A 72,089-nucleotide genomic window follows, 5' to 3' on the forward strand; every position below is an offset into this window, starting at 1 on the left:
CTTTCTTCTCTCTCCCTTTCTTTGTTTTTGCCCCTCAAAAAGGGAAGAAGGCAGAAAGGAAAAGAAGGAAAGAAGAAAAGGAATTTTTTTTTGCAATGATCACACCATGCTTAGCAAAAATCTGGAAAATAATCACATGACTAGGCATGTTCCTTTAATATGTACACGAGCACTTGGAATCACTTGAGATAGTATATTTCTAATGCATATCGTATCAATTCCGAGCATATGAAACCAAACCCCACTCTTGTATACACAACAAGCCAATTTTAGTTTAATTAACAAGTCTTGAAATAAATTTAAAAAGCATAACTGAATACCAAAAAAAAATTTTTTTGAAGACCCAAACAGGTAGTTTCGAACATGCTCACATTCACGCATGATCATAAACAAATCAAATCATGTGCATGCTCAAAAGAATCTAACATGAGCATTAAGCCTATTTGTGTATACTTATTCAACAATGCATATATATTCAATGGTTTCAATAAGTACACCATTACACACATATTTTTTGAAAAACATATGTATACAACATGATTTCAAATGCATACTTTCATGCTTTTACACAGCCCATATCAAAACCCTCAGTTGGAAATCGATAATAGGTAAAGGGCGCCTAAAAGAACCCCTCCCATGAAGAATAAAAGTTCTGTTATACTAGTACAAAATTTCTATTTCATAAAAAGGGTAAAGTATAAAAAAAACACAGCCATAGAGGACAGTCCATGTGTCATCCTCCATGGGATCTTTAAGAACACATACTCTACATGTTTTTCCCATGGATTTCTCAACCAAAATATTACATGGAATCGAACCAGCAATCAATTTCTCACTTGAAATCAAAAGAGAAGACCCGTACATTTGATAAAAATAAAAAAAATAGAGAAGAAAGATGGTGGAACAAGGGCTGTTGAAAAAGAGGAACCCTCTTCCTCTTCTTGTTCCTCCTTTCTTCCTCTCTTTCTCTCTCTCTCTTTTCCCTACCTCGGGAGGTTTCATCGTCGCGCGGGCGTACGACTGCAGGCGATGTAGAACAAGAGTTGCGGGGCACGAGCAGGATTTGTCATGTAAACTGCAAACAAACAAACAAACGTGATTATTAACATACATGAAGCGTTGACCGAGTTGGGACCGACTTCATGCAGAGGAAGTAGGGGAGGCATGAGTGGGTCCTACCCGACTAACCCGAAAGTTGAGGTTAAGCTGGCCCCCAATACGACGTAACATAGGGTTTTGAACTTACAAGTTTCAAGACATAAGGTGGTGTGCACTAACTGCCCTGCTGAACAAAGGGAATCAGGCAAACCCTATCCTACCAGTTATACAACCATACCATTTGGGGTTCGAACTTTCAACGTCCCAACACACGGAGACGTGCACTAACCACTCTTGTCAAACAAGCGGATACCCCATTGGCTGACAGAAGGAGGCAAAGGCAGAGGCTTTGCCCCTACCTGCCTGTCGAAGAACAAACAGGCAGGAGCATCGCCCCTGTCGAAAATAGGAGATGGCTTGACCTCTTTCTTGCCAAAAGAGGGCGCAGGAAAGGGGCTCGGCCCCTCCCCAACATGCAAGGGAAACAGAGAGGGGGCTCGACCCCTTCCCTACACATAGAGGGAGCAGGGAGAGACAGAGAGCGTGAGAAAGAGGAGGATCCAGAGGGTTACCTAAATGACCACGACATTGGGGCTTCGGCAGCCTAAAATCAGAAGCGAAACAAGGGGGTCGATGATGATCGTCGGACGGGAGAGAGGTTGGGTTTCGGAGGTCTCACAAGGGGTTGTCAGACTCGACGATGGCATTAATCGCTATCAGGGCCTGTCAAAAAATGCTGAAGAGAGGGAAGCAGGTGAGAGTCGAGGAAGAGGGGGGCAGCAGTGGTGGTCGGTCGAGGCATCGCGACTTTGAAGATGTTGCGAGGATCAGAGGGCTAGGTCGCTGGCACAGAAGGGGAGATGTGGGAGAGCACGACAGGGGGTCGTTAGTCTCCTACTGGCTCTCTGGTAGCCAAAGAGGAAGAGGGAAAGAGGGGAGGCCACTGGCCTCCCAACAGACCGAGAGGGAGAGAGAGAGGAAAGCGTGGCAGGGGGCCGCCGGCCTCCTACCGGCCTCCCGGTGAACCAAAACGAGAGAGAGGGAGGGTGCGATGTTTACCTGCTGGATCACCGGCAACAGTGGTTGTCGGGGAAGGCTCGCGCGCAGGGACTCGTCGGAGATGCAGTAGAGAGGGGGGCGAGAGAGAAAGCGAAGGAGGAGGAGAGGGTCTCTGAGGTGAGGGTCTCCTCTCCCCTTGCATGTTTTTAAAATACGAGGGGGGGGGGGATGCATTTCGGGAAACCCTCAAAGGGTTTCCCTTTTTTTTTGTAAAGGGGGAGTGTGGCACACGAGAGGAGAAGAGGGTTTAAAAGAACCCTTGTCCCTCTGTGCTTTAAACCTAACGGGTCTAGGTCGGGTCCGTATCCGACCCGAGTCCAGAATTATTATTATTATTTTTTTAAACGTGAGTTTTACATCAATTCATTAAAAATTTTCATTTAGCATTGGACTCAGTAATCTTGCATAGGCTTAATTCATCTAAAAAATTGAAGCCCAGATGCACTAAGGAAACAATGAGCTTCTTTTATAGCTAAATGCATCTAAACAACACTAATTTAACATGTATATGTCCATATCATATCAAAAAAATACAGCATGCAATATTGCTTAACATTCACATCAATTTGCATAATGGACAATTTGGTTCATCTGTTCGATAGAGGCCACAAGGGCACATTGATCAGATCATGTCTCACAATTGGACACTTAAATTTCCTGCAGTAAACACATATTTTTAACAATGCATAATAGTCTCACATTCATTTATAAAGGCACACTTTCATACGCATAGAATTCACAATTATTTTGATAGTCGGGTCCTATACCATTTCCAAACTTGCAAAAATCCAAGTTTGTTTGACTATTATAGAGGCTACAAAAAATTCTACAATCATTAGTCAGAGATAAATTAGGCTATAAAGAATTTTTCATCTTTCTGATGCCACAAACTGTTCATAAAAATTCATCTAATCGAGGGAGTTACAAACGTTCTAGTGCAGACCTATACTTTTTGTTCCAACTGTCACAAAAAAGTGCTCATCACATAAACAAAATTCAAAATTTTATAAAACCTGTAAAATTTTATTAGCTTTCCAACGCAACAAACCACTCATAAAAACTTCTCTAGACGAGGGAGATACAAGCGATTTACCGATCGGTGTCAAGCTTGAAATACATAGTTACAGGAAATATGCATTCGGGTGGGCCAAAATAGGCCACCCAAATTCGTATTTTCTAAAACATTTCACATGAACATGTTTCAAATAGCCATAAGATCATCTCTATATTATTTTTAACCAATCTACCATGGACAAGTCTAGTTTTCGCAGTTATTAGGCCGAAAAACAGACCCGTCTCCCTGAAGCCTATTTCCTCAGAAATAATTTTGGTAAATTTTACAATAAAGCATATAAGACATAATTTTTCTATGAAATAAAATAAAAAAATTATGCTAATAATTACAATGCATTTACATGAATATTCACTACAATCTTCATCTAAAATTTGCATGAAAACAATTAGATATTACATGGTTTTTCAAAAAATTATAGAATTTATTTCTAAGAAAACTAATAGCATGAAACACAAATTTTTCTATGATGAAAGCAATGAAAATCATTCTAATTTTTATAGTGCATTCATGTGAACATAATATACTATTTCTAACCAAAATTTGCAGAAAATAACTAAGTAATACATGTATTTTCTAAAATTTACATATTTTATTTTTGACAAAGTCGATAGCATGCATATATGATTTTTTTATTTTTTATTTAAAAATTCAGCTACTTTTGAGGATGAATTGATTTTGTCTAAGGAAAATCAAAATCAACCTCTTTCCATTAGGTTCAAAAATAAATTTTCTTTATAAACCTCTTTTTAATTATTTTTGTCAAAGTTCAAATCGGGTCATCAAAGCCGATTTTGGAAAAAACATTTTTAGAGGAGGTTTTCCTTCGAAAACCCCTTTCTATCTTTACATTTTGATAACCCTAAGCCAAACCCACATATGGGAGGCATCGTTTAGGGTTTGTCTTTATGAAAAATTGGAGGAACTCGTGCCTATGGGTTCTAATTTACGTGTAGAGCATAGAACCCCTACCTCTTTGGCGAATTTGGCTCCTATGCTTGCGAAATTGGGCTTCAAGCACGAACCGGCCGGCCAACAAGTGTGATGACCATGTCAATGAACTTCTTTTGTTTCTCACACACACATGGGTATCCTCCTTGTTAGTCGAAGGTAGCATGTACAAGGAAAATGTATGAAAGAAGAGGAGGAAATAGGGGAGCAAGGAAAGAAGAGGAGGCAAGAAGGGAAAAACCACAAAGGTGCAAAATAGGGGGGGGGGGGGGGGTGAGCCCTTCCCATGCTTTATAGAAGTCTAGGGGAGGTCAAGGGCTGGATGAATCCCAACCCTTGATCTAGATCAAGGTATTCTTTCCTAACTTCTATTCCCTTCTAAATTCCTTTTTCTTATTTCTTTTTTTTATTTGCATTTAGCTAGCTTAGGCATTTATATTTAATTCATATCATAGTATATACATAACATATAAAATATAATGTGGGGTTACATGGGTTGTTCGACCCCCATTGTCCAAGCCCTTTCATAATTGAAAATGTCAACTTGCTTGCTTGGCAAGCAAGTTTACTAGTCAAGGCTTGTATTTTATTTTATTTTTTTTCTTTCCTTTTTCCTATGTGTTTCTATTTCTTTCTTTTTTGTGCAGCCCATCCCCTCTTAGAATTCTATAGGAGGGGACACCCCTCTCATAGAAGCCTTAACTTGTAAAAAGGCAAGTTTTGACTTTCAAGGCTTGCCTTAAAAATTGACAAGTTTTATTTTAACTTTATTTTTAAGCCTTATTCAATTTTTATTTTTTTATCATTTTAAAGTTTTAAATTAGAGTACCACATAGGATGAGATGGCCCACCTATGGACTCCTACACTCTCATTAAATCTAATTAATTTACAAGTTTCATTCAACCAAATAAATTCTTAATTAATTCAATTGAAATTTAAATTCAATTCTTTCAAAACCAAAATATGGAATTAAATGAAATGACACTAAATGAAATTTGAATTAGGCACAAATGTAAGTGCATGTCCTCTATTGAAATTTCAAATATACATTAGTTATATATATATTAAAGATGGTTCAAGTTCTTCAAAAATAATTTCTGAAGAAAAGGAATCCAATAGGGTCGATGGGACCCTTAGACGTGTGGGTGTATTTCATACACTTAAACAATTTTTTCTAAGTCTTACATTTCCTATAGCACAACACTTGGTTCACATTATTATTTTTAATTTATCTAGACTATTTAATTTATTTTCTAAAAATATTGTTTTTCTCATAAATGAACTTCGAAAGCGATTTCTATCAGGGTCGGTAGGACCCATTGTTGTTATAAGTGTTTTATTTTATTTTTTTGTAAATTAGATTTCAAACTCATAAAACTAAATTTGTTGAATTTACATTACATTCATATCAATTTATCATATATTCGTTTAAAATTTTATTCGACTTTATTTTGATGAAATTTACCAGTTATTTTATTAAATTCTATCATTTTTATAAATTTAATTCTGAATGTGAATTTTGCTTAAATCAACTTGAATCAACTTTAATTTTTTATAGGATGTTTCTTATAATTCATTTTAGGCTAATTTATATTTTTATACTTCTTTCTCATTAAATTCATTATTAATTATTAGTTTATTTGTTATAAATACTCTAAAGAATCACCTATATTACTTTTGAATTCAATTTAAAATTCTAAATTCAATTTCAATAAAAATATAATTTATTGTATCTTTCAAACTTGAATTAATATTCAATTAAGTCTTAGTTTAGATTCAAGTCAAACTCAAATCTAATTATAATATTTGAAACATATTTATTAAATTTGAATTTAAATCCAAATTTGATAAACTCCAAAAATTGAAATTGAACTTCAATAAAACTCCAAATTGAAGTATACAGTTAATTCGAATCCTGACTAATATTAAAACTCAAACTAAATTCCAGTTAATTTCAGCTTAAACCCAGATTAAATCTGATAAAAATAAAAACCCTGATTCAAAATAAATTTTCAACTTGAGATTTATTCTAAATCCTTATAAATGCTCAATTTTTATTTTATTTTTATCTAAATTTTAAATAATATTTTATCCTTAAATTTACTATTATTTTTTATAAAATATAAAAAATTTATGGGTTTTATACTTACAATGATAGAGTAAGTGGTATTTCTGGCTTCGTAGAAATTATTTTGAGCACAAAAGGTTGCTCCTCTCTAACCATGAAGACAGAAGAAGTCTCCACTATGCCGCAGGGTGGATGGTTACGAAACTCATGAGTGAAAGTCTGATGCATCAGGATGGAGGTGTTGAGAGCTCTCTCTCAATTAGGTCGTCCCTCACCCAAGACTGGTGAAAGGTGTCCGGTCAGGACAAAGCCGCAAATTGTATAAATACACCTCCTGCGCCATGGTTCTAATTCAGGTACTGTCTGTGTAGTACCCATAGGGATAAGAAGTTAGAACCTAAATTTGTTTGTACATTTAGATAAGGATGGCATGTATCACGTAAAATGAAAATCTAAATAAAGACAAATTAAGTCACCCATGCATAAATAATCCTCTGTCCTGCAATGGTAAACACATGCATGTCTATCTATTCATACATAATATTTTAATTGTCTATGAATTATAATCTTGTGATGCATTGTAATGTTATGCATGTTTAAATTGATAATTATGTGCATTCCTGCATGAGTTATCAGAATATGATCATGTAAATTGGTAATTCCTATCAAGCTTTCACGAGTCAGACCTGTTTATGGGTTTTTAGGTGAAATGTGGTGAATAACTGTAGAGTGGATACAGAATGTTTGGGTGGCATTGAGAGCCAATCTTTTTCTTTTTCGAAGATAGTTTTGAAAAAAAAATATTTATTATTATTTTAAACTAAAAATACTCTCATATGTATTTTAAATGATTGGAATTAAACTAAATTTTAAATGTGAATGTTATTCACATTTCAATTCAGTTATGATAATTGATCATAATGTAATCTGCCCATAATGTTTAACCCAAAGAAGAAGGTTGTTTTTGCTATTTTTAAAAGAAAAAAATTCTAAAAAAAAATTAAGTTAAAACTTTGGGGTGTTATAGCTTTGGTATTAGAACATGGATAAGATTATCTGAATATACCAATCTTTCTTTGCATAAAGACAAATTGGTATCAAAGTGAGATGAAAATATTGGGTCATGACACGTCCAGCAGTCTGAAATCGCCCGATAAGTAGGTTATAAATGTTTATTTGATTTAATTATGGTGATGATTTATACATGATGACATATGAGACTGCATGTTAGCCTATGAGTTTCGAGCATGATAGATAGACCATGTAGTGTGCATAGGCATACTGTATTTTATGATTGGTTCATGCTATATGGGAATGAGTCTCATGCATCATGTAGTGTGATATGTGGCATGTAATATATTGTAAGTCATGTAAAAAAAATTTACACTAACTCTGGTATATCTGTAATTCTAATGTATGCATAGTTTCTATGAGCTTTTATGAATATTTATGAGGTTTCAATAATGTATGTATGAATTACATATGTATGACTTGAATGACCTATATAGAAAATATATATGCTTGAGGTTTATATGTTTCATGTTATGAAATACACATGTTTTGAATTATGAGATATAATTGATTTAATGAATTGAATACACATGCTTTGAGGTTCAATTTATGAATATATTGATTTTAGATAATATGAAATGTGATGTTACATGTGGCTATGTTATGATGTTAATGCATGAGATGATGTGCTTTTGTGTGATATTGAAATGCCATATGAGCTGAGGTTATGAATGCATGTGATAAAAGTTTAAGCTCAATGATGAAGCTATTGGATTGCAAAAAAAAATTTATATGCTAATATGTGATTATATGTTGAATTGCCATATAATTGTAACCTATGATGTGATGTATGTTGAATGCATATGTGTTTTTGCCCAAATTGGTAGCTATTGACCTCATGAGTGGTTAACTGTACTTATACATGTATGGAAATAGATCTATTGAAGAACTGTTCCAAAAGAAATATTTATGAGGGTGTGCATGACTAAGATCAGGCAAGGTTGTTAAATGCGATGAGGCGAAGCGGGGCGTTGAGCCTGCGCTTCGCCTTTGAGGCGTACGCCCCAGGTACTGAGGCGTACGCCTCTCACAACTGGACTGAAAGTGAAGCGGTGGGAGGGAAGGCAGTAGGAGAAGGATCACGCGCCCAGCTGGTACGAAAGCGAGGGGGGGGGGGGCGTCCGGTGGTCGGAGAAGACTGAGCAGCCAACGGCGAAGTTCGCCATCAGGGAATTTGTAACCTGGGAACTGTGATGAGGGGCAATTTGCGCATCACAGCAACGCCTCAGTACCTTGAGCGTGTGCCTCGCCTCTGAGGCGTACGCCTCTCACAACACTGAGATCAGGTAATCCGGCTAGAGCGCTAAATCATTGTGAGGAGGTGCATTATCCAAGATTAAGTAACCAGATGAGATGATAAATCCCTGTGAGGAAGTGCATTATCTAAGACCAGGCAATCCGACTAGGGCAGAGACTCCCTATTAGGTTATAAATTTCCAAGAGCAAGTGATCAAGAGTGGAACTTGTTTTCAAGATATGATCAATTTCTGAGGATAAACACTGAAAGTAAATTCTAACATATCAAATTAAGGATATATGTTTGTGATTACTCATGTTGATTATGATAGAAGGTTTAATATGAGATACTGCATAGTAGAAGTGTGATGATTTATATTTTGTAGTTCTCAGGTTTGATGATTTGATATTGAATTTTGAGGATGAAATTCTTTTTTTAGGGAGAATAATGTAATGCCCATAAATTTTCTACAATTACTAAGTAAATAAATGATAAAAACAAAAGCAATATATACCAAGAATTTATTTAGTAACCCTAGTTAAATTTCATGAGCAAAATTTCTTTAAGGAGGGAAGGATGTAAACCCATCAAAATTTTGATATTTTTATGAAGAATAAAGGTGAATTTAATGCTAAAATATTATTTAAACTTAAGATGAGATTTAATTGTAATTCGAGCTTTAATTTAGATTTGTAATAAACCTCAAACTGAAAATTTATTTTGAATTGGTTTTGATTTTTAAACTAGATTTAATCTGGATTTAAGATAAACTTAATGGAAATTGTGTGTGCATTTGAATTTAGAGTGTCATTGAATTTTGATTTCAATTTTTGAAATTCAAATTCGGATTTAGTAAATGGATCTCATATATTCTAGTTGGATTTCGATTTGATTCAAATTTTCATCTAAGCTATAATTAAATTAAATGTTAATTCAGAATTTGAATGTGTCATTGCATATGAATTGTTACATGTAAATGAAAAAGACATGTTTAGGGTCATGTGATTGACCTGTGTTTGCAAGTCACAGACTTGTTTATGGCACGTGAGGTGTGTGCGTGTGAAACACACACAAAAGGTCAAGTTAGGGTATGTTCTTTATATAACTTGTAATACAAGAGTGCATTGATGTATTAAGAATGGACATAATAATTTGATAATTATAAGAATGCATATCTTAGTCATGAGATGGATATATATATATATATATATACTCTTTTGAGAAAAAGAATGTGAATGCTTACATTTTCATAGACGGTTATGTTTTATTTCACTTGAAAGCATGTGCGTATCAAGTACGTTGGAATGGTCGAATGAGACTTCAACCTGTTTGTCATGTGTTCTTCTTAGAAGCATATACTATGTTTATAAGGGACTCTAATGTCTTGAATTGTTTGAGAAGCATGTGTGAGTGTTTCATGCTAGACACGGTTAAGTGGGATTTGACCTAATTATATTTGTGCAATTATATGTGAATTGCTTATTGTTATTCATTTATGTGAATAAATGTCATAAATATGAATTATGCAATTATGAATGTCATGGATGTAAATGAATGTTATGTGAATGCTTGGTTGTGGATTCTCTTGACCCTCTGTAAGATCTCATGTTTTCAGATCTTAGTCGCTTCATGAAAACTTGGAAATTTGGCTAAGTCTGGCAGGAAAATCGTTTGAGGCTCGAATTTTAGACCAAGGTCTTAGAGTTTGGGTTTAACCCAAGTCTTAGCATCAGGGTCTAGGCAAGCCAATCGAAGTATGGCAAAGAGTTTTAATTTCAACCTTTAAATTCAAGCGACATTCGGGTTATTTTCGGGCGAAATTCAGAATTGGATATTCATGTAATATATCATTGGATGCGTCTCGAAATTCTGAGTGCAATGGTATTTTACTTTTTCAAATCCGAGTTCCGGTTGGCCCAGAAATCACGTTTTTCTAAAATTTTAGCAGTTTGTTGGAACGGATCCAAAATTGGATCGGATTGAATCCAAGGTATAGGATCCAAATTTTTATGGATTTGGGTCCTAGTTAGGTCCTACAAAAATCTGGAATGGATATAAGTCTTAATCCAAATCTTGTATGAGTATGGGTTTGGATCTTGGAGCTTGGATCCGGATCCGATCCAAAATCCAAGCTTAACATTTTTATGACTTTAAATTCAGCTGGGAGCTTTAAATTGGGGTTATTATTATATAAAAAGTCTCCAGGGTCAACATGACCAATTTTGGGAACTTTTGAATACCTATTAATAAGTAAATTCAAAAAAATATATTTATTAAATTAATGATTTTTATTAATTTCGGGAATAGAGTTAAGAGGGTTTAGGGTTAGCCCTCTTCCCTAATTAAAAAGGGTATAGAGGATTCCATACCTTTTAGGATTAGGAGGTCAAATAGTCAACCAAATGTTAATTAGTGAAGGAGTCTAAGAAGTTTGGAAACTCCCTAATGTGGGAGACCCAAATCTGGAAACTCACTAAAGAGTTTCCAGCTTTAAATAGGAGAAGGAAGGGGGGGGGGGGGGGCGACAGCCCTTTCTCTTTCTTTTGGCTGGAGAAAAAAAACAGGAAAAAGAAGAAGAAGAAGAAGAAGAGAGAGAGAGAGAGAGAGAGAGAGAGAGAGAGAGAGGAGAAAGCAAGGAAGAGTGAAGGAGGAAGAAGAGGAGGTTGGAAACATCGGAGCTCAGCCACACGCCCTCCATAGCCTCTATTCTTTTCTTTTTCCAAAAAGGTACGGGTACTTCTTCTTGAAACGAATGAGAAATAGGGTAAAGACTGGATTTTCCATGCTTTTTTCGATGGAAATCCATAGAGGAACAGTGGACCCTCAATTTCCATCGTTATTCTTTTTCGCATATGCTGTATTTTTGTTGTTTCAGAAAAAGAATATATAGGTATATATATATGATATTACCAGTGGTCAGTTTTGCAAAATAGGTGGGGATGCTGTTGTTTTTGACAGCATACACAGGTCCAAACTGGACCTGTGTACATGCTTTTAGACCCAGCCGACAGGGTCGGCTGGGCTGGGAATCTTCTTTTAAAAAAAAAATATATCAGTTTCTGTGTGCCCTGTCTTGCTGTCGTTTTGACAGCCTACACAGGTCCATACTAGACCTGTGTGCGTGCTTTTGGACCCAGCCGACAGGGTCGGCTGGGCTGGGTGTTCTTCCCCTTTTCAAAAAAAAAAGAAAAAAACAGAACTAAAAGCTTTACCTGCATGATTTGGGGTCCAGGTATGCAGTCGGCTGGGCTGTGAACCAGACCCAGCCAACTGGGTCGGCTGGGTGGGTCTGGCTGGGTGCTAGACCCAGTTTTAGCTGAGTCCTTTATTCGAAATCTTTTATTTGAACTTGGATGGTTAGAATAAGTTGATATTGGTTAATGAAGTTTTACATCAGAATTATCATGTTAATAGGCATCCTTTATTTGAACTTGAATGGTTAGAATAAGTTGATATTGGTTAATGAAGTTTTGCATCAGAATTATCATGTTGATAGGCATCTTTTATTTGAACTTGGATGGTTAGAATAAGTTGATATTATTTAATGAAGTTTTGCATCAGAATTATCATGTTAATAGGCATCTTTTATTTGAACTTAAATGGTTAGAATGGGATGATAATTCATCCATTGTTTAATTCTGATATGTCTTAGAAATTAAATATGGTATTGAATTTGTGATCGTTGCTTAGCAACTGTTAAAGCTCAACCAGCTCGGCATTTAGGAAAACCTGAGACAAAAAGGGATTGTGCCTAGTTGTTTTCAAAAAGGGTATATGAGTAATAAAAATCAGTTCCTTGAAATCTGTAGTGCTGCTGTTTTTGACAGCATACACGGGTCCAAACTGGACCTGTGTACGTGCTGTTGGACCCAGTAGACAGGGTCGGCTGGGGCGGGGTGTGTTTCTTAAAAAAAAAAAGAGATATATATAAAGTAATTCAATGGTGGTTTCGAAATAGGATAGGCTGTCGTTTTGACAGCGTACACAGGTCCATACTGGACCTGTGAATATGCTGCCAGACCTAGCTGATGGGATCGGCTGGGCTGGGTCCAGTCTTTTCACAAGAATCTATATATAGGTCTGTCTATATATATATATATATATATGTATATATATGTATATATATGTATATATGTAAACATGGATATTAGCATATGGCATCCCTTTTTGGTGCGTTTCCGGACAGCATACACAGCCCCTGTTTGGGCCTGTGTCTATGCTGCCACACCCAGCCGATAGGGTCGGCTGGGCTGAGCTGCTAATTTCAAAACTTCTCTTGTGCGGGGAACCATGCCATGTTAGTAACATAGGTTGTTAGCATATGAAAACATGGCCTGGTTACGTGATTGATAAAGTTAAGAATTCTAATCTTTCGATGCATGATAAATCTTGAGCATGAATTATGTACCTACAGTCTCATTTCTCTTTATGTTAGGAGTTGAGGTGGTGTACATGACTGTTGGAACATGTTTACTCATTGATGTACTTGATGTGTGTTGTTACATTACATATGATTGTGATTCCTGCATTAGTGTTTCGGTGATCAAAATGAATCATCAAGGGTTTGGTAAACCCGAGCTATGGAAATATTTTTCCTTACTCATTTCAATGCATTTCAAAGATCATGCTTTATAAATATTTCAGCTTTGTTGCACTGTTCTATATGTTTCTACAGGCCGGAGTCCTGTGATGGCTCTCGCGAGATAGATGCGAGCTTTTATCTTTCTTTTTGCATATGATGTTGCAAAACTTAAGAAATTAATTAAAAAAGGAATAACAAAAGCACAGTGTAATATACCTTCTGGGATCACCCATCTGGAGAATGGGGATCTTAGAAATCCGGTCTTGGGGAGACTGTGAGGATACAAAACTCTGTGTGCGTAATTTTGGTCCCTTGAACCCGATATTGAGGTTCATTCTCCTGGCCACGGTTTTAGGGAGAGTCCGCCACTTTACCCGGGAGTGGTGTGTTTGACACAACTGTTGTTTTTGGTACCAAGGAAGTGGCACTTGTGGGCGTGGGGTGTCCCTTGTGTCCCCGACATTAGATGTGGAGGTCTAATGTTCCGAAGGTGATTCGGTCGAGGGCTAAGTTGGAACCCAGTAATAAAATATAAATTATGTGCTAAGCTACCCTGGGAACCTAACTTAACCTCGGGGTTTGTACCCGTTTGGTGTATCCGCGGGCAACGGTAATTAAAAAAAGAAACTTAAAGCTGTATGCATTTAATAGGGCATGCATAAGGAAACAAAATACTTAATGGAAGATAATAAAATGATTCATGCATTGCTCAAAAGACATGCACTTTTCCTGTTATGCATTAGATCATGCATACTTTAATGGTTTCCTTACTCAATACATGAGAGTAAGTGTTGAATGTTTAATTCTTGTTGCATGCTGAAATTTTAGTAGATGCTACTGCTCTACTGTCCTTGCATGCTTAGCATTTATGATTATTGCATGAATAAATTCTCAAATGCTATAAACTGTCTTGTATGTATTTTCCTTAATTGTTGCATGATATCTCATCTTGACTCTTTATCTCATTTGTTTCATTAAGAAGTAGCTGTGCTCAGGATTTCGATTCTGACACCCTACTTCATTGGTTTTTCGCAGGAACAGGTGATCAGTGAGGTCGACAGCTACTGCGAGGGCACGAGAGTCACAACGAGTTTTGACAGTCTTCTTTGTGGACAAAGTGACTCTTTATTTTGGTTTTTCAGTCTAGTGTTCTTGTTATTTGCTTATTGTCATCAGTGGTTACTTGAGTCAGACACTTTATTTTTGAGATTAGTTTTTAATTCATGAATAAAGGTAATGGTTAGTTATGGATGTTAATTGCAAGTTCTTTTGTGGTTTATGGCTATCCAGTTGGAATTGGAACTGTGAGGACCCCGGGTCTCTGGGAAGTTTTCCGCATTGTTTTAGAAAAAAAAATCCGCATTTTCAAAGGGGATGAGTTGGGGTCGTTACACCCTCACTTTATAAATGATGAGAATCACACTTTAGTTGTACAATTACAAACTTGATATGTATTCTTCAAGTTTAGTTTTGGGTTTCCTATAAACATATGGTTGATGCCCTATAACATTACAGATATCTTCCTGGTGGACTGAGGTGAGGGATGGGTTGCTGCATAGTTGAAGGCTCCATTCCTAACTATTACAATCCTTGGGGGATCCATACATTTTGTCTTTTACAAACTTGTAAACAATTAAACTTTGTTATTCTGGATCTTTACATTTGAGGGCTTGTACTATTTTGGAATGAGAATCCTTATGAATGCTATCTTTCCTTTTATGCAATGTTTGCACATATAATTTTAAAATCTCAAATCTTTACGTAACTCCTCAATTGTCTTAAACCTTAAATGAATTTTGTCTTTCACATTTTCTTATGTGTGATAATCTTTAGAATAATAATCTCAACCGAGTTGTGCCTAAGGTTGATTCTGTACTGGATCTGATACTGGGAGGCTAATATATGCTCGCGGTTGCGCTCAGGTGAGCCGTCTAATATTTGGAATGGTTGGAATGTGGTCATAGATGAACTCATTGAAACATTACTCTCGAGAATCATATAAAACTTTATAACGAATAAAAAGTTCTAAATTCTCTTAAAAAATTGGGTTTTGGGAAAGTTTTTAAAATGTTGGATTTTTTAGGGATGTTATAAGCATGTGTTCGATGATGCACGCCCGCATGGACGTGATCGAAAGAAAAGTTATGCCCGAGATTTTGATAAAGGATATAAAAAAAATGTATTAGATATATATGAATCAAATTTTGGTAATTGAATCTGAATCTCAAAAGGATCCAAATTGGATCTAGATCCCAAGATCTGAAATCCAAATTGATTTTTGGTATGTGTATGAATCGATGTACATAAGACGGGATCCAACATGAATCCAGAATTTAATGACATAAAACAAAATAAAAGTAGTACTAGATATAAGATTTAATACATGAGATGGATTTTATAAAGTATGAAATAATTATATAGTAAATACATGAGATGGATTTTATAAAGTATGAAATAATTACATAATATAGGAACATATATATATATACATATATCCTAATAAAGTGAGTGAAGAAGTAGACTTTAAAGAGAGGAGTCGCTCTCTCTAGTGGACCCCACTTGAACCAAAGGAAAGAAAAGAAAAAAAATAAAATGATGAAATTTAAATAAAAAGCCATTTAAAAACACGTTTTTGTTTGAGATAGTGGGTTGTAATAATGTAAGGATTATAGCAGCTAGAGTGGTGGGATGAACGACACCCCCGTTCACATGAATGGGGGGAAGTTACAAAAGTAGTAGAAAAAAAAATAAGAGGGCTTTTGATTTTTTTAAACCCCCATCCACTTCTCTCTCTTATTAACCCCATACGTGAATGACATCCTAATCTAACTCCCTCCCCACTACACTAGGTGACTCTTGAAAAATGAAACTCCCAAGCTCTCACTAATTTATTTTGTAACTTTCACCCTTTCCCACTCTATATAAAGCCTACATGAGCTCTCATTTTTTCCATACTCTCCTGTATTTCTATCTATATTGTTGTAGCTAGATCGTGATAGTAGTGACGATTGTTAGCTGGGTTCGCAGCCAATAACTAGTATCCAGACGGCGAAACATCGATTTGAGGTAGGTACTTTGACTTGAGTATGTGCATATGAAAATTTGGCTCCATGAAATATTGATTGTTCATATTGTGAATTTCTGAAAATATTCATTTCAGAAATATTGTGGTTTAACATAAACAAAGTTGAGTGTGTTTGACGATTTTCTGTTTTATGATGAAATTTTCTGAAAGTCTAGTTTTGATCAGCCCTATTAATGGATGTCAAATATTAAACTGCTATCTACCGATTTTCTTTTCTGTCAAATATGTCTTTCATTTTCTTTGATAGCACATATCATGTTGGGAATCAAAATGATTTATGACACCATTAATCAATAAAATAAGCACACATTTATATTTATATTATGTGTGTAAGCACAGACTGTTTGGTTGAAAGATGTTGATATTGTATGTGCATCTATGTGAATGTGAATGAAAGAAAGGATAAAGAAAAAATCATAAGAAACATGATTTTCTTCATTTGTTTTTCATTGAGAGTGCAAGACAATTTTCTTTTCGGTATTTGGATTAGCAATATATATTTTGTAAGAACTGCATTTTTTTTTTAAACAGTCCAGCCGGTGTGTTGGTTTGGTCACACAGAAAATGTGTAACAAACGACCAGTTTTAACATAATCAGTTTCTGAAACGGGCTTATAAAGAAACAGGAAAAAAATTGCCACTTATGATGCAATTCGTGACGGGTGGCCAAAAGTCTAAGTTCTTGTAAACTCTAATTTGGATTCTAAGATTTAATTGCAATCAGCGATTTAAGTCAATGTATTATATATATATATATTTAATGATATATAAGTTTCATGAAGTACATAGTGACCGATGATTAAAATATGGTTTCTTGAGAAAAAAATTGATACCTCAGTCAAGATTTAAAATCTGCAATTTAAGTATATGTTTATGATAAATGTTGTGACAAAATTCGGTAATTTAGAACCTACGTGACGTGTTAATCAAGTAAGACAATTCGGTTTAAAAACTAATCAAGGCTTAATTTATGTTTTGAATATGTTATAAGTTCTAATGAAAAAATGGCAACATTAGTCTTGCTTATGTGTTTTAAGTCTATTAGCTTAGAAAATGGTCCTTGTTTATAAAATGGACTTTTGTTTATGATGTAAGTTTTAATGAACACATTTGTTTCCCTAAGTGATTTTGAAACCGCATATTTTTATTAAGTAAAAGACTAAGGGTTATGTTAGCTTCATACATAGATTGTGCACCTTTACAATAACTTTGATGATTTTTTTTGATATATCATAAATGTGATTTGAAGAATGTGAAACAAATACTTTGCTTTATGAAAGAGTGTGCTTATTCAATTAAGAAAAGATATTTATTCGTGTGATGCATATTGTTTGACAACCAACTGGATGGTGTTAATTGATAAGAGCAAAGAAAGTATATGCATTATTTTGAGACACTTTGGCGAAATGTCAAAATTGACTCAACTGTATGATAAGTTAAAAAAAAAAAATCATGCATACTTGTGCCCGATAAAGGCCATTATAAGTTTGGAAGTTATGTTTATGTATGTCATGAGAATTAACTAATTAAGAATGTGAATGGTAGTTCTCATGTTGCTTACAATGAGAGAGTAAGTGGTACGATTGGCTCCGTGAGGTATTGTAAAGCACGGAGGGTTGCTTCTCCATCCATGGAGATAGGAGATAGCTACCACCGGTGCCGCGGGGTGGTAGTGAATAAGGCTTCAGCTGAAAAAAAGACTGATATACCATGTTGAGGGTGTTGGGGTTTCTCTCTTAGTAAGTTTTGTCCCTCACCCAAGGCCGAAAAGGATGTGCACGACCAAAGTAATAAGAAACAAATTGTTTGAATGTACCCCTTGGTCATGTCTCCAATTCAAATATTGTTTATGTCATACTCACAAAGATTGTTAACAAGAGTAACAAAAGTATAATGTGTATCCTGACAAAAGCATTGCATGCATCATTTAAGAAAGATCATCTAAATAACAAAATCTTAAGTCACTCATGTCATAGATGTATACTCTATTGCATTGTTAAGTCATGCATATGTATTAAAGTGTTTTCAGTGGTTTGGTGAATTATCAATGTCTTTAAAAATGATGTTTCCTGCATGCTAAATTTTGTATACATGTACTTTGTCATTATATTCCTACTGGGGTGTTGTTTTGATCCTCTATACAATTATAGGAACTGAATGAATCACCAGGTCGATGACGGAGAGTTGTGGTGGAGTCTGAAAGTCATTCCATTTCCCTTTTCTGAAGACTAGATTTTGGAACTACTGTTATTTTATTTTTGTGAACTTCTATATACTACAATGAAAGTTTATAAGGAGATGATTATTCTTTTATTAAAATCCAGTACTAGTGTGATTGACCGACCATAACTCGCCCAAGGTTTTTGATTCAAGATGTTGAAAAATGTTTCCGCTGAAGAAAAAAAAATTACTCAAAATTTTTGGGTTAAAATCTTGAGGTGTTACATTTACTATGTAGCATCTAGCGAATTTCGTAAAAAGACTCCAAGTGGCTTACAATAAGAACAGAAAAAGAGACAACTTGCTGAAGACCCTTTACCTTATCATGTATTTCTCTATGAGTTTGAAAAGCGATGTTTATATTGTTTTACTAATGATTAATAAAAACTAACTAGTAAACCTTGTTTGTTCACAACAAATGGTCGCAATTAAAGGACAACGAGGTGTAGCAACTGACTGCTTGGAGAGCAACGATTTGCCATATCATTTTCTTAATGCTGAGAAGGTATGTTTTTACACAACTTTGCATACTTACAAATAAATTTTTATATACACAATGATGTTACACTAAATTTATGTTGCAACTCTTAATTTCTTTCAACTAAGGCAACGAGCACTAGGTTCTTTGAGAAATAGACATGAAGGAAAAGGACTTCAGGTTGTACAATTTCATGTTGAATACATATTTAGTAAAAACTTCAAACAAACACTACGATAACATAACTTACTCAATAACATACTCGCTCTCATTTTTTGTGTATGTTTGTTATCTCTTTTTCGTGCATATGTATTGCAGGGTTTTTTTTTGCACAATTTGGATTCGAATGTTATAAAGATTAGATGGCACAAAAAATTGAGGATATTCCTCAACAAGAGAACAAGTAATTACTTTGCATTTGTTTGTTAACTCATTTTACACATGTACATGTTTTTACTTGGTATTTTTCATTTTACAAGTATGATTGTGGTATATTTGTCATACAGTATATGAAGTATTTGGGCAGAAACTAGAGATTAAACTTCACAAAAGTATGTGTTTATATGTCAGTTGTTCACTAGTTTGAGATGTCTGTTGTAGTTAGTTATTTGCTAATAAAAGTTTTTTTTTAGTAAAATATCATAGATATAAAGAATCATATGATCAAGTTCAACAAGCACATGAATGAAAGGGCTTCCAAAGATGCGAAAGACAATGAAAAGGTGGAGACATCGGTTATAGAGGTGTCATAAGAGTTTATCCAGCTAGCTCAATTGTAGACAATTATGTACCTTTGTAATAGATCAAGTTAAACTTACATTTGTAATTGAATGGATTAAGTTAAACTTTGACTATAATTTTATAATAAGTGTCATGTATTGAATGTAACTTTGTAATTGTTAAACTTAAGTTATCTGAGTTCGTGAGGTCTAAATTCACATTAAAAACCTACGTTTCTGGATTTAACTGGGTGTTGGACATAGTCAACGGTACAAATTTATCTCAAAAATGCCTAAATTCGTAGTTACAACAATGTTGAATATTTACAATTTTGAACATCAGAAGACTATTGAAAATTATAGGGTTTCAGATAATCAGGTCAAATTACCTGTACAGTAAGGTCATTTTATGCTTAAACAATCTCTCCATCCTTCACCTTAAACACACTTCAGATATCTAGTACCAAGTAGCGCAAACCCTTTAAATCTTTCTAACCTAATTAATGAGAGGATCTATATTGAAACTAGAGAGTTTTAACAGCAATGATTGGAGTATTTTACATATGATTGGTGAAGGATTCATCAGGATTAGTGCCAGATCCATACCTAAAAAACAGGTCCAACCACAGCGTATCAGATTTAGTGTGATTGTAACAGAAACATCTTTCAAGCTCCTATTGCTTACAATTTACAAACGGTTACAACTTGCAATAATTTCCAATTTTCATTTTCTCTAAGTATCTGATGGTGATTTTTCAGGATTATTGATACAAAAGGTGTAACATACAAGATTATAAGCTCCATTAACACCAAGGAACATAAATACATACATATGAGACAAAAATGTATTTGCTATATATTTCTGTAAATGATGAAACATTACTAAAGAAGCTTGAGTGATTTCAGATGTTGCTCATGCACGGGATCCAGCTTAGGTGGTGAGTAACACCCATGGAGATCCTCAACAACATATTCCTGCAATGGAAGTACAGCTATAAGTTGGATGTCTGTTAACCAAATGAAAGGCCTATCTTGAGAGATCCATGGTTGCACTGGTTATGGGTTTGGTGGCGATGATGATGATTGCAGCCGCAAGACAAGACGACATGATAGTTATGGTATGGCTTCATCCACCTACATCAGTATTAATAATAATAGTAACAGCATTAGTTATTGAATCAGAGGGGTAAAGAAAGCATGCCTTTGTGAGCTCCCTCTTTGTAAGGATGTGGTAGTGCCTCTGCCAGGTTCTCTGGATCGCCAATGTGGCAGCAAGAAGACCATATGCAATCCCAAGTATAGCAAACATGATAACCATAACAACAAGTAGAATGCCACAAGCTTCTACAGAAGCCGGGAAACAGTCAAGAATGCCCCAACCATAGCAGCAGTTGCGGCAGCCAGCCACACATGGATTATGATTGCTAATAGAAGAACAATGCACTATCAACCCTATCACTCCCAGCAACACAAAGAAAAGAAACACCCCTGCACAAAAAAAACTAATTAGAACATGAACATAAAGAAAAGAAACCTCCTCTGTACAAGAAAAGCCACTTTAGATCACCAAACAGAGGATGCTTCATATGATGTTTCCAAACAAAAAGGAAATCATAGGAGTTGATAGACAAACCGCCAGCCAACCACCAACCAGCTCTTTTTTTTATTTCTTTTTTTTTTATAGTCAAGCTGGGGAATAGCCCCAGTTCAATGGGAACCAGAGACCTGAGTTAGGATAGTGTAACTTTGACCAGTCCGGCAAAATTAATAAACTCCACAGCCAATCAGCTATGAATCTATTCAAATTACTTTGAGGGGAAAGAAGGGCTTCTTTCAATTAAAAAGGAGATAGGATGTCACCAAAATCAGATGCAAAGAAACAGAAAATATCAATACTCGTACAGAAAAGAGAAAATGTCAAAATAAGTAAAAACATAAATTAGCAGCATCCCCAATCTCTGCATGCCAAGCCACTTGGTATCACGATCTGGCCATCTCTATTTTGCAAAAAGAAAGGCCTATATTTTGATTTTAAAGTGGATGATAGTAATGTTCTCTTTAATACTCTTGAAAATGTGATTGTTATTCACTTGAAACCTTCCACCAAGCTATTTTAATAGCCATCATTGCCAAATCCTCTTCCCTTTCATAACCAGTAGTACATATCTCAGTGATTCAGCTCTCAAGTTGCTGGGGTTCCACTAAAGCCAGGCCAGCATGTCACGGAGAACAAACTGCAATTCCAAAATAGATGCCCTATCAATCCGTCTACATTTCAATACATATAACAGTAGCTAGCTAAGTGAAAGCCTCGGCACTTTAGGTTTTGCTGCGCAGGGATCTTATAAAAGGAAATGAACGAAGTAAAAAGGACTGCAATTGACTTTGAGTGAGGGTCCCAAATAGTCCTTTTAGGAAAAGGGCATTAAGTAATTTCAAAAGTGAGTAATAGCAAGACTTCAAGGTGAAGTGTGCCTCTCTTGTGCAATTTCAACTAATGGCATCATTTGAGTCTACCAGCCCCATGCTTTGTACTGCTTTTCAGAGAAAGCCAACCATGGATATCTTCATGTGATCCTTTAAAAATTATATCCCTGTTACTGCACGGGTAATTTGACACGTTTCCCGAAATGCCCTACAGTTTTTTATTCTTCCCATGTCCAAAATCGCAAATATCTGGATTTAAAAACACCTTTTTACCCTTCGCACATGAGAACTTCCTCCCAAATATGTAAATTGTTTTTTGTAGAACAGTTTCTGTTCTCGGATCTGTATCTCTCTGATCCGACGTCCAAAACTTGTGTTTTTACAGTCGTTAACAGCGGAGACAAAGGCTTATAACTTTCATGTTTTGAGTCAGAACCGATAACCCCTCTGGGGTTCCTGTTTCTGAGTTCCAAAACTGGAATAGAAACATGTTCTGCAGACTGGAACAACCAAATAACCTATCTTTCAGAGGATGTTTCCACCCAAAAAATGAAAGATTTCAAAAAAACACAAAAAAGAACAAAGAAACTAGACAAAAATACATTTTCAACGACACTAGATTCGCTGAAAAACAATGAACAAGCGTTGAGATCAAGGTTTTAAAACCCGTGACTCGGAACTCGACTCGTTCTTTATTGACTCGTGACTCGGCGGGTCAACTCGGTGACTCGGACCGGGTTTTGTTAACTTTTGATTTTAAAAGAAAAACAATATATAAATTATCATTTAAACATATAAAAGTTTGTAGAATGACTTAATTACTAGTGTAATTGATTAATAAGTAAAATAACATCAAGTAAAACTATATCTAACTTATAATTACTCATCTAATAGCAAGAAATCGAACAACCAAGCAAAACAATAATTCAATATTTCAATAGAAATAAGCCCTAAAGTAAAGTTAAGTTACAAAGTTCATAAATATAAAGTTAATGATCATAACACAATGACAAAATCAAATTTCAAACATCCAAAATTCATCCACTTTTACAAAATATGATATCTCAATTCTCAAGTCAAGAGTCAATGACTCAAATCTCAAATAGAGGCAAAGTGCTATTATTTGGAACTTTATTTGAATCAATTCTTGAGTTGGAAGTAGAAATTAATGGTTGAATTGGAGTACTAGTGGTTGGATTTTCCCTTGCATCTTCATCTTCAACTCCATCACCACCTTCGTCATCAATAAGATTAGCTTCTTCAATGTTTTCAACTTTCATCCCCAAGTCTCTTAAGAAATCCTTCATTCAATAAAATATGACACATTTGAGTTAACATGCAATAGAGAAAGACAAAAAACTAAATTAAAATTTTTTTAATCAAGTTAAAATATTAAACAAACTTTTACGGTTTTACCTCATCTCCATCTAAAACTCCTTCTTGCATGACCCATTCATCCATTGGTGTTTGCAAATATATATTGTCCAAAGAAATTGGGTCAAGACGTGTTCTCTTTAATTGCTTTTCTCTCAGACGTAAATTATAATGGACAAACACTAAGTCATTAAGTTTCTTTTGAGCTAATCTATTTCTTCTCTTAGTGTGAATTTGATCAAAGGTACTCCAATTTCGTTCACATCCAGATGAAGAACATGTTTGACTAAGTATACGAATAACAATGTTTTGAAGATCGGGGGCACATATTCCATGCATTTTCCACCACATTGCTGCATAAAGCCAAAACACAAAAATGAAAAGTTGATTAAAGAAATATTCTTTTGCACAACACAACAATAATGTTAAAGATAAATCACCTGGCTTATGCTCATCTCTAGTCATAACAGCTATAAAAGTACCAAAATCTGCACTTGCGTCTTCAAATAACTCAAGTTGCTTGCACGCTCTTACTCTAGCTGAAATATTTGGCTCCAACTTCTCAATACATTGAATTAAACCACGCCTTACTTCAGGATGCTTTGTGAATTACATGAAATAGTGCAAATAGTCAAATACATTAAATTGGTAATTGATAAAAGAAAGTTCATATTAAAAATTTAAAATAATTAATAAAAAGATATAAACAAATACATACCTTAGAAAATTGTGGACTATAGTGGTATTTGAGATTGAGATAGTATGTTGCTGCATGAAGAGGGTGATGAAGTTGATTTTCCCAACGATTGTCAATTATTTTTCAATAAGGTTTATACTTTTTCTCGTCATTGTCATGAATTTCTTTTATAGCCTCTTTGGCTCTATCCATAGCTTCATAAAGATAACCCATTGTAGGATTTTCTTCTCCATCGACCATTCTCAAAACTTTGACCAGAGGTTTTATAGTTTTAACAGTTGATTCTACGACTCTCCAAAAATTACTATTCAATATAATATCCTCCATCTCTTTCCCCTCAGCAAATGATGAATATTTTGAATTGTTCCATTCATCTGATGCCATCATTTTTCTAAGACCACTTCGATGTTCTAGCAAAGATTGAAGCATGATAAAATTAGTGGCAAATCTTGTAGTAACCGGTCTTAGAATTTCTTTCTTATTAGAAAATTGAGTCCTCATTAGGTTCAAAACAAAAGTATGATTGTAGATGAACTTCGTGGTCCTTTTTCCTTTTTCCACACATCCAGCTATGCTTTTTATCTTAGAAAAATCTTCAAGCAGAAGATCTATGCAATGAGCTGCACAAGAAGTCCAAAATATGGTTTTCCTCCTATCCTCCAACATCTTTCCAGCTGCTTGATAGTTGGCTGCATTATCTATGATTATCTGTCATTTTTTAATTTCAAAACATTATTAACATAGTAGACAAATTATAAATATCAATGTTTAATAGAAAATTACAAAAGAACAGAATAATATACCTGAACAACATTCTCTGCACCTATTGTTTCCACCACTTCATCAAATAATTTTAATAAATTTTCTCGATTCTTCACGATACTTGTTGCATCAACTGATTTCAAGAAGTAAATGCCCCTTGGACAATGAACCAAAAAATTTATCAATGTCCTTTGTGTTTCATCTTTCCAACCATCAGCCATAATAGAACAACCCATTTCAGCCCAAGGCTCCTTTGTATTCTTTGAAATAATCATCAATTTTTTTAATTTCTTCTTGTAACAATCTTCCAGAAATCTCAGATGAAGAAGACGGCTTCAATCCCATTCCTACTGAGGAATAAACTTCAATCATCTTTGTAAAGTAAGGAGAATTGGCTGCGTTGAAAGGAATGGCTGAATGATAAAAAAATCTCGCAATAGCTTAACATAACCTATCTCTAGCTTTTTTATCCAAAGCTGCTTTTATTCCAAGTTGTTTCATTGATGGAGACCCTGCCTTCACTTGAACAAAAGCATCAAGATTATGCTTTGGGGCATCATTCATCAATTTTTTTCCCTTTATATATATTTTCTCAGAAGACTCATCACTTTCATCTAACAAGTCCATATCATTATCATTTACTTCAATAAAGGAACCAATCTCATTTACAATATTTCTCTTATATAATTTGTGTTCCTTAAATGACTCCAAATTCTTACAAATTTTTTTTCTTACAGATTCTTCGACTTTGTCACATGGTTCCACCTCTCTTTTAATACCAGCAAGATGATACTTAAGTCTATTAATGTCACCACTCATTTGTTTTGTACACCAAGTACATTGTACCCTCTTCTTTTTCTTATCAAGTGGTAAACCAAAATCCCACACAGGGTCCTTTCCTTTAGTGAATGCTATTGGAGTCCTTGAAGATCCTTCTTCTGACATTTCTTTGATGATTTGATAAATCTAAAACTTTTAAATTTGAAAAGTTAAAAACATGCGTACGGTTAGTAGATTATGCACAAACCCACCAAGGAAAGTTAAAAACAGTGTCATACAAGTATAAAACTAAAACTATACATGGTACACTATATAATGCACACAAACTAAACACTGTATATGCTCATCAGCATAAGCAAGTTATTAATTTTTTTTACTATTAACACTAGCACGATCAAGTTATTGGAAGGAAGAAAGATAAATTTCATCGAATCAAAAGCAAAAGGCATGATAAATTAGCATGCTTTGAGACAGTATCGATAGTGTGCGCCTCAGTACCTGTGAGGCGTACGCTTCAAGTACTGAGGCGTACGCCTCGCCTATGAGGCGTACGCTTCAAATACTGAGGCGTACGCCTCGCCTGTGAGACGTACGCCTCACAGGCGAGGTCGCAGCAGCCGAAGGACCACCTTGAATCCTTTATAAAACTCGCCGAAAAATCTTGCCGGAAATTATCGCAGCGGCAGAAAGAAACACAAAAGGGGAAAATTTGAAAAAACATACCTGGTGGCGTCGAAAAATGTCGTTGATGCACTATTTTTGCTGGAGAAGACACGTCGGAGCTGCGACGATGCCTTATATTCACCGTCAATGTGCCTTCGTCGGCGACTTGGCGTCATTGTTCACGCCGGAGTTAATGTTCGCGATGCAAATACAAAACGAAAAAAAATAAACACTGTTCACGCCGGCGTCACTGTTCACATTGGCGTCACTGTTCACGCCGGAAACTCCTTTCCGGCGTCGCTTTTCTCGCCGGATGGCTGGAGCTGCAGCCGCACCTTCTCGGCTTTTCCTCTCTTCAGTCGAGGGTTAAACACAATGAACAGTGAAAACCTAAAGGGTTTTCGACTTTTCGTTAACAATTTAAAGGGTAAAAGAAATAATATTGCGAAAATGCCATTAACACAAACCGTCCGAGTTGTCCGATTATTTTTGACCCATGACTCGTCCCGAGTCGCGCGTGTCCTCCAGCGAGTTTTGTAAATCCGAAAACGACAGACCTCGCCCGAGTTCTACGTGACTCGTGACTCGGCCGAGTCATGCCAGAGTCTTGGCCACCCGAGTATGCCTTACCGGGTTGACCTGCTGGAGGGCCGAGCCGAGCCGAGTCAGCCGAGTCAACGAGTTGACTCGGCGAGTTTTTAAACGTTGGTTGAGATACATCCCCGACAACGTTCCTAAAACAGGAGATAACAAGAGTGGCTACGCCTTTTTGTCTGTTCTATGTTATTTTCCAGTCACTTGCACCGGAAATCCAGAAAAACAAAAAAATGAAAGAGACAGATCAGAATGTTAGCTTTCCACTACCACCAAGATCAACTTAATCTGATGAGCAGTCGGGGAGAAACGATATCTGGAAGATAGATTGTTCCTCCTAAACATGCGAACAACGAACAACATAGACAAGGACAGGGAAATCCACATAAAATATATGCGGACTTGAGAAAGTCCACATAAAATATATACGGACTTCCTTATTTTCCATCCGTATAAAATATATGCGGACTTAAGGAAGTCCGCATAAAATATATGTGAACTTCCTCATTTTGTTCGAGTTTGACAGGATGTTCACAAATATTATTACGTGAACTTCGTGAAGTCCACAAAAAAAATGTGTGAACCTCATTTTAAGTGGGAGTTTGCAACACCCGACGAACAGAGTGATATTTCGTGTGAACTTTGTGAGTTTCGCGCACACGAAGGGTAAAAAGGACATTCCAAGGCTGGTTATTTGCAATTTTAGAAATGGAGAAAATATTGAAAATTATATGGCATTTCAGAAAACATATCAAATTACCATACAATACGGTCGCGTAATAATAATCAGCTAGTGAGCTGCCCTTGCTCCTGGCCAGCTAGTAAAAGCCTTTGAATCTCTCCTTAAGGGCACGTTTGGAAGCAAGAAAATGGTAAGAAAATGCAAGTAGGAAAGAAAAAATGACAACTTTTCCAACCATTCCAAATGAGAGAATATTTGAAAGGAAAATTTTTCTAAAAAGTGTGATTTTTTATAGGAAAAATTCCTCCATCTGGGGGTGGAGGAATTTTTTCTATCAAAAATTCTTTTTTGATTAGGGCAACCATTCACCGACAACACATCTCATCCAATGGGCTGCCACAAGAAGAGCTTCCTCCATCTTCATCTTCCTCCTAACCACCACCATTTCTAGCTCTCTCTCTCTCTCTCATTTTTCTCACATTTTCCATTCCGTTTTTCTCATGCTACAAACAAGTGAAAATTTTTCATTTAGAAAAGTTAGCATATCAAAACTTCTCATAAGAAAAACTTTCTTTTCCTGTGAGAATTTTTCTTGCTTCAAAACATGCCCTAAGATGTAACTTTGAATAGAAGGATTTCTAAGTTTTCATTAAAAACTTTTTCAAAATATGAAATAAGTAATCATATACTCATTTGTTAACATATAATCATATGAAGTTTCCAAGAAAGTATTTTTATCCCTAAGCATGTTTTAATATCTATGTAACAATTTGTTCAAGAACTCTATTAATGTCTATGTCATGAAGATATGGTTATGACCATAGTGAAGTTTAAAATGACCATCTCGGTTGTGAATTTCTCATGAGATTTTCAAACTTTTTTATTTTTCTCGAGTTTTTATCAACAAAATATCAAAGAAAATACAAAAATCAAATAACCTTTTAGAAAATCTCAAAAAAACAAAAAAAAACAAATAAAAGCAAACTAATTACACAATTTTATATGCAAAAAAAACATAAAATCTTTTTTTTAATTCCAAATAATTGTATCTAGAAAGTATCAACTATCAACCATCAAAAATTAAATAACAACCTTCAAGCCCAACAATCAACAAGAAACTCATGGCCCGAAAGCAATATTCTTACAAGATAAAAATGGTTGCAAAAACAGCTCGTGACTGACAACTTGTGAACTTGTTAAGAGCTGAGCCCGAGTTAGTTACAAGTTGAGCTTTACAAACCAATCATGAGCTGTCTTGTATTCCAAAAAAATTTGTTTCTAAACATCTTTTAAAGTTTTATAATATATATATACATATAAGTACATATAATATGTATAATACATATATAATATGTATTTTATGTATATAATATATAAATAATAAATGTATAAAATATATAACAATAAATATATAATATGTAAAGCAAGACTATACAAGCCAAGTCAAGCCAAGCTTGCCATGTTCGTGCTCGGCCAGTGTTATCAAAAACACGCCTTGAGGCACAAAAGGCGTGCCTCGCCTTGAGGCGCGTCTCTCTGTGCCTCAAGGCGCAAGCCTGAGGCGCAAAAAAAAAATTACAACAAGACTTCTGAGACATAATCAAAAACATTTTTGTAGGTTAATCTCATATATTTTCCAGTTATTTCAGTTATGTAATAAGTTTCTTAGTATACTACTATATTTTAACTTTTGTTGGTTAATCTGGTATATTTTTCAGCTATTTAAGTTATGTAATTAGTTTTTTAATATATTTTAACTTTTATTGGTTAATCTCATATATTTTTCAGTTATGTAATCAGTTTTTTAGTTACTTTTATATGTTAATCTCATATTTTTTAGAATAATCTCATATATTTTAACTTTTGTAGGTTAATCTCATATATTTTTCAGTTATTTCAGTTATGTAATCAGTTTCTTAGTATATTTTAACTTTTGTTGGTTAATCTCATATATTTTCCAGTTATGTAATCAGTTTTTAGTTACTTTTATATGTTAATCTCATATTTTTTAGAATAATCTCATATATTTTAACTTTTGTAGGTTAATCTCATATATTTTCCAGTTATTTCAGTTATGTAATCAGTTTCTTAGTATATTTTAACTTTTGTTGGTTAATCTCATATATTTTCCAGTTATGCAATCAGTTTTTTAGTTACTTTTATATGTTAATCTCATATGTTTTAGAATAATCTCATATATTTTAACTTTTGTTGGTTAATCGCATATATTTTCCAGTTATGTAAACGGTTTCTTAGTATATTTTTCTTTTATTGGTTAATCTCATATATTTTCTAGTTATGTAATCAGTTTTTTAGTTACTTTTATATGTTAATCCCATATTTTTTAGAATAATCTCATATATTTTAACTTTTGTAGGCAGTGTTGTGAAAAGCGTTGAGGCGTAGCGAGGCGCTCCACCAAAAACCGAGGCGAAGAGTAAGCCTCGAGGCGTAAAGCGTAAGCCTCAAATATTTTTTTGAAAACTTTAAAAAAAATATAAAAAATATCTAAAATTATAAATAAATAAAGAAATGCTTTATTGATGAAATAACAACCAATAAGAAATAGAAAATATCAAATAAGTACTAAAACATATGAGATTAACATATAAAAGTAACTAAAAACTGATTACATAACTGGAAAATATATGAGATTAACCAAAAAAATTTAAAATATACTAAGAAACTGATTACATAACTGAAATAACTGGAAAATATATGAGATTAACATACAAAAGTTAAAATATATGAGATTATTCTAAAAAATATGAGATTAACATATAAAGGTAACTAAAAAACTGATTACATAACTGGAAAATATATGAGATTAACCAACAAAAGTTAAAATATACTAAGAAACTGATTACATAACTGAAATAACTGGAAAATATATGAGATTAACCTACAAAAGTTAAAATCTATGAGATTATTCTAAAAAAATTGAGATTAACATATAAAAGTAACTAAAAAATGACTACATAACTGGAAAATATATGAGATTAACCAACAAAAGATAAAATATATTAAAAAACTGATTACATAACTGGAAAATATATGAGATTAACCAATAAAAGTTAAAATATATGAGATTATTCTAAAACTTATGAGATTAACATATAAAAGTAACTAAAAAGCTGATTACATAACTGAAATAACTGGAAAATATATGAGATTAACCTACAAAAGTTAAAATATATGAGATTATTCTAAAAAATATGAGATTAACATATAAAAGTAACTAAAAACTGATTACATAACTAGAAAATATATGAGATTAACCAACAAAAGTTAAAATATACTACGAAACTGATTACATAATTGAAATAACTGGAAAATATATGAGATTAACCTACAAAAATTAAAATATGAGATTATTCTTAAAAATATGAGATTAACATATAAAAGTAACTAAAAAACTGATTACATAACTGAAAATATATATGAGATTAACCAACAAAAGTTAAAATATATTAAGAAACTAATTACATAACTTAAATAGCTGAAAAATATATGAGATTAACCTACAAAAATCTCGTTGATCATGTCTTAGACATCTTGTTGTAAATTTTTTTTTTGCGCGTCAGGCTTGTGCCTTGAGGCACAGAAGGCCGCGCCTCAAGGCGAGGCGCGCCTTTTGTGCCTCTTGGCGCATTTTTTATAACACTTTTTGTAGGTTAATCTCATATATTTCCAGTTATTTCAGTTATGTAATAAGTTTCTTAGTATATTTTAACGTTTTTTGGTTAATCTCATATATTTTCCAATTATATAATCAGTTTTTAGTTACTTTTATATGTTAATCTCATATTTTTTTGTACTTATTTGAGATTTTCTATTTCTTATTGGTTGTTATTTCATCAATCAAGCATTTCTTTATTTATTTGTATTTTTAGATATTTTTTTATAATTTTTTTAAAGTTTTCAAAAAAAAATTGAGGCTTACGCTTTACGCCTCGAGGCTTACACCTCGCCTCGGTTTTTGGTGGAGCGCCTCGCTATGCCTCAACACTTTTCACAACGTTGTGCTCGGCTCATTTAACTAAACAAGATGGATCGTAGCTTGGTTCGCCAAGCTTAATTTCCAAGTCATGCCGAACGCCGAGCTTCTTGTCTCATTTCCCAGCACTATATACAAACTACCTTTCATACACACATAGAACAAAAGGAACAAAGAAGGTCCAGCATTGCTGGACAACTCTATATTTTCTTCAAAGGCGCAACTTTAATCTTCATCTTCTTAATGTTAGAAAGAAAATTTTATAAATAACTATGCATTTATGAGATATAGAGCATGCAGCTTTGTCTAAAATGTCTCATTCTCTTAGTAGATGCCACCTATAACAAAACCTTTCAATGGGGTGTTTGTTTGATAATTTTTTTTTATTTCCAAATTTTTATAAATTTTGAAACTATGAAATTAAATACTAAAGTTTTTTAATTTTTATAGATTTTTTTATGATTAAGAGAGCATGATTTCATAAAAGAATACTTTTTTATAGATTTTTTGTTTTTAAATAACTATTTAGAAAGAAGGGTCACAAATCTCAATGGTCATATGTGGTATAGAGTGAGAGATCCTATTGGAATTTTATAAATATTTGTTCAAAAGTGGTTTATCTTTTGCCAAATAACAAAAAAAAAAACATATCCAAATGAAACTCACTTCATGCCCCAAGAGGACCTGAGCAATAAAAATTATTCCAAATAATACCAGTCTTTTAGATTTGGCTTCCTTGAGCTTGGATGGAATTTTAGCATATTTGTCTCTCCAGCTTAACCTAAAAAGGATAATGAATCTTGAATTATCACTACTAGAAATTGATTTTGATCTTTCATGGATTTCTGCTCCAACTATGCTATGAACTTCACAAAAGCAATACCTGGCAGTACCCGATCTGACTAACTTTATTTTCATTGGCTCTTCCAAATAGCTAAACTTTAAATTGTGGCCCAAGACTACCCCAGATGCGGGTCTATGAAACGGTAGAAGAGCTAATATCCAAAGTTATTTGAAAACACGCTTTTCACCTCTTCAAAGAAATGGATCTTTAATATTGAAAGAAAAAGCTCAAATTAAGTTTTGAAAAATCTAGAACATTTTCCTAAACACATTTAATGGGAGGTGTTGGGATGAAGAAACTAACCAAGATTAAGAAATTAAATGAGGGCACAAGCATAAACATGACAACGTTGCATCTGTCTTTAGTAATTTTTTGGCTTTTATTCTCAAACATCAAAGCTGTGTCAAGAAAACCCTCTTCCAAAAGAAAGGCAATGGATGCCTCATCAGAAGAACATCCAAATATATGTTAGAATGATTTAGGAAAGCTGTATTAATTTCATAATCCACTTCCATTAAACTAGATGAATCAAACTACTCTGTCATTTACATATTCAACGGTTTCTTCTTCAACATCCTCTCTGAAAAGTTCTATTTTGACTCAAGATTTTTGCTTGAGAGAGGTTTAAGGACAGTAGAGGCTTCTTCCTTCAAAACTTTGTTGAGATCATTTTCTTTACAGTTTTGTATCTCACCATACTAGTGATTAACTAGGGTAAAGTTAGGCAATCAATACAAGTTCGAATTCATTTGGACCTACTATAATTGTGTAAACTTTGAAAAATATGGAACATTTACTGATTAGAGAGGTTTCTTAAAATTCATTTGTTAGAATCAATTGTCCTTTCTTGAGGCAATCTTCAATTGTGTTTTAAGAAAAAACAGCCTTTAGTTTCATGGCTGTTGGGTAGATGAACTCTATCGAATTTAGACACTCTCTCTCTATTTTTGGAGGACTTAACTTTTGATAATTTGATATCACCATTTTGCAAAAGAAAGCCCAAGGTCTGATACTGTGTTTGCCACAATTTTTTATCTCTAGACCACCAATAGTTTGAAATTGCCCCTGATCCAGCAAGGGCACCAAAAATAACTAAAGCTGGACCACCTACAAGCTCTCTATGGGTGAGCATGGGCATGTGCACACACACATGCGCATCGACACGGGCCGATGCAGAAGTATGGGTAGCGGGTCTAGTGAGAGTTGGTTTGGGTCCAATTATGGATTTTGGGCCCAAGTGGGGTATGCTATGGGATTGACATCCTATATATATATATATATATACATCAATGAGAATTAGCCTTTGGCTTGGAGGTAGCTCTGTCTCAAAGGAGCCTTTTTCTTCTTCCTCCCTCTCGCTCACCTACACCTCCCATCTCATGCGCGCCCCATGCTAGGTTGAGGCTGAATGCAACCTCCCTTGCCGTGCACTCACCCACCTCACGCGCCACCCATTGTGCGCACCAACACCATGCACACCCTACCTGTGTGCAACCCCTCTTGTGTGTGTTGTGTTTTCTCACCCGCCGCGTAGTGCTCACTACGTGTTCAGCCCCGATCTAGGCATCACGGAACATCTAGTATCAGAGCCACGCTTCCTCGGGAGCAATGGCTAGCCTAGTCCACAACAACATTCATTTTCGCGTTCTGAGAGATGGAGACGTGATTGAGTGCAACGCTCATGAAGATGACGAAGATCAAGATGGATGAAGAAATTGAGGAGTGAGGTTGATTTTTCATTTTTGGTGTCATTTTCAATAGAAGAAAGTGTTGATAGAAATACTAACATTCATCCCGAGTCTCAAACTCCTGATAATAGGTTTGGCCAAACCTATGACAGAAGACAAGAGGGTGTCCCGAGTATACCTTTTATAGATCAAATTGATCAGAAAGAAGTTGAGATTCTAGAGACCAATTTTGATTCCCTTCTAGCTAATTTTAAGCACACAGTTCAAGATCCTACACCTTTACTACTCAATACGTCGTAATTCTCAAATTTTTGTTCTCTTTGTTTTGTTTCTTATGAATTTCTCCCAAGCATCATGCATTCTTAGGAGTAGCAGCAAACAATAGTTGAGGAGTTGAATGCTCTAGAGAAAATGCATACTTGGGATCTTTTGAAACTCCCATATGGAAAAAATGTAGTGTGATGTAAATGGGTTTATAAGATTAAGACAAAGGCAGATGGATCCATTTGAAAGATACAAGGCAAGGTTGGTGGCAAAGGGTTATAGTCAGCAATTTAGGATCGATTTTGCTGAAAATTTTGCGGCTGTGGCTCATATCACCACCATAAAAACTTTGTTTGTGGTTGTTGCAGTGAGAATGGAATTTGTGAAAGATAGATGTGAAAATGCTTTCTTAAATGGGGATTTGAATAAGGTGTATATGGATCATGAAGTTGCCATAAGGGTACTCATATTCAAATGATAGAGTCATATTTGGCAAACTCGTGACTCAGGCTAGGATCGGACTCCTACTGGGTCACCGAGTCAACAGGTTGACTCAGACAAGTCAGGACTATATTTTATAGTATAAGCACATGAATAAGACATGGAAATAACTAAACTTCAAGCTAATATGTCAAAAGATAAGTTGCAAAAACATATAATTATACATGATTATTAACTTTTTTCATTGAACAATATTAGATTCTTCATAACAAGTGACTTTATATAAGAATTATGCATTAAAATAATAAAATACATGATAAAAAAATTTATTTAATGGGTTGGATCGACAGTTCTGAATCGTGACCCATTTGGGGTCCAATCCGGGTCGACTCGGGCGATTCCCGATTCCACTCACCGGCCTTGCCAACTATGGATAGAGTTTACAGATTGAATAGAGCTTTATATGGACTCAAACAGGCACCTTGAGCTTGGTTTGAAAAGTTTAGTTTAGTTATTAAATCTATTGGTTTTGAGCAGAGCTATCATGATTTGTTTGTGGCAATTCCTTCTCGAGGAAAGTGTATATTGCTCTTATATGTTGATATGATCATTACATGTGATGATTTGTAGAAGGTGGATGATACCAAGAAGAGGTTGGCTAAAATCTTTGAAATGAATGACCTAGAAAATCCGAAATATTTTCTTGGTTTGAAAGTTGGATACTCAAATAGAGGACTTTACTTGTCTCGGCATAAGTATGCAACTGATCTTGTTGTAAAGGTGATACTAACGGATGATTCTAAAAAGGTTAGTTCTCCTATGAAAGCAAATGTAAAATTGAGGGCTTTGAATAAAGTAGAGTTAGAGGATCAAGTTGTGTACTGGTTGTTAAAATGTATATATATATATATATATATATATATATGAGTGTATATGTATATATTATATAATTTTAAAATGTTTTTCTTCCCTTTGTAATAGGTAAAACCCTTTAGGCGTATTGTGGCAATTTTGTACATGTAGTAGACTCTGCCCATTAGGGCCAAAATGGTAATTTTGTACATTCAGCTTTGTCTTTTAGTGAATATAGCTGTTGAAAATCTCCAAAGAGCCTTTCTCAACAGCTATATGGGTCCCCTTGGCCCCTTGGCCCTCTTGTTTGTATATAAATAGGGACCGCTTGTCCCATTAGATGTAAAGTTTTACTAAGCATTTTATCTCAATAAAGATTATTATTTTTTTAGGTTTTCTATGTTCTTTTGTGTATGCCCTTTGGTGCCTCTTATGATCTCATGTATTTGTCATTGATTGACTTGTGTATTGTCCATTTGTGGAATTGTGCTTGTGCACATTTAGGCTCTTTATAGCCATTGTATGCACTTAAGTGCTTTTGTATTGCCTTTGGCATTTGTATTGTTCGTTGAAGGACTTGTTCTTGAGTTTATGCACATTATGGTTTGCTTCCAACTTGATTTCATTAGACAGACAACTAGTTAAAAGTTTGATATACTTGACTATATCCAGGCCAGACATCAATTATGCAGTTCATGAGTTCTCCCAAGTCAGTACACCTTGCAGTTGTACTCGGATCATTAGATACATTCTTCTCTTTGTCCTCCACAGATCTTAGAGCCTTCTATGATGTAGATTTGGATGGTCTACTCGAGATTGTCTTTCTATTATTGGACTTCGTGTTTTTCTTGGAAGCTCCTTAATTTCATGTAAAAGTAAAAAGTAGCAAAGAGTTGTTTTATCCATAGTTGAGGCAAAATATATAATTATGGCATAGGTTACAACTGAGATTATTTGGATCAGATGGTTGTTAGGGGAATTAAGGGTTCCACATTTGTGGTAGGACTAAGCATATTAAGAAAAATTGGCTGGTGGGGGAATTAGGGGTTCATGTATTGTGCTAATATGAGTGTCATTAGTATCGCCAAGAACCCAGAGTTTCATGAAAGGACTAAGCATATTGAGAAAAAATGGCACTTTACCAAGAGAGCTTATAAAGATGGAGTCATTTCTATTGAACACATGAGCTCTAAGGATCAAATTGCAAATGTGTTTACTAAGAGTCTTGCCCCTTTGTATTTTAGTTTTTTCCTTTCCAAACTTGGGATGATTCTTCTTGCATCATCTCAAGTTTGAGAGGGAGTGTTAAGATTGAAGTAATATATATATATATATATATTGATCATGCATATATTTTGCATCTTATATATAATATTCTATGCATGATCCATCGAAAAATTGCATTAAAAACTCATTTTTATCAGTGTTTTTGAGAAACTGCTTTAAATTCGAAAATAAAGGCAAAATATCATAGTTCAAGATTTTTCCTGCATTTTTCAGTGTTTTGATTAGTTTAGGACTTTTTCAATTGTAGTTTAATTAGTTTAGGAATTGTTATTTAATATTCTAGTTGGTTTAGAAGTTTTTATGAAACGTGTTTTTAGAAGAGAAGTTTTTAGAATTTTTGAAATCTAGTTGGACTTTTTAGAAATTTTAGTTTCGACCTAATGTTTTCAATATAAATAGTATTTTTCTAGCCATAGGGGGATTTTTTCTCTTGGATTTTACGCAGTTCTATCTCCCTCCGTCTCTTCTTTTCTTCCCCCGTTTCACTCTTGGTCGGTTCCTCCCTCAATTCTTCTTTCCCTCCTTGTTTCATCTTGCTTCTAATCATTGCTTTCGTCGGCTTCTTCTTGTCCCCATCGTCGAAGCTACGTGCAGCCCGAAGGAAGACCACGTTCTTCTTCTCTCTCTCCTTTTAGTTCGTTCGTTTGCTCGATTCGATCACCTCTCTCTCTCTCTCTCTCTCTCTCTCTCTCTCTCTCTCTCTCTCTCTCTCTCGTTTACCCCGCTCCTCCGGCCAATCAACTTTGAACTTTCATTCGTTCAGCACGGCCTCTCTAGGATCGAACTAGTCCAGGTGTCACCCGCTCTTGGATTTTCTTGTTTTTAGTACGAGTAACTTAGTTGCATAGATAGATATATTTTTTGTCATTCCAGACAAGTCACGTTGTTGGCACGCTGTCCAAGGAGTTGGAGATTTTGGGTATATCGGAGTGCACTTGGCAAAAATAATTCACGCGAATTCCCACCAAAGTTTCTCGCGTGCAGGGGCTGTCAGTGGTGGTGGGTGTTATTGGCCTTGTAGTTTTGGGATTAGCCATATTTTTTCAGGTGTGGGTCAGATAGTGTCAGCGTAGTAAAGCAAAGTGGCCAAGTTCGGTCCTTCGCCAGTGAGAGAGCATATTGAGATGACCATGATGCGAGCACAGGAAATGGTCACAGAGCTTAGGGCAGACATGGAGGAGTGCTTGTCCCATATCGAGCAGACCCTTGGCGGGTTTGCATACCTCAGAGATTTGATAGCAGATACGAACCGCAGGATGGCGTCCATCGATACACGATTGGTGACGGCTAATGAACAAGCAAAGAGGCTGAATGCCAAGATTGACGAGAGGCCTCAATAGTTCCTGCGAGAGATGGAACAACTGCAGAGGGCGCTGCACCAAGACAGAACTAGACCAGAGATGGCATGGTATAATCAAGACCATGGGCCTTACCAGACTCGTCACCCAAGGTTAGAGTTCTCAAAATTTTTGGGGAATGACTTGATGAGATGGTTGTTTCATGTAGAGCAATACTTTCGAGTGGCCCAAACCCCAGAGGAGAACAGAGTGCAAGTGGCCTCCATTCACATGGAAAAGGAGGCAGTATGCTGGTACCAATGGTTTGAGAGGACACACGGTTCACTAGACTAGAGGATGTTCTCGAGGGCATTGACAAAGCGCTTTGGACCGTTCGCCTTCGTGAACCATGACGTGACCCTCTCGAAGCTGAGGCAAATAGGGACAGTAGTAACAGTATCAGGCGGAGCCCGAGAGGCTGGTTGTAAACCGCACTGATAGGTATTTTATAGTCGGCCTGAAATAAGATATTCAGATTGAGGTGCAGGCAGGACAACCCGTTATTCGCCAGCAGGTATTTGAGTTGGCTCGTTTGTCAAAGGAGAAGCTACAGAGGATAGCGAGTAGATGGTCACGACCAACCACAACGATGGAAAGCAGTCGCACAAAGGGTAGGACACGCGGGACAAATAGACCAAACAGGTCGGTAGGACTCACATCGACAACAGAGTCAGAGAAGGCTTTCGCGAGGCCTAAGCAGAAGAAGCGATGGGAGACTCGCACGATCTCCCGCGAGCAAATGGCAGAGAGGCGAAAGAAGGTCCTCTACTATATTTGCGATGAGGTGTGGCTTCCAGAGAACAAGTGCAAGCTACTTTATTTATATGTACGTGACTCAAACAATAAAGACAATGAGAAAGAGGGTGCAGAGGTTGAGCTAGAGACATAGATTCAGGCTGACGAGACTGCAGAGATCTCCCATCATGCCCTTGCAAGAGTAGAGGTACCCAAGACTATGCGAGTTCAGGGTGTGATTGGAAGTTGAGCATATTTGTGTTGATAGACACGGGTGTCACAGGCCTAATTCCTTCAATAGGCCAGCATGGCGCGACGGTCCTTCCTCACCGCCGCAAGCCTACTTGTCAGCTTGCTTGCCAGTCGCGGAAGCTTGTAATCAAAGTGCAAGAGAGCAAGAGAGAATAAAGGGAGAAGAATTGCAATCACAAGAAGCAATCACAACGAGGGTGAACAAAAGAAAGCTCAACGCATTTAATTCATTCACAATTTTGCCTGAGGGCTATTACAGTTCAAGCATATGGGCTGCCCCTTCGGGGTATTGATTTACCTGAATCGGGCAGCTTACATCAGATTCAACAAAAGCAAAATAGACTCTAAGCGCATGCGTCATCCTTGACGCCATCTGTTTCATGGTAAGCCCTGACTTCAGCCAGGTAGCGGTTGTTCATTCGGAATGCAGGCTCTTACATTGGTTCTGTTGTTTCTTCCCACTGCACTAGATATTTCTTCGCTTCGCCCAAGTAGTTGACCTTGTGACGAAGGATCTTACTGAGGTGCTTCTCGGCCCGTTGTGCTGTCGGGGCCCTCTGGATAATGGGAGCGCATTGTGGCACGCTGCGTTCCGAATCTCCATCGTCTGGATGGAACTTCTTGAGGTTGCATACGTGGAACACCGCGTGCACCTTGAAGTCTGGGGGCAACTCCAGCTTATACGCCAGCTTGCCCACCTTCTTTGTGATGGTGAAGAGTCCCTCATACTTTCTGAGCAGTCCACGGTGTCGCCCGTGGAAGATGCTTGTGCGTCCTGGATATAACTTCACCAACACTTGGTCCCCAACTTGGAACCCAGCGGGTCGACGATGCTTGTCGCCTTGTGTAAGAATGTATTCGCCAACTCATTCTGCTCGTGCCAGTCGTGAACAAACTGATAAGCGAAGGATGACCTTCCCTTTTCTTTTACGGCAAGAGTGTGCGGGGTTAGTGGTTGCTGCCCCGTGGCTATCTCAAACGGGTTGTGGCATGAAGACTCGCTTTTCTGCAGATTGTAACAAAATTGTGCCGCGTCAAGAAGCTTCACCTAATTTTTCTGATTGACACTAACAAAATGCCTAAGGTATTGTTCAAGTATCCCGTTGATGCGCTCTGTTTGCCCATCTGTCTGGGGATGGAAGTTTGTTGAAAGCAGCAAATCAGAGCCAAGTAGCCGAAATACTTCACGCCAGAATTTGCCCGTGAAGCGAGCATCGCGGTCACTCACAATGCTCTTTGATATGCCACAGTGCTTCACCACATGCTTTACGAACAACTCTGCAAGGCACTCCTTAGAAGCTGGGATGAATGTGGCATACTTTGAGAAACGATCCACCACAACCAAAATAGAACGGAGGCCCTCTACCTTTGGCAAACTAACAATGAAGTTCATGGAGATGCTATCCCAAGGATGTTCTGGAATTCGTTGAGGCCCAAGGAGACTGACAGCCTTCTGGTTTGTCCCCTTATCTTGCTGGCAGATGAGGCATGTCCGCACATACCCCTCAACGTTGTCCCTCATCTGCGGTCAATAGTAGCCGCGCTCAAGGAGTGCTAAGGTCCGCTCCTGACTAGGATGGTCGGCCCATAGTATATCATGACACTCCTTAAGCAGTTCTCGGCGAAGGCTTCCCCACCGCGGCACGAAGATGCGTCCCCCTTTTGTCACGAGAAGGCCATCCTGTAGCCAAAATCGCCGAGTCTTTTCTGCCTGCGCCAGAGAAACAAGGTGTTGTGCAGTCGGATCCTGCTGCGTACCTTCACGGATGTGGCTCAGCAATGCGCCCTCCAAATGCACTTCAGAAGGCTCCGCGCGCGCAACTGTCAGTTCAGCCCTACGACTTAGGGCATCCACCACAACATTGGTCTTTCCAACCTTGTACTCCAAGGCAAAGTCGAACTCAGTCAAAAACATCTGTCACCGAGCTTGTTTAGGCGTCAACTTCTTCTGTGTCTGAAAATAGCTCGTGGCCACATTGTTTGTCTTGACGACGAACTCGGCACCCAAGAGGTAGTGTCGCCAGGTCCTGAGGCAATACACAATGGCAATCATCTCACGTTCATGCACTGTGTAACGCCTCTCTGCATCCTTCAGCTTGCGACTCTCATATGCGATCGAATGACCATCTTGCATAATAACTCTGCCAATGGTAAAGTCCGAGACATCCGTGTGGACTTCAAAGGGTCTCGAATGATCGGGCAGTCGTAGCATTGACTCACTCACTAAGGCTTTCTTCAAGCCATCGAAGGCATCTTGGCACACTCTTGTCCAGAGCCATACCCGATTTTTCTTTAACAAATCGGTGAGGGGCGCAGCAATGAGGGAATAGCCTTTGATGAAACGTCGATAGTAGTTTTCCAAACCAAAGAATGACCGCAATTCTGGCACTTTGCTTGGTGAAACCCATTCCTGGATGGCCCTTATCTTTTGTCCATCCATAGGCAGCACACCACTCCCCATAACGTGGCCAAGGAAGTTGATCTCCTCCTCCCCGAAGAGACACTTCTCTCATTTGACACAAAGGTCATTCTCCTTCAGCACCTGAAACACTGTTTGCAAGTGCCCGACATGGTCCTCCATGTTGCTGTTGCAGATCAAGATATCATCCAGGTATACTACCACAAACTTGTCTAAGTAAGGGTAGAAGATCTGGTTCATTATAGTCATGAACGTGGTTGGAGCATTTATCAACCCGAATGACATTACTAAGAATTCGTAAGCACCATAGCGGGTGACGCAAGTTGTCTTCGGCTCATCACCTTCAGCAATCATCACCTGCCAGTAACCCGATCGCAGATTTAACTTGAAAAACATGTGGGCACTGCCTAGCTGATCGAACAAGTCCGGTATTAATGGCAATGGGTACTTGTTCTTCATCGTGACTTTGTTCAAAACACGGTAATCCACACATAACCGTTTGGAGCTGTCATGTTTCATCTAAAAAAGGACCGAAGTGCCAAATGGGGCTTTTGATGGACGAACGATGTCTGCGTTCAACATCTCGTCTAGCTGCCTGCGCAGCTCCTTCAGCTCAGCTGGTCCCATGCGGTATGGAACCATTGCGGGAGGCTTCGCTCCCGGGGTCAACTCAATCTTGTGGTCGACCTCACGTCTTGGTGGAAGACGCCTTAGCAATTCCGGAGGCATCACCTCCCGAAACTCCTCCAACAGTGGGGCTAGGGTCGGTGGCATTGATGCTTCTACCTTCCCTTCTTCTGCACGCACAGCAACTAAGAATGTTTGTTCCCCATGCTTGACACCCTTTTTCAGTTGCATCACCGATAACACTGAAGACTTGTCTTTCTGTGTAAGGCACTGCACTGTGGGGGACAGGTTTGGCCCCATAATCGTCAACGTGTTAAACTTTGGCAGCATCATAACATTCTGGCTCCGCAGAAACTCTATACCCAGAATCATCTTGAAATCGTCCAGAGGTACCACAGAGAAGTTAGCTTTGCCAGCCCAACTCCCCACTTGGATAGCCACATCTCTTGCTTCACCAAGGATGGGTTTGGCCTCAGAGTTTACCGTTTTGATGGTCCTCTGCTTTGGCCCGGGCTTCAAGCCCAACCGCTCTGCCTCTTCTCGCAAGACAAAGTTGTGTGTGGCCCCGGAGTCTACCATAGCTAAAGTAGACTTTTCATTCGTAATAACTTTGAGATACATCAGTTCTTTGCTAACTTGTCTGTTCTCAAGTGCGCAACTTCTAGCTGCGTTGATCGACCGCATGGCTCACATCCGCGGTTGCATAGCCTCAGTGTCACTGCATTCAGTATCATTGCATTCTTCTTGCGTTGCGTTGGCTTGCCCGTCGTCCTTCACGAGGCGCTTGGGGCACTGCCTGGCGATATGCCTATCGCCACAGAACCAACATGTCACAACCGTACCCTTGTTGTTGTTGTTATACTTTGGGTAGTTCTGTTTCTTGTCGGATTGATGGCGTGTCGATGCCTCACCTTTGTCGTCGCGTCGCTCGTCCTTCTTGCCTCCGTGGTCAAGCTTCTTCCCGACTTTGGCTGATGAGGTAAAAGGCTTGTGTTGAGTGTCAACTAAGCGCTCGGCCGCCACATATGCATCTTCCAAAATACAGAGGTTGCTCCTCTCCACTTCAGACTGTGCTCATGGTTGAAGTCTCACAATAAACCAGTTGAGCTTGTCGTCTTCTGGCATGTTAGGCACCTCCAGCATGAGCATCTGGAATGTTCTGACATAGTCTTGCAACGAACCAGTATGTTTAAGCTCACGAACCATCTGGTACGCCTGCCTTTGCACATTCCTTGGCATGAAGTAGTTGCGTAGCTCCATTTTAAAGTCAAAGGTGTCTATCACGCATTGACCCCTCTCCATGTCATTGCGCTTCCGCCTCCACTCAGCGATAGCATCACCATCCAGTAACGTTGCTACATCCTTTATCCTGAGATCTTCAAGTGTCACATTTTGAATATCCAAGTAGTCCTCTACTTGAAACAAAAAATTCTCAATAGCCTTACTGTCTCGAGAACCATTGAACTTTGCTGGTCTTGGCACATCAATCATTGATGGCCTCTTATCATTTCCCCCATTTAGGGTCACTGACCGCTGCAATGTGCGGTTTTTCAACTAAAGCTCCCCTACTTCAGTCTGCAAGTCGGTCACTGTTGTCGTCAACGAAGTGACTTGCCCCATTAGTAAGTTCACCTGCTCTTGCAGGCTCGCCACCACATCATTCAGTCCACCGAATGATTCAACTGCGCATGAAATTGCTTCCTCATGCAAAGTCACGTCTTCCACCAACCTGTTGACAGTTGCAGCCATCTCCTCTTGGCCCCGAGGTGAACCCATCTCCTCAGTTTCGGCAACTGTCTTGCCTTTGGTGTTGCGTAAGTTTTGATAAGGCGCCACGATGTCTTGCTCACAAATCGCAGCTTGTCGGCGTGTTTGTCGACACCGACTCCGGAGTCCTTCCTCAGCACGAGAACGGGCTCTGATACCACTTGTCACGGGCCTAATTCCTTTAATAGGCTAGCACAGCGCGATGGTCCTTCCTCACCGCCGCAAGCCTACTTGTCAACTTGCTTATCAGTCGCGGAAGCTTGTAATCAGAGTGCAAGAGAGTAAAAGAGAATAGAGGGAGAAGAATTGCAATCACAACAAGGGTGAACAAAAGAAAGCTCAACGCATTTAATTCATTCACAATTTTGCCCGAGGGCTATTTCAGTTCAAGCATACGGGTTGTCCCTTCGGGGTATTGATTCACTTGAACCGAGCAGCTTACATCAGACTCAACAAAAGCAAAACAGACTCTAAGCGCAACTTTACAATATAAGTTGCAAGGGAACAATGGGGTTGAACAAGTTTATTTGTGTGAAGACACCCCATAAAGTGAAGTGTGTTACCATTTTGCAGACACCTTTCGACGTGACAAGAGCAAGCACAGTTGTTACAGATGTAGGGCCATCACTTTGCATTCAACTTGTTTGTGCTGCCCATGAAGGGGGCAGATGTGGTATTGGGAATGCAGTCCCTCTAGTCATTAGGCAGCGTACAGTGGAATTTCAAAGAGATGCGGATGGAGTTCCAGTACGCGCGGAAAAGGATCACTCTAGCCGCAACACTCCGAGCACTTCCTGTCGAGACTGAGACATGTCAGATAACCCGTGCTCAGGCAGGGAGATGCACAGTTATATTTAATAGTGGTTGACGATATGACAACAGAGGGCCACACAGAGATGCACCCATAGTTGGATCATCAACCAAAATGCATCCTTCCACCTTCAACTTCTCGGAATCAGTGTTCGATAGATCCGCACTCATTGGAGATTATGTACCCTTCGTGGTTCTTAGAAGTCAAGTGGAACTGGAATAAACAAAAGCAGACCAAACTAAAGGTCGAGCTGGGCATCGGGTCTGAAGGGGAGCAACAAAGTCTAGCCACTGCGCGCACTTGGAAGGAGACACAGACGAGTATGTTAAAATATGCTATACATACATACATTTATATATATATATATTATGACACATACACATATATACTTTACGTATATATGTCTATGTGTCTATCTACATATATAAATATATGTATTCCCTTTGTAATACCCATTAGGGGTAAAATAGTCATTTTACTATTTCACGCCACGTACATTTGGACATTTTCCTTTTTTTCATTTTTCATTTTACCTTGGAAAAGCCCCCTTAAGGGACGTTGGAGCCTCCAACAGTCACATATGTGACCGTTGGAAGGGATCCAACGTCCCTTAGGAGCCCTTCCAAGGGTCCTCTCCTTGTGCCTATAAATAAAGGGGTTTCCCCAATTGTAATGCATGCTTCTTTGAAGCCTTCTTGAGTGGAATATATTTTTTTCCTCTTAGATATATCGCTTCTCTTATTCGGCACTTCATTACATGGTATCAGAGCCTTGGTTGTGAAAGCTTCATCGGATCCTCTCTTGTCAAGTAATACCTCTCCTCTCTCGCTTTCAAACTCTTTTCTATAAATGACCAACAAGGATGCCAAAATCGGCCTCTTATTTAAGTTAAATGGGACCAATTATCGTATGTGAGCGGCCGCTATGAAAAATAACCTCAAAGGTAAAAAACTTTAGGGTTATGTGTGTGGAACCGTTTGGGAACCACAATTGAAGTTAAGCAAGTTTGAAGGCAATGAGGAAAAAGCATTAAATGAAGAAGAAAAAGAAAAAGTCATTCTTGACTTCTCTTCGAAAATGGAAGATTGGGAAAGTGAGCATGCTAAAATTTTAGCATGGTTCATAAATAATGTTGAATTAAAAATTTGTGCAAATCTTGCAAAGTTCAAGAGAGCCAATGAAGCTTGGTTCTTTATGAAAGGCATGTACACTAAAAAAGATCTTGCTAGACATTTCTTCTTACAAGAAAAAGTAAGAGAAACCAAGCAAGGTGATATGATTATTATGGACTATTATAGTACCTTATCTTTTTTATGGGATGAACATGTCCTTCTCGAACCACAATGGCAAGGTAGGGATATTGCCATGAGACAAGATCAAATGGAAAAGGAAAGATTTTTCCAATTTATTCATGAGCTTCGTCCCGAATTTGAGCAATTAAGAGGATCACTCCTTCATAGGGTTTCTATTCCTCTAAGTGATATTTTGGCCGATTTATGTCAAGAAGAGACTCGTTTGGCCTTAAAAAGGATGTTGATGAATTCATGTCGTGTCTAGACCCGGTAACAATGTAAGGCCATACAAACCACCCCATTTTTTAAAAAATAATAGTGGTGGAGGAAGAAAATTTATTTGGCATAATTGTAATGAACTGGACCATATTCGTCCGGATTACCCCAAGTTCAAAAAGAAGGTAGCTTCCGTTGGGGAAATTCCTCCGAATGAAGATTCAAAGAAAGATGGAGACATAAAGGAGTTCATTGCTCATCTTACCGAAACTCTTCAACAATTCATGGAGATGAACTTCACTCCATCATCCTATACACCATCCACTTCTGGTGCCGCCATCTCATCCTTTCCAGGTATGACCTCTTGGATTCTTGACTCAGGTGCCTCCTTTCATATGACTTCAAATGCATCACTTTTATCAAAACCAGGTCTCAATAAATTCAAATCATACGTTTTTACCGTCGATGGAATATCCTTAATGTTGAAGGTATTGGAAACCTTGAGAAAACTTATGATCAAAACAAAGAATTTTTTGTTCCCAAAATACGAATTATTCCAAAACTTAACCTAAATCTTTTTCTGTTTCTCAAATTACTGATTTTAAATGTAATGCCTCTTTTTCACCTACCCATTGCTATGTGTAGGATCTCCGGTCCGGGAAGCGGATTGAGCAAGGCCATAGAAGAGTGGATCTTTATTATATGAATTTTTTGTCTTTGCCATCCAAATCTTTTTGTAATCATGTTCAATCTAAAGATATCGAGACTTGGCACAAGAGGCTTGGACATCCTAATATCTCCAAGTTGCATCTCTTTCCTTTCTTGGAAAATTTTTTTAATACAAATACATTTACATGCAATGATTGTATTTTTGGAAAAATTCATTCGCTTCCGTATTCACATAGTAATTTTGTGTCAAAAAGACCTTTCGAACTTGTGCATTCCGATGTATGGGGGCCGGCACCCGTTATGTCCAAAGGAGGATACTCTTACTACGTTGTTTTTATTGATGACTTTACTAGATATACATGGGTATATATTATTAAAAACAAATCCGATGTCTTTACTAATTTTAAAGAATTTCATGTTCTCATTCAAAATCAATTTCAAAATACTATAACCATACTTAGATCCGATTCGGGAGTTGAGTACATGTCTAAAGAATTTCAAAATTACCTCAAATTAAATAAAATTCTACATCAACGATCTTGTCCTAAGACTCCACAAGAGAATGGTCTTGCGGAAAGAAAACATACATTTAATTGAAACCACAAGAACACTTCTTATCTCTAAAAATGTTCCTAAGAATTTTTGAGCCGAAGTTCTTCTTACCGCAACATATCTTATAAATCGTATGCCCTCCTCTTCTTTAAAAAATGTATCACCATTTGAAAAATTATTCAAAATTACTCCAGATTTTAATAGACTAAGGATCTTTGGATGTAAATGCTTTGTGCTTGTTCAAGGACAAGACAAATTATCACCAAAAGCTCTTGATGCATGTTCATTGGCTATGGTGAAAATCAAAAAGGTTATAGGTGCTATAATATACAAAACAATAAACTCTATATGTCAAGAAATGTAAACTTTCTTGAAGAATAAAATGGTTTTGATATTCACACATCTAAAGAAGACATTGATTATTCCTTCTTATTTGACTTAGCTCCTAGAACGAGGTCCCAAGATGCAATTATTTGTGATAATTCTTATTATGGCATTTTGCATCATAATGATATGCCACAACATGATGATGGTTCTCGAAATGAAAACCTTAATGATATTAATGTATATACCCGGCGGTTAGGAAATGAACATCAATCTGCCCTTGAAAGATATTCCCAAGATTTCTCTTTAGAAGAACCAGTTGAAGACAATCAACTTAGAAGATCCTCTCGTAATAGTAGACCACCACAAAAATTTGTGTCTTATGAATCCTTTTCACCTAACTATAGGACTTGTCTCATGTTGATACACTCCTATCATGAGTCTGCCTCATTTAAAGAAGCTAAGGATCATCCTCATTGGAATGAAGCCATGAAAATTGAATTAGAGGCTCTTAACAAAGCCCAAACTTGGAGCATTATTCGCCAACCCTTTGAAAAAAAGTCAATTGGGTGTAGATGGGTTTATAAAGTTAAAACCAAATGCGATGGATCTCTAGAAAGATACAAAGCTTGGTTGGTTGCAAAAGGCTATGCCCAAGAATATAGGATTAATTACGAAGAAACATTCGCCTCAGTAGCTAAAATGAATAGTGTGCGAACTTTAATTGTCTTATCTTCTATTAAACAATGGCTGATATATCAACTTGATGTTAAAAATATATTTTTAAATGGAACTCTATATGAAGAAGTCCTTATGGATCCTCCGCCAGATCTTTAAATTGGACAAGGGAATATCCTACAATTAAACAAAGCTCTCTATGGTCTTAAACAAGCATCAAAAGTTTGGTATGATCTCTTTAGCAAAATAGTTCTCGATAATGGTTTTTCTTCTTGTTATACTGATACTGCTTTGTTTGTTAAAAAATCTGACAAATACATAACAATTTTGTTACTATACGTGGATGACATGATCATCACAAGTAATGATAAAAAGGGTATTGAATTTATTAAAAATGTTTTAAAAAAAAAATGATATGTTTGATCTTGGTTTTCTAAGGTATTTTTAGGAATTGAAGTTGCATACTCTCCCAAGGGGTATGTCCTCTCTCAAATGAAGCTTGCCTCCGACATCATTACTCGATCTGGGCTAACAGATGACAAGAAGGTGGAGACTTCAGAAGTGATCAACGCCAAGATGAGAGACAGTGATGGCACTCCTTTAGCAGATCTCACTCCTTATCGTCAGTTAATTGGGTCACTAACATATTTATCTATCATCAGGCCCAATATTTTTCATGTGAATCATAGTGCAAGCCAAATTCAGACTGCACCTTTTACTATTCACATGGCCGCAGTCATGAGGATTATCAGATATTTGAAAAACACGATAACTAAAGGATTATTTTTACCCTCCTCTTCACCTTTTACTTTAATTGCTTATACTGACTCTGATTGGGGGGGCAACCCCGATGATCGTATTTCTACCATAGGTTATTGTGTGTTTCTTAGAGAATCACTTATTTCACGGAGGTATAAGAAGCAACAGAAAGTATCACTCTCTTCTACAGAAGCGGAGTATCGTGTGATGGCCAGCACCACCACTGAGATTATATGGTTAAGAAGCTTGCTTAAAGATATGGGCATCTCATTCTCAACTCCTTCGAAGTTGTGTTGTGACAACAAGAGTTCTATTTACATTGCCAACAACCACACCTTCCATGAACGAACAAAGCACATAGAGATGGACTATCATTGTGTTCGTGATGAGTTCCTACGGGGCACCATTCAACTTCCATATGTTCCTACCGAATTTCAATTGGCGAACTTCTTCACCAAAGCATTGTCATCGCCTCGTTTTTACTTTCCCCTTAGCAAACTCTCGGTGATCTCCCCGTGTGTTTGAGGGGGGTGTTAAAATATGACATATATATATATATATTTATTTATTTATTTATTTATTTATTCATTTATTTATTTATATATATAGATTATGACACACACATATATACTTTACGTATATATGTCTATGTGTCTATCTACATACATAAATATATGTATTTCCTTTGTACTAAACAAAGTAGACAGATGACTCATGACGAAGGTACTCATCCAGTGGACTAGGAGCGGAGTGGACGAGGCGGCCTAGGAGGTTGAGGACGAATTGTTGCAGCGTTACCCAGACTTCACGGAATGAGCACAAGGCAGTTTTTCAGGGGTGGCGAATTGTTATGAATCGACCTGGATCCCGTTCTTTCCCTTTTGGATCAATCGGATCCACTTCTTCGTGTTTGGGTCCTTGAGTATCTAGGTTGGGTATTTGGTTGTGTTTTGGACTTATTTGCTTTGGTTTTGTTTGTTTGTGTAAGAGCGGATCCATCTTAGACCGATATGTATTTGCCTTGGTTTGGATCTATTTGTACTGGATCGAATCCATCCTAGGACTATATATTGAGGACTTAGCCCCATAATAAAGGACCTAGGATGTTTTTTGGAAAATTTTCTCCTCTAAGAACATCCTTCCGTTTTCTGCATTTTTTTCGTTTTTCAAAGGTACAATCATCGGGATTGAGGATCTCCTTTGGTTGAACCCACCACCTATGATCGTCGAGAACGTGTTCCTCCCTTCAATTGTGGCATCTGCAATTTCTCAAGCTTCACAAACGCATCAACGAGGGCCCAAACCCTTCATGATTTTCGATAAATCCGATAAGGCACTGATCCCAAGATTGATGGCCTATCACTAAGCATCCATTTTTTAGATCAAATCCACCCTACAAATTGGATCTTTTACTATATTTGAACCCTAGAGACGTGATTTGCCTCAAATATCATCCATTTTCATCTTACCCAACCTTTTCTAACCTCTAACCCTCTAAATCGAGCCTAGGGGTTTTATTTGTGTGAGATTGAAGTTGGAGGGCTTAAAGTATAAAAAATGAGGGTAAGCTCATTTCTTTTTATGTTTCAATATATTTCTTCGTTTTTGCCTTTAGTCTATTTTTTTAACCCTAAATGTGTTATTGTTCTTAGTTTTTTTTCTTTTTCATATGAAATTACCTATTTTTGTATTCTTAAATCTCAAAATCGTACTCTAAAGGTTGATCGATAGTAGAGGTCGTAGCTTAAATGATCCATCATGGAAATATTGCAAACTGGTGGATTTATGGACACCTTTAAGAGGAATAGTAAAGTGTAACTTTTGTGGTTTTATAATGCGTGATAAATTGTATAGATTTAAATCACATCGTAGGGCATAGCAACTTCACTGTACGATTATGTACATTGTATTCCCTCTTATGTTCGTGTCAAGCTTCTTACGAGTCTCATAGAAGATGATTAGAAAAATGCACGAGTACATGTAGCATTTATCGGAGAAAAATTGACAGAAGTTCCTGATTCAGGAAATGAACCAGGATCAACATCTCAAGCTAGTGGATGATGCAGCAAATGAAGAAAACCATTGACCTGATTATATATGTGTGTGTGTTCAATATGTAGTCCATAACCTTGTATGGCCTTTCTTGATCCTATCATTGTGTTATGCAAAGTTGTAAACCTTTTGACTTTGGTATGCCGTGATATTTTATTTTAAGTTTTAATTAATTGTATTTGTGATAATTAGATTTAGTAATGGTTGGATATGCTAATGACCCGATGTGGTAGTTTTGTGAGATTGTTGACGATTTTGGGCAGCATAACATTTTGATATGAAAATTTTGCCATGCATTGATTAATGGAGGTTTGTATCGCATGAAGCAGCACATTGTTCGAGAACTTGGTGCTCTAGTGCAACCACGTGTGCGAGTTTCAGATGATACACGTGCTATAATATCTGCCAATTTAGGCGGAGATATATACAATGAGAGAAGCAAGATTACAAGAATTGACACGTGTGTAGGGTCTTCATGCACTGGCATAATGCAATGCAGATAATGATTCAGATGAAGAGCAATGGGAAGCACAAGCCCCAATTATCCCACAACAAGATATCATTTCTTATTATAAATGAGGAATGTTTGATAATGAAGACGATTGATGAGTCTTGTTGTAGTGAATTATGTAGTTGTAGTGAACTTGTGAGTCTTTTTACTTTTTTTGTCATGTAGTCAACCATGTAGTTATAGTGAACTTCTATGTTATTGACTTTATGAGTTTATGTAGTGAACTTTTCAGCCTTTTTTGTAGTCATGTGAAGAACTATGCTTATATGTTTTATAATCTCTGTTATTGATTTTATTTAATGAATTATTGAAGTCTATTTCATATTAATGACATATTAATAGTCTGTTTATTTTTATCTGATTACTTGTTTTTAATTTTTTTACTCATTCTTAAATTTATTTATTTCTTGTATTCTAAATTTTATATTTTTTCTTAATTTTTTCTCATTTTTGTGATTTTTTTAGTTTTTTGCAAAAATTAAATGTTTTTTCTCCCATATCTTACTATACGGTAGGATACACCTGTATCCCGAGACTTTCTGATACAAGTTCTAATACGATATTTACAACATTGCTTGGTAGTTAAAGATTATTTATGCAACAATAAAGACAAGTTGAGAAGGAAAAATGAAAGGTAATATGTTAAAAGGGAAAAGATCCAAGACATACCAAAACAGTAATAGAATGGAATTGGATGTTTAGACAATATCCGATCCCAGCCATCACTGAAAGAATTCCTGATTTCCCCATTTGTATCCATTAAGTATGCAAATCCACCCAAAATAGCGATCACCTGCAAAAAAAGCTAGAAATTTAAGAAAAGCCCTCAATTTCTAACTTCAATATTGAGCTTCATGAAATAGACTCTCTCTCTCTCTCTCTCTCTCTCTCTCTCTCTCTCTCTCTCTCTCTCTCTCTATATATATATATATATATATATATATATATATATATATATGATTTAACTTCTTAAAAATATTGGAGTAATTGCATGATATTATCATGATAAAAGAATTTAAGCAAAACTCAACTTAATTGTGTTTTTTACTTTGTTATTGGTTTTTGAATTTAACATGAAAAAACATGACAAACTAATGAGAGAACATTAGCCTTACTAATAATATGAAAACCTGGATAAGAAAAGCCTACAGCTCCGAAAATTTTATTCATTAACAAAAATACAATGAAGAACCAATGTACTTACAGTTTGTACTGCCAAAAATACAAGGATCACATCACGAGCCACAAAAATTCTGAACTTTATTTTTCGCCATGAGTAGTCTTCTAATAACTCCACTCGGAGATGAAATTGTGCCTTGCATGTAGTACAATGTGAAAATGCAAATCCCTCCTGAAGTAAAAACTTCTATTAGATTTAGCCAATATTTTATCCAATAGAACAAGAATAAAGCAGTACTTTCAGAAAATAGTGCCAATACTTTAATGGGAATATCCACTTTTTCAAAACATCATTCATCCACAAATCCTCTGTTTAGGTGCATTATGTCTACTGCCTACAAATAATAAATAAAACAATCTTGGAAATATTTATAAACATAAACAATTGAATGCAATTGAGCCAAGTGATTTTTCTGGACTTGGAATTTACACTATAAAGCCAATATTGGTCCAAGCCATGAGGATCCAATCATGTTTGCTTTGTTCTGGGCTCAAATAGATCCAAGTTAAACCTAAATGAGGCTTTGTTGGATCCTCTTTAAATTGATTCAAGAGCTCAATGTGTTAAGTTTGTGTCAAAAGCTAAGCGAATTAGGTTCAACCCATGGATCACAGTGGTTTGTAGCCTTTATTGAATTGAGCTGAATATTATGATAATAGTACAATCTAGACAAAACACAAAAGCTAAGAGGAAAAAACTCCTCAATTTATAAAAATAAGGAGTTTTTATTTATTCTTCTTAAACAGAAATAATAAACAACCATCCAAACAACAATTATTCTGCTTAAAACAAACACTACCAGATAATGTCAAAAGGCAATTCAATGAGGATACCTTCACCGAGCGCCAATGATCCAAGCATGATCGATGAACAAATTGTTGGGTCCCTTTGCACATGCATGGAGATATTAATTGATCACCTACAATACAGATCATGAAACTAAGAACTAACACTGGAAACAAAACTGATAACTAGCTCCAAGTTCGAACAAAGAAGCCTTGCTTCCAAGTGGTAGACGCCACTAGTAAAATAAGGAAGCACACTCTGAAAAAGGGAAAAGGGATTAAGTAGCTATATACATAGGCAAGTTCACACAATAACTGTTGCAACCATGAATTAGATTTGTAAATTGATTCACAATGGCAGAATAGAGCATGAAAATTGTGTCAAATAAGAAATAGCCTTACATATTATGACATTGATCAAGAGCATATTTTGTTTAATTAACAATGGTTTAATATTCATTCATTAAGTTGCATGTATGTTGAGAAATAATGAACAAAAGCTTAAAAGATGATTGCCAAGACGCTTCTTATATTTCTCTGGTTCATCAAAGACGGAACTAGCCGAAGAAGGCTCCATTTTGACTATGTGATGATGTCTTGAGCTTGACCATGGTCAAGCAAATTTCTACTATGTGCTGGACCATGAGCTGGTTGGACGTAGTCATAACTTAGTCCAGACCAAACTCAGCCTACATCATACTTGAAAATACAAGTGCATTCAGTAAATTTTACATGAATTTCTTCAATTCTTTATTCTGGCCAGACTTGAGCAGTGCATGGTCCAATATAATCCAGACTAAACCATATATGACTAGGACAACAACAACAACTGAGCCTGAGCCAAGGTTAAAAGAGACACAGTCCACCAAGGTCTGGTAGAAGGTTGGAGTCAAACCAAATGTAAGCCCCGTGAATTTTTTATATTTTTATGAGAAATAAAGGTGAATTTAAAGCTAAAATATTATTTGAACTTAAGATGAAATTTAATTGAAATCGAACTTCAATGAGACTCCAAATTCAAATGCGCACTCGATTCAAATCCTGACCAACTTGAAACTCAAATTAAATTCCAATTAAGTCCAACTCAAATCCATATTAAATCTGATTAAAAATCAAAACCCAATTCAAAATAAATTCCCAGTTTGAGATTCATTCCAAATCCAAATTAAAGCTCAAATTCCAATTAAATCTCATCTTAAGTTCAAATAATATTTTAGCATTAAATTCGTCTTTATTCCTCATAAAAATATCAAAAATTCGCAGGGTTTACATCCTTCCCTCCTTAAAGAAATTTCGTCTGCAAAATTTAACTAGGGTTACTTACTTAACAAATTCTCGGTATATATTGTTTTTATTCTTATCATTCATTTGCTTAATAACTGTAGAAAATCAGCGGGTATTACACTGAAACTGTCAGGAAGGGATGTCAGGGAAGATTTCCTTTATTTCTGTATTTTCTGCATATGTTATAATATGCTTAAATTCTTTAGTTTATATGAGCATATTTTGGAAATCGTCCAGAATCCAGATATGTGTTGATGTACTAGTAGAAATGCTCTAAAGCAAAAGCTTTTGGACTTATTCCTAACACCTAGGATGAAAACTCTTCCCCTTTGGTTCCTCATGGTTTTCTTAGGTTTGATTTGGATGACACAAGCATTAGCCTGAATATTTGGTTAACCTGGCAATCAGATTTTTAGATAAGTATCATTAGTTAGATACATGATTGTGTTCGGATGACAATTAACCTTGTCCCTCCCTTATATAATTATCAACATTATCTTTTTCTTCATTGCCAACATCACCACCACCATCATTCCAAATATTACTTTCATATATTTCTCATATCATGGTCATCATCATTGTTTACTTATTCTTCAGTATCATCACCATCATCATTTTCATCACGTTATTGTCATAATCATCACTATCCAATTTTTTACATCATCATTCCCTCCAAGTATTATCATGTGGTCTTGTTCTTTAATATCAATATCGTCGTCGATTTATCATCACAAGTCCATCTCATCATCATTATCAAAGCTATTATTATCATTAACACCATCACCATAACCATATCCACCACCATCACCATTATGTCACCATGAGGATTCTACCACCAATATGAGGTGCTATCACACCAACCATTTGTCAGCAATAATTAATTGGAAAGTCTAGTCAAAGGGACTAGATTGTCCAATAGGGTGGCCACAAATTAGTCAAAATAGTATCATTTCAAACAGTACATTTTTGGCCATTTTCACACGGCCAGTGGCTGAATAGTTGTCCATAAGGGTGGGTTTATAATGAGTGATGGAGAATAAGGCAATCATGCAAGGGGGCAGGGAGTGCCTCAATAAAGGGGTTGACCCTCCCAGATATTTCAGAATACATTAAAATCTGGCTTAAAGTGTAACCCCAACACTACATTAACCTATTTTTGGAAGATTAATCCAGATACCACACTGAATGCAGTTTAAACAGTGTTTAGCATGTCATCTAAAGTCTCAACACCCCTTTAGATGGTAACAAAGTAGGGTGTGCACATCAATCAACTAATAAAGGTAACAACGCAAAATCACCAACCCTTGACTGGTTTCTTTAGTTCTTTCTTCTTCCGTTTGAAACCCCAAACCTTGCCTTTCTTCCTAAAATTTTCATCTCATCCGATCTTCTTTCCTTGTTCCTTTTTGCATTTTTTGTTGGTTCATATCACCGCTCACAGCATCATTCATATCGGTATTATTCATATCACTTCATAGTTGAAGATAGAATCCATCATCATAATCAACTGTATCATTATTCTCTCTCAGACCTTTCTTTAATTATTTTCAGAAGTCCAACTTAAAAATAAAATAGAGGTCTTACTGAAAGTCTTGAATCAATCATGAAGCCTCTCTGTGTAATCCTTTCCTAAACATTTAAGTTTCTAAGTTAGCCTGCCTTTTTTCCTACCTCAACTTGTTTCCGAGAAGCTATCTAGCAGCATCAAATTGCATCAACAAGGAGGAATCTAGATTTTATATGGCAGTTGGATGGTTTTAATCCTCTTCCCCCTAAATTTATTAAAGGATGAAAGAGTTGTTCAAATCATCCTCATTCACTGTCTTACCTATCAAAACTAGATATGCCAAGATTAAAAAAAAAAAAAAACTGGTGATGTACACTATCTCTGCTCTCTAAAGAAGAGCTTGCAGGAATAGAAGATGGAAAAAAATTCATAACCTTCTTAAATAACCCCCATTTGTTTTCGCATTGCTAAGCTAGAGTATCACAATGAAGATGGAATTTGGAAACATGAAATAAACGCACTTCAGTTAAGGAATATTTTGAATACAATGAACAGCAGCTAAGTCGTGGGTGCACCTTGTCAGTCGAGCAATTCCACAAAATGATAAAAGTTCAAGAAGCAAATGCTTCTCTAGGCCTTATATACCAGTCGAAGCTTTCTGAAACTAAATTTACAAGCAGTGGAAGCTGTGGAATTTCCTCTTCCAACATGTTTCTGAGACCGACCAACACACCTATGAACAATCTGGCGCCATGCATATTACATTGGGCTAAGGCGCTCCACTGTTTCAGTTTTTCTCTTAGTATCAAGCATTTATGCCCGTCTAACTGTTGACAACATGCACGCATATTCTTTTGCAGAACGTTCCCAAGTCTTAGTATTCAAGACTAAGGAGGTCAGCTAGGTGTACCTCCCAAATGAACAAGCTAGCACATACCAAAATCCATGTTATAGCAATACTAATTTCAGGAGGATAAAAGAAAAAAAATAGAAGCACAAAGGGGGGGAGGGGAAGAAGATGGAAAGCAGTAGAAATGCAATTTACTCTCGTAGAAGATTGTTAGTGCAAGAGAAAATATCGATTCAATTTCAAACAACAAAACAGAAGCAATACAAAAAACAACCAAGAGAGTCCTCGCCTCACCGACATTAGGAAATGAAGCAAATTATCGTATTCAGATGGGAAAAGAAACGAAGACTAGGGTTCAACCCACCTGGGTCACAATCGGATTCGAGGCAGATGCGGCAGCAAGCGAGCGAGGAAGCATCGACTTCCTCATCATAATCATCATCGACCGTGATCTCGTTTGTGGTTGCTGCGGGCGGTGGGGAACGATCTTGGTGGGCGAGGGGGAGGAGGGCCGCCGACTCGTCGGCGTCCTTCTCCTCTGCATCGGATGATGATGATGACGACGACGACAACGGTGGCGGTTGTAGTGGTGGCGGCGGTGAGGGGCTTGGTACGTGCAATTCCAATTTCATGGTTGCTCGCTCTCTCTCTCTCAATTCAGCAGGCGCTACAGCGCGTGGAAGAAAGAGCAGGTCTCTCTCTCTCTCTCTCTCTCTCTGGAGAATGGTCACCAATATTGCTCGCGGTAAAATATCAGCGCGGAAATATGGCGTTATTTTGAAACCCATTTTTATCGGCAAAATCTCGGAAAATATTCGTAATATAGAATCTAGTAATAATATATTATATTTGTATAATAAGAGTATAATAAAAGCAGAAGCAAAAGTAGTTAAATAAAAAATCTTGGTTGTTCATTACCTTTTTTGGATGACATTCATGACACATGATGTTAAATTGTCAATATCAATTTATTTAGGCAGTGTACATTTTTTTCCCAAAAAATAGTGTTACTTGCAATCTTGACATAATAACAAATAGTCACAATCACGGATAACCCAGGATCAAATCCAGCTGGCATGGGATGCCGATGCTACCTTTTCTTTCTTTGACGCTTCCAACACCGACGCCTTGGCTCCGCTAAGTGACTTCGTAACCTTAACGTACTTACTCAGGTGTCTAACGCCTGTGAACACATTTGGGATACGTCTCGTTGTCTTGTCCTCAACCCAAAGTTTTACATTGCACGAAGGTGGGCTCATTAAGTGACCCAGCTAAGAGTTTTTTTCACTATAAGGATGCAGGTCAATAGTGGAGATATGTCTCACTGTTATTGCTTTATTTCTCACCGCTATAGGCTTAGAACGGTGAAAATTCTCACCGTCTAAGTCACCAAAAAATTGGCATTCGTTGAGTAATAATTGCAACATTTATAGCTCATTGTTAAAGGGTGAACCAAACACGAGCGAAGAATCTCATCAAAACTCAGAACACCAATAGATGTGTGGTATTCTTTAATGGTAAGATATGATATATCGGTGAGAATTAACATGTTATAGGCTATAACGGCAAGATAGGGATCTTGCCTATAATGACGAGACGGGGATCTCACCGTTATAGGATATAAACCTGCAAATAAAAAACAAAAGATTAATTTTCAAAAAAAAATACATTCAACTAAAACTTGCAACGAAGATACACTTAAAATACGTTTTTAAAAATACAAACTCCCTCACCTACATCCTCTTCAAGCCTGCAACAGACACACTTCAAATACAAACCCCCTACATCCCCTATATTCTCTCCAAGACTGCAACAAACATATACAATTCTAATATTTACATAAATCAAAATCTAATTTGTGTCATGGATGTACACATTTTCAAAATTATGTAGCATCTTTTTTAATTAGATGTTATGTAACACTCAAAATGTATGCACTCATTGTAATGCCCCAAAATTTTAACCCAAGAATACATAATTTTTTTTTTAAATACAATATCTCATCAATGGCATTGCCTTAACCGAATTAAACTCTAAAGAGTCAACAAGTGTAAGTATCGACGTTTACTAGCTCCCTAGAACAACATTCGGGATAGGATGATCAATTGATAAAATTTGTTTGTTTTGAAATCACAACGAAAATATTATTTTGAAACCGATTTTAGCGAGTTATGGGTATGTAAAAATGTCACCACCAAAGCATAATAAATTCAATCAATTTATTCTACAAATCAATTATTTATGAGTCTAAATTAAATGAATTAAACAAATATAAAAAACCAAAAAGTCTTCAAAAGATTAATCATTGGTTTGCATGGCACCCCCGCAGCATCTTGCAATTACTCAAGCTCAACTATCAGTATCTATTGATTTTAAAATATGAGGTTAGTATTCCGATCTCAGTAGAAAATACATCAACAAGGCATATATACATAACACAAATCATACATGCGCATGCAATTAATATTCATAAGCATTCAATCAAACAATCAAATTCAGCGAACATGATATCCAAATATGCCACATTTAATCATCAATATAATCAAGAACATGCTTTAAAAGCAAATAAAATTATGAACATGCATGCAACATATACATAACACAAAGCATACATGCGCATGCAATTAATAATCATAAGCATTCAATCAAACAATCAAATTCAGCGAACATGATATCCAAATATGTCACATTTAATCATCAATATAATCAAGAGCATGCTTTAAAAGCAAATGAAATTATGAACATGCATACAATATTTGTAAAGTGTCCATACTCAACTAATGCATTATTTTTTTTTAACAACTCTACTATGTACGTCAAAGAACAACCATAACTCATTTCAAACCACTTGAAGTATATTATTCGATGCATTTTAATCAAAACTAAGTGATTGGCTTAGCTAAATCCACCTAAGAGCGGTCCAACGTTGAGAGAAACTCACTAGTGTCACGAACATGATCGATCTGAACTCTATAGAGACATGGACATACTGCCTATGACTTGTTTAGGTAGTCTGCCCCCCTAACTCCATGGACTGTGAACCAGTGAGACCTTTCGCTCAAAAAGAAAAATAGGATCCACGCAAGTTGTACTACTATCTTCTCTAAAGTAGGTCATGGAAGTCTGATCACGCGAGTTGAGCACATAAGCCTGAAACACTTAATGTGATCCATTATCCCACGATTTTAGCAACCAAATTTGCCCAAAAATCATCAACGAAATTCTCTTTATTAAGGTCATAGGTTAGTGCAGCTGGGTTGTTGTGACACCCCGAAATCTTCGACCTGAAAATTTACGTAAAAAAATGGAATTTTTTTTTCAATTTTCAAACAACAAAAAAATGACAGTATAGGTTCTCGACCTCAGGGTCGAACAACTTCAGATGGGTCACAGGTGGGAATTCAAACATCCTTAAAAAATCAGAACACATTCTAAAAACAACTAAAACTATTTATATACACATCAGAGCTTCTGATAAAAATATTTACAATTTGCAAAACGCTTAGGATCCAAAACAATAAAATAAAAATATCCTAAACTGGTCCTTGGATCTGGAAGTTTTGGTCTTGAATATTGCCCCTGCCTCGCGCAATCTATTGTCCACTGCTTACTCACCTGAAATCCCCATTCAAAGGGTTAAATTTGTGAAAGACTGATAGGTAATCATACCAATTTCCGGTAAAAAGCATAATATTTAAACATATCATCATTCAGATATCATTGTTATACTCAAGTTATGCAACTCATATGTCACAGTCCATCAGCAGATATGCATGAATTTATTCAACAGAAAGAACATGCTTCAAGAATAATAATATAGTAAATTAAATAGTGTGAGTAGGAAGATCTTTTTGTTTTGATATTTAATCTCACTATAGGTATTCATAGGAAAAAATGATAACACAACTGAGACTTGGTTTATTATTTTATGTATTTTAATACCTCGTATGACTAACTGGCCACCAGAGCCAATCAGGGGATGGTATAATGATCGAGAGAAGTTTTACCAGTGAAGTCCATAGAACTACCAACCTAAGATATAATCCCCTACCTTTGATTACCAGGAAGGTCAAGTCATTGCCACTCAGAAGGCCTATTTCATTAAAAATAATGCCAATTGGGGTTGTACCATATACTCTCTCCAAGGTAGGTATAGACATGAATGAGAAATAAGGAGTTTTTCTTACTTAACAAGTGATTTATAATTGCATGTGCCTCTTTTGCGTATTATAGGGCATCGATGGCCTAGATACCCCTTGTGGGTAGCTAACATTTTATGATACAATTATATGTTCTTTCCCATTCAGCACTACTCTGGCTCTTCTGGTGCTTATGAGAACATCACTTGTGAAGGTGGATCCATTTTCTCATATGAGCACTTCACCTATGAAGGCGTATCCCTTTAAGTGTGTGTTTATACATGTATTATTCATCTTTCAGAATTGCTTTGGCATTTTTGGCCTTTATTAGCACTTTGCCTACACTGATGGATCCCAATTATCATGCAGACAACCAAAACATCATAGTTAATGCTTTTCTATATAGATAACATGATATATAATATTTAAATTGCATTACAAGGGTTCCTTAAACCTTGGCTTCATCTTAAGCCATATTTTTCTCATACATACTCATAAATAATGGCCTTTATGTAATCACGTATATGCATGGCCTATAACACTCCATATTTGTATTAAAAAAATTCAAGGATTTTTTTTTTAAATCAGCAGAAGTACTATACAAGCCAAATACAAACCCAATTAACTTGGGTGAGTTACAATCAAACCACAATACACACATATGATTGAAATAGATGTTTAAACAAAACCATTCATTCAAATTTAAAACATTTAATCATAAACTAAATCAGAGTCTTAACAAAATATTAACATTTAAAATGTCTCTATTGCCCAAGAGCCAAAAACCAAGAGTCGTGTATCTGGGAATAGCGATATGATGTCCATTTAGGCACCACCCTAAGCATGATGCATCACCAGCTTACTCATTGCCTAAAAAATGGTAAAAGTAGGGGGCCAAACCGTGACCCAATAGGTAACACTCTACCATATAAATGAGGAAAGAAATTTTATGACACAAAGCATGCATTTGGTATATCAAACAAACATATCTCATAGATCCATATTACATTCAAACAAAAAAAATATACATGCAAATATAAAACTATTAACTTACTCTTTAGCATTGTACCTGCATTCAAACTCGTCAGTAATCAAGATCATGCACCATTGCATACATTCATTTCATGCACTTCAATATGAAACATGTGAACCTCATTTTTAATGCATTATTTCTCTTTTCTCGCCTTGTAGGGGTACACTATGAAGGACTTCAACTTTGATTCATCCAATCCAATGAGGTGTTCATTATGCCATTTATTTTATTATCCCTAAGGACTTGGGCGAATCTGCAAACACCCATTGGGTCAGTCAATAACTGAGAGACATACTAGTGGTCTAGAGAATCGATTCCTACTCTATAGTGTCGTGGAGCTACCTACTTAGGCCTTATGAGGTAATCATGTTTCCTTACGCTGAGGATGGGAAACCAGGGAGACACCTCGCTCTCTAAAATGACCATCTCTTTTCTCGGTCGTGTGTACCACCTACCCTTTCTAAGGTCGATATATTTTGAACGGGTTACTTAATGTTGATTAATTAGACTTATAAGTCAACTCAAGTTCCTCAGCACCATGGGCTTCTTAGCTCGAGCTTCTCTAAAAAATGCTCTCACAATACCACAAGAAAATCATCAACCCATTCACACTAAGGTCTTGGTCATTTTCTCATTTTTTTTTGGAGATAGCCTTATCTGTTAGCTTTCAATAGAATCTACTCTTGTTGCAAAACTCCATGCCCATAATTTTAAAAATACTTTGGACCAAACCTCTGTCAAGAGACTGCATAGGTCCTATTTTTCAGCAGGTAACTTAATTTCACAAACTTGGGTTAAATTCTGGTACTCACAAGAAAGAGTTCTAATTTTTCACCTATTTTTCTTGGATTTTATCAGTTGTGTAGTATAACATATAAAAAATCCAGTTGAAAAATCTATAAAGCCAAATTAATGGATTTTTTGTGGCAACGTCTACCGGATCTTGTTCTATACACAGACCAAAATAACTGACGCCTATTATAATAGCCATATACCCTAGATTCATGCCACCCCTAAGCCTACCTTTATTTTTTAAAAGTCCTCCTAGGTGTCTAGAAGTCCCACATAAAAGGAAATGGTTGTGCTTTACATGGATCGTGTTAAATTTTTTTATTGATGGTGGTCTGGTAAGAAAATCACAAATGATGACCAGATTGAAGGTATCATACCTATTAATGAACATGATGCTTTCGTCTTGTTTGATTATAAGGACCCACACTTTTATATCTGACTATTTCATGTAACAACTCCATACTTTGGTAGAACCGGTGGATAAAATGATCGAAGTATATAACCCATTGGAGTCTCATACTAAATGTATAAACTTTGTAAAGAACCTAGACATACAAATAGCAGAGCAACATTTGCCTACTAGCGCTATTTTACTCAATATGATGCAGTATAATGTCATATTGTGCATGAATTGGTTAGCTTTTAACCATGCTAAAATTTCGTGCAAGAGGACAAAGTCATATTGTCTCAACCTGAATTATCCAAGGTGGAATACAAGTTATCCAGACCTATCCCACATAAACGAGTAATATCAACACTAAAAGAACAAAAGTACCTCAAGAAGGGTTGTATAGCCTTTCTGGTAAATCTCTTGGCAAAGGAGCTGACTTCTATGCCTTTTGACAACCTTGAGGTAGTGCGAGAATTTCTTGATATATTTCCCAAAGAGTTGTTAGGACTCCCTCCGCTATGTGAGGTCAAGTTTGGGATCAAATCCTTACCAGGAATAACCCCAAATTTTAAAGCACCTTACCGAATGATGGTTATAGAGCTCTCTGAGCTGAAGAGTCAACTGGAAGATTTGATGGAGAAATGATTCATCCGACTGAGTGTATTACAATGGGAAGCACCTGTGTTATTCATAAAGAAGAAGGATGAATCATCACGGTTGTGCATCGACTATAGGATACTCAATCAGGCAATCATAACAAATAAGTATCCATTATCTCATATCGAAGATTTATTTGATAAACTCCAAAAAACGAAAGTGTCCTCCAAGATCGACCATAGATTTGGGTATCATTAACTCAGAATCAAGGAGGAAGATATACAAAAGACTACCTTCAGAACAAGGTATGTCCATTATGTGTTCGTAGTAATGCCTTTCAGACTCACTAATGTGTCTGCTACTTTCATGGACCTGATGAAATGAGTATTTAGGCCCTATTTAGGCACTTTCATCAATATCTATAGCGATGATATTTTCATTTACTTCAAAAGCAAAGAACAACATCATGAGCACTTGAGGATTATCTTGAAGATTCTTCAAGAGCATTAGCTATATGCCAAATTCTCGAAATGTGAGTTTTGGCTCGACAAAGTGATGTTCCTTGGGCACGTGATCTCCAAAGATGGAATGTCCATAGATCCCGCTAAAGTGGAAGCTGTGTTGGATTGAAAACAACCAAAGAATATCATCGACATCTGTAACTTCTTAGGCCTTGCTAGATACTACCAAAAATTTATACAAGACTTCTTTCAGATCTCTTTACTAATGACGAAGCTCCTTAAGAACGGAGTCAAGTTCAAATGGAATGTCCAGTGCAAGGAATGTTTCAAAATTCTTAAACAGAGGCTTACCTTAGCCTTTGTCCTTGCCTTACCTTCTGGTCAAAGAGACAGCATGGCTTATACCGATGTCGCGAGAATGGGTCGAGTTGCATATTGATGCAACACGAAAATGTGATTGCATGTGCATCACGACAACTGAGGATTCATGAGAAAAATTATCCAACCCATGACCTTGAGCTTGCTACTATAGTGTTTACACTTAAGATATGACGACATTACTTATATGAAGAGAAGTTTGAGGTTATGTCAGACCATAAAAGCCTGAAGTACTTTTTCTCTCAAAAGGAGTTAAATATGCGACAACGACGATGGTTGGAATTCCTTAAAAATTATAAATTCACGCTTTTCTATCATCCTGAAAAGGAAAATATCGTAGCCAACGCCCTTAGCTGCAAGTCTTTCGATACTTTTGCCAGCCTCATAGCACAATGGAGGTTGATGAAAGATTTCATTAACTAGAAGTCATTTCTAGTAGATCCAGGAAAGATTCAATTGTCGAATCTAATAATGCAACCAGAGATCCTCACCTGAATCATAGCCGAGCAAATCAAAGATCACCAGTACACAGAGTTGAAAGCAAGAGCTATAAAAGACGAAGCTTTTTTCCATTTAAACGAAGACAAGAGTATAAGGATAGAGGAAAGGCTATGGGTCCCAAATAACCCTAAGCTAAGAGAAGAAATACTCTAGGAAGTGTACAATAGCAAATATACCATCCACCCAGGAAGCACCAAAATGTTCATAGATCTACAAAGGAAATACTAGTAGAGAGGTATGAAGAAAGACGTGGCTTCATACATCTTGAAGTGCTTGACCTGCCAGCAAGTCAAGATAGAACATCAACGACCTGACAATATGATGCAATAAATCGAAATTCTACAATAAAAATGGAAAGACATGACAATGGATTTCATCATAGGATTATATTGATCTAGGATATAACATGACTCAATCTGGGTAATCGTGGACAAACTCACCAAGTTTGCTCACTTCCTGTCAATCAATACCAAGTACTCAACGAAAAAACTGATAGAACTCTATCTTAGGGAGATAGTTAGACTACATGGAGTGATGGTCTCAATTATCTTCAATCGTGACCCAAAGTTTACCTCTCACTTTTGGGAGCAGTTGTAGAGAGCTTTGGGGATGAAACTGAAGTTTAGCACGACATTCCATCTCCAAACTGATGGACAATTTGAGCGCACTGATAATACATAAAATGCATATCATTTTATCATAAATTCTTGCATTTAGATGTGCTTTTATTGCTTAAGTACTCATGTTTATAATGTTTTAGATATGAAGGAGCTTCGATTCAAATTTTATTAGAATTCAAGTTAAAATGAGGAAAATAGAGTTTTTTCTCGAAAATCAGATCTATAATGAAGCGATTTGGATCCAGACTCGATCCAAAACCATACCAAATGGACTTCAGATCTGATCTACATTCCATTTAAACCCAGATAAAATTTCATAGAAGTCCTCTTTGAATTGGTGCTTTTCTATAAAAAGGGGACATCCAACATAGGGCCAAACATCTTTCGCCTATGGAAAGGATGTAATACCCGTGAATTTTATCAGACAAATAAACTTGAAATTTAGGTCGTTAAGCTGGTACGAGGTTATTTTATTGTTTTAATTTTTTATTCGTAATTGGATCTCGGATAACTTATTTGGATCTTCAATGTTGGATTCCTAATATCCTGTTTAGAACCCCGATATCCGATTCAGATCTTAGATATCGGATCACGAACCTTAAATTGAATATTTAATAATAGATTGGATTTTTGAAGTAAGTCAGATTTTAATGAGAAAAATTCTACAATACTTTAGTGGGAATTGGTATAGCTTAAGGCGATGTTCGTATCCACAATATTGCATTTGGATCTTCGATATCAGAACTTCAATATTAATCTGGATCCTTGTATCGAAACCATAAGGATCAATGTACATTTAGTGGGATCCATAATAATTCATTTGGATCCATAGTTCCAAATCAGAGTATGATCAAAACTTTGGATTCTTGGATCCGGATTTATTAAAAGGATTTACGAAGCACAATGGATCCTAGACCCATAATAAGTTATGTCAATTTTTGGTTAACGTAAATGGATCGATATTAACCTATGAAAGACCCACAAGAACGTATCGAAGAATAAACCAAATGTATTAAGAATATAGTATTTTAAAGCTTGTAATATTTTGAATCCTCAGACGGAACCAAATTGCCAAACTGGGTGGTTTCATTAAAGATTTGGGTCGCGGGTCTCGGTGGTGGCCAAACCAAAACTGTACCCAATTGGGGTGTAATATATATATAGTAACAATAGTACCAAATATAAATAAATACATATGGATCTGCAGTTGGATCCGTATGGGTTCAAATTGCGGACCCAAATCGTAAACAAACTATGAATATACACCGCAGGCGGATCGTGGGTCACAGCTCGATCCCAAGTCGTGCCCCCCGAGCATGTTACGTGAAAAAAAATGAACGTTGGTCGGATCAAGACCTGACCCGGACCCGTTAGGGTTAAAGCTGAGGGGCAAGACTTCTTCTCCCCTCTCGTGCGCCGCACTCTCCCTTTACAAAAAAAAAGGGGAAACCCTTTTTCGGGTTTCCTGAAATGCACCCTCTGTGTTTTAAAAACACGTTGGGGAGAGAAGGCCTCACCTCGCAGCCCCTCTCCTCCTCCACTTTCTCTCTTGTTCCCCCTCTTTGTTGCATCTCCAATGAGCCCTGCGCGATCCTTCCCCCACAGCCGTTGACGCTGATGATTGTCCCCATCGGCGACCCGCGGCCAAGCACCACTGTCAGTCGACGTTCCCTTCTCTGGTAGCCTTGCAAGCGACCCCCAAACAACGTCAGCCTCCTCCTCTCGCCGGACAAGGTAGGATTCTGATAGCTTTTCTTGTTGAGTATCGCATGAATTCGGGTGGGATGTGGGGGTTTTGACATTAAAAGAATGTAGGATTTCCTGTTTTTCTTCTTCAGGGTTCTCATTTGTCGAGAGATGTGGGTGGGTTTTGTGAATGGCAACCCAAATTGTTATTTTGGGGATTTCCGATTTCGGTTTTGTGGTTGCTGAAAATACTCAGTGAAAAGGAGATTTAGGGCTTCCAGTTTTTTAAGTTGGAAAGGGGGCATTGGATTTGCTGTGTATCCTAAATCAAAAATCTGGGATTTAGGTTTGCCAAAAATCCCAAATCCTCGATTTGAGGATTTTGGATTTCTGATAGTAGATTTTCCTATGGTTGCTGTTGATTGTTTGCATCAAGCATGCTCAACCCATTTGAGTGGGTTTAACCGATACAAGGGCATAATCTGGGTTCTGCATGCATGCTTAGCATATTTTGTCTTTAAAAAAATCGGTATTGGATCTTCAAATCTTGTCTAAATCGGGGTTTGTAGGGGTTACTATGTTTCGTAGAATGTTAAGTTCAAGCATGAAACACAATCTTGCACAATCTCTGTATTTGATTAACCACGACATGCCTTTTTGCCTTTGTACACCTGTATGCTACGAAGGGTGTCTGCACAATCTCTATATGAGATGAATTCTGGAATAGGTTGTTATTCTATGTATTCGTATGCAACCTCACCTGTTGTATGCTTGCGCAATATCTGCATTTGATGAATCACAAAATAGGTTCGAAAAAGAAAAGAAGAAGTTGAGCTTAGCTCGCTAAATGGCGATATAGATTTCTTTATAAGTGAACCTGTTATTTTATAAGATGGCCTCCTAACATTGTTTTCTTCCTCATTCAATTAAGTAGAGGTTACAAGTTCTCATAGATCTTTTGAATCTCTGAGGTTGCATTCCTCGGTTATGGGTAGGTCGTCTGTTTACAACCTCATATGAGAATTACAGTAACTTTTGACCCTTGAAGACAACCCAATACAAATTACACTGACGTACACATATAGAGTCCGATCACCTGTCATTGGTTAAACTACTTTCCAAAACTTTACAACAAAATTAGGGATTTCAGTTAATCATAAGACAACTTATGGGAATACCTTACCCTTTTCTGTAATTGTTTTATTAGGAAGTCTTCTGTATCCTAATGGTAAGGATGAGTTGGAAATCATGGAAAAACCCTCTAATAAGCTAACCATTTCTAGTGAGACATTTCACAGGAACACAAACACAAATTAATAACAATGATAAACTCTCCAACACTGCAGAATTTGAGGATGAATTAATGACTATAACACTGCTGGAAATTGTAACTGAAGTGACCATTTCTTTCCCTTAAGCCGTAAGTTGTCTTGTATTCACATATCTATGCGGATTTGGTATTCTGGTTGTTATTGATTCAATTGAAGCATTAGCTGCTGCCAAAAGCAATCTTATTAAACCCAGTAAGAAACCAATACTTCAATGATTTCCTTGTTAACTACCTAACATAGATAAATTTATGTTTTATTTTGCAGGCTATCAATAGTGTTAAATGTATTGAATATGAATTAAGTGGTTGTCGATTTTTATAAAATGAAAGTCTGGATTTTAATTGAGCTGCCATGTCACAACTGATATAAGTTATTTGCTCATTAGTAGTCAACTTTTTCCATGTGGTAATTTGTGATTTCCAGTTTAAGATATTATGCTGCATTTAAAGTTGTTGTTCGACTGCATATTAAGTTGAAGATTAAAAATGCATTTTCAAACTACATAGGAAGTTAATGCTCAAAATGACTACTAAGCTGCATATTCAGTTGAGATTTAGTTGCATATTTGCTGGGGATCAAGTGTGAATGTGTTTGGAGAAAAGCATATTGTTGTATTATCAAATCTCTAAGATTACACTGCATGCTCAATAAAGGACTCCAACAGTGTCTTTGCTTGTTTGGCGGAGCGTTTAATACATGCCACCCTATGTTGGAATGTCACAAGTCAAAACCTAATGGTACGTTGCGGCAATTTGCTCTTGAAGAATAAATAAATAATAATAATGATGATGAATGATGATCTGGTAACCGAACCTATGGGTCGGTTTGTTGTGGACATATGAATGTCAAGCCAGTGTGTTGAGGGTCATGCATAGACCATCGAAGTTATCATGTGAATCCACATGAAAATGAGAATATAATATTGTTACCCGACTGGTTTAAAGGCATTGGGGCATTCATGCTTGATTGGTTTAAAGGCACCGGAGCACTCTGAGTGGGTTTGTACAATGAATATGAAAAAAAAATGGATATATGTGTACCTTGGCAAAATGACTAAGGTTGGGAACTTACTACTATGGTAGTAGGAGGTAGATGGGAAAACACCCCCATACTTCGGGAAAATAATTAAATGAAAAAATTAACCCACTCAGATTCGGGCTTACCTTGGAGAGGGTAGATTGTACAAAACTCTGGGGACGTGTTTAATTGTTTCGAGCTAAAATGACTTGTTGGTCCCCAATCCTCGGAATTGGGGGACCCAGACTACCAATATGTCATAGGTGGTAGCTCTTTGTTCTTCTGCAGAAGTTAGGGATGCATCCTATTTTGGTTTTGGCCTTTGGGAGGCTCTCTCGGTCACTAGCCGCTCCCTTAAAAATTACAATTTCGATTAGAACGTTCGGGTTAATAAAACACCTCTGAATAATAAGCCCCCGAATGTTCTCTTTCATTATGGGTGATTCGACCCACGAGTACCCGCGTGATAAGATAATATAAACACTATTTAGAACAGTTAGGTATCACAGTGAGTGGAGTTATTAAAGATACATTTGCATATTCTTTCAACATGCTTTATATTATGAATTTGTAATGAACTGAAATCCTGAAAAGTGCATAATTGAACTATTACATGAAACTTATGCATGTTATTGTTATTTGTTGTTGAATAACATACCTCATTTGCTTATTAATGTTGCATATTATGCTTTACCTGCTCAGTTATTGTTGTTGTATAACTGCTTACATGCTCAGGTTTATGATTGTTGATTTCTGTTGCATAATTTGCTTACTTGTTTAGATACATGTTGAAAATCACCTTTGACACACATCACATGCGAGATTCATGATATACCTGTATTAAGAGTTACAGTTTTCCTACTTAGACGTGGTAGTCTAATTCCTATAATTTTTATCATTTTCAAGCAAAGAGTAGACCTATGAGCGGCTGCGGGATGAGGCATCAGATCGAGATTTTCGGATTTATTGTTCCAGGGATCGCTTGGGTTGATTGTAATTTAATTGCTTATATCATTTAAAACTTTGATGTTATTTTTTGATTGATATTGAAAGGAAATAATTGTTTTGGGTTTGCTCTCCACGGTAATGTTCCAGAATGCTTAACCCTATAATATTTCTTGTTTCCGCTGTTATAAAAAAAAATCCTCTTAAATTTGGGTTAAAATTTTGGGGTGTTACATTTCATGCCAGCCTCCATATCTCCTTTCCCCTTTTCTTCTTTCCCGCTTTCTCCCTCTATTTTTCTACCTCTCTTCTTTATGCTTATTTTTCTTTTCCTTTCTACACTAAAACATGAAAGGGAGAGAAGAACAAGAGAGAGAAGGGAGAGATGAACTCTTGGATGCTTAAAACTCTCAAATTGATGGGGTATTTATAGGGAGAAGGTAATGCTTACTTTCTTAATGGATGGCTAAGATTAATTGTATGGAATAAAAGGTTCAGATTAAATCATCTTAATTCTCAAAAATTTTCTCCCAAACAAAACCCTTGACCCTTTTATCTCATGTTGAATTTTCCTAATATAGAAACATATTCTAGCAAG

At 36.5% G+C, this 72,089-nt stretch overlaps 1 protein-coding gene across 1 annotated transcript; it reads right to left on the minus strand.

Moving 5' to 3' along the window:
- Positions 1 to 20,347: 20,347 nt before the first annotated feature.
- LOC149829428 (RING/FYVE/PHD zinc finger superfamily protein) lies at positions 20,348 to 58,316 on the minus strand. Its single transcript, XM_090015936.1, has 6 exons — positions 57,965 to 58,316; positions 54,008 to 54,093; positions 53,199 to 53,345; positions 52,664 to 52,787; positions 20,843 to 21,129; positions 20,348 to 20,616 (listed from the first exon to the last, which is right to left on the minus strand). The coding sequence occupies exons 1-6, from the start codon at positions 58,230 to 58,232 to the stop codon at positions 20,524 to 20,526; spliced, it is 1,005 nt and encodes a 334-aa protein (XP_089872062.1). The 5' UTR covers positions 58,233 to 58,316; the 3' UTR covers positions 20,348 to 20,523.
- Between the last annotated feature and the right edge of the window lie 13,773 nt (positions 58,317 to 72,089).

Source organism: Nuphar pumila, chromosome 8, assembly GCF_984573655.1.
Source record: "Nuphar pumila chromosome 8, dmNupPumi1.hap1.1, whole genome shotgun sequence".
NCBI lineage: Eukaryota > Viridiplantae > Streptophyta > Magnoliopsida > Nymphaeales > Nymphaeaceae > Nuphar > Nuphar pumila.

Excerpts from the sequence above, each read along its gene's own strand:
- LOC149829428 (XM_090015936.1), bottom strand. The coding sequence starts at position 58,232 with ATGAAATTGGAATTGCACGTACCAAGCCCCTCACCGCCGCCACCACTA. Across the intron at positions 52,788-53,198 it reads TATTTTTGGCAGTACAAACT|GTGATCGCTATTTTGGGTGG; the intron begins GTAAGTACATTG and ends CTTTTTTTGCAG. Across the intron at positions 20,617-20,842 it reads CAAAGAGGGAGCTCACAAAG|GAATATGTTGTTGAGGATCT; the intron begins GCATGCTTTCTT and ends CTTCCATTGCAG.